Genomic DNA, 51,331 nt, shown 5'->3' on the forward strand with positions numbered 1-51,331 from the left:
CTTTTGTGTGGATCCTGGAAGTCTAGATTATAACCACATTGACAGGACCCCCAATAATCCTTTATACTTGTTACATCTGCAAAGAACTTTGAATAATGGTGCTTATATTAGCATTTGACCAATTCACTCAAGTTTTCGAGTCTAGTGAATTTTGGAATATTATAAGCAATGTATCCAGTATTTCTGCTGTCACTTCTTTAAGTCTATAGGATGTAGGCCATTAGGCTTTAGGGACCGATCTGCTTTTCAGCCCAATAGTTCAGTACTTTTTTGAAGTGATAGTGATTGTTTTATGTCTCACTTTTTCTACAAGCTCTGCATTACTTATTACTATTGCGATGGTTTGTGTCCTCCAGGGAAGATGGTACAATGGTAACTAGTAATCTGGAGGCCTAGGCTAATGCTGTGGACTTAATTAGCTCAAATCCGAACATAACAGCTGGTAGCATTTAAAAGGTTATAATAAAGGAACCAAGACACCGTTAAACCATGTTGAGATTCAAGACAAAGCTAGGTGGCCTGTAATACTGGAAGTGTGACCGGTCAGGTGGATTAATGAAGGGTAATGATTGATGTGGATTTGTGAGAGTTTTGTTATCCGACTGGTTGATGAAGGGGCAGTTGGCAACTCAATATTCAGGGGCGGGTGTAAAAGAGTGTTGCTTTATTGAAGAGCCTGTTACTGCAGTAAGGAGAATATCTTCAGGTGAAGCTTTGAGAGTTCATTTTGGGAATAAAAAGGCAGTCACGTTGCTGGGGAGTGAATTATAGGTCCCCAGTTAGCAGGCAAAAGTGGAGCATTAATATAAGTAATTCATGGGACTACATTAAAATAATAGGGCATTTCTATTACAGGATTTCCCCTGGCATGGAGATAATCATAGTGTAATGGGTATACAAGAATTGGCTGCTCTGGAAACTAAGGGAGGAAATTACAGGAATGCTGACTCAAATTTTTAATTCCTGTATGGCAACGGGGACATGCCAGAGCAGATGATGACAGATTACGTGGTTCCACTTTTGAAAGATGTTCAGGAGAAACCAGAGAGTATTCAATGAAATGCAGAACATTTAGTTCAGAAGAACAAAGAAATGTTTGGCTTGCTCATCTACAGATGGCTGAAGGTAGCAGTATAGGTTAATCAGGTGGTTAAGGCAGCATATAGAACACTCGCCTTTGTCAGTGGTGGCATAGATTATAAGAGTAGGGAAATTATGTTGAAGCTACACAAAATCTGTGTTTGACCACAGGTGGAGTGTGCGCCAGACTATGATTGCACTGGAGGCTGTGCAGAGGAAAGGGTTGCAGCATTTTAAGCAACGAAGAGAGGCTGGATAAACTCAGGTGGTTTTCTTTAGAGCAGAGAAGGCTGAGGGAGATCTAATAGAGGTGTATAAGTTCCTCTTGCAATGTTTGAGGTGAGGGATGCCATGGTCGTCCCTGCTGATTACACTTGCAGGAAGTGCACCCATCTCCAGCTCCTCCAAGACCGTGTTAGGGAACTGGAGTTGGATGAACTTAGGATCATTCGGGAGGCAGAGGGGATCATAGATCGGAGCTTTAGGGAAGTAGTAACTCCAAAGATTGCAGACAGATGGGTGACAGTGAGGGGGACTGGGAGGAAGCAGCCAGTGCAGGGACCCCCTGCGGCCGTTCCCCTCAAGAACAAGTATACCGTTTTGGATACTTGTGGGGGGGACGACTTACCAGGGGTAAGTAACGGGGCTCAGGTCTCTGGCACGGAGCCTGTCCCCGTTACTCAGAAGGGAAGGGTGGAGAAGCGCAGAGCAGTAGTTATTGGGGACTTGATAGTTCGGGGCACAGATAGGCGGTTTTGTGGGGGCGAGAGAGACTCACGTTTGGTATGTTGCCTCCCAGGTGCAAGGGTACGTGACGTCTCTGATCATGTTTTCCGGGTCCTTAAGGGGGAGGGGGAGCAGCCCGAAGTCGTGGTCCACATTGGCACCAATGACATAGGTAGGAGGAGGGCTGAGGATGTTAGGCAGGCTTTCAGGGAGCTAGGTTGGAAGCTCAGAGTTATAACAAACAGAGTTGTCTCTGGTTTGTTACCCGTGCCACGTGATAGAGAGTCGAGGAATAGGGAGAGAGAACAGTAAATGCGTGGCTACAGGGATGGTGCAGGAGGGAGGGATTCCGATATCTGGATAACGGGTTCTTTCTGGGGAAGGTGGGACCTCTATAAACAGGATGGTCTACACCTGAACCTGAGGGGCACCAGTATCCTTGGGGGGAGGTTTGCTAGTGCTCTTGGGGGGGGGGGGGGGGGGGGTTTAAACTAACTCTGCAGGGGCATGGGAACCTAGACTGTAGCTTTAGGGTGCAGGACCTGGAGTGTAGGGAGGTTAGGAACATGGCATCAATCTCAAAGGAGGGTGCCTGTAAACAGGAAAGTGGCTTGAAGTGTGTATACTTCAATGTAAGAAGTATACGAAATAAGGTAGGTGAACTTGCAGCGTGGGTTGGTACCTGGGATTTCGATGTTGTAGCTATTATGGAGACATGGGTAGAACAGGGACAGGATTGGCTGTTGCAGGTTCCAGGGTTTAAATGTTTTAGTAGAGTCAGAGGTGGGGTTAAAAGAGGGGGAGGTGTGGCATTGCTTGTCAAAGTTAGAATTACAGCAGTGGAAAGGACGATGGATGAAGACTCCATCTGAGGTAGTTTGGGCTGAGGTTAGGAATAGGAAAGGTGAGGTCACCCTGTTAGGAGTTTTCTACAGGCCTCCTAATAGTCCTAGAGACGTAGAAGAAAGGATTGCGAGGATGATTCAGGAGAAGAGTGAAAGTAATAGGGTGGTTGTTATGGGGGACTTTAACTTTCCAGATATTGACTGGGAAAGCTATAGCTCGAGTTCGTTAGATGGGTCGGTGTTTGTCCAATGTGTGCAGGAGGGTTTCCTGACACAATATGTAGACAGGCCAACAAGAGGTGAGGCCATACTGGATTTGGTTCTGGGTAACGAACCAAGCCAGGTGTTAGAATTAGAGGTAGGTGAGCACTTTGGGTACAGTGACCAAATTCGGTGACTTTTACTCTAGTGATGGAGAGGGATAAGTGTGCACTACAGGGCAAGAGTTATAGCTGGGGCAGGGAAATTATGATGTGGTGAGGCACGACTTAGGATGCGTGGCTTGGAAAAGTAGGCTTCAAGGGAAGGGCACAATTGATATGTGGAGCTTGTTCAAGGAACAACTATTGAGTGTCCTTGATAAGTATGTACCTGTCAGGCAGGGAGGGAAGGGTCGTGTGAGGGAGCCGTGGTTTAATAATTGGAATCCCTTGTTAAATGGAAGAGGGCAGCCTATGTAAAGATGAGGCGTGAAGGTTCAATTGGGGAGATTGAGAATTATAAGGTAGCCTGGAAGGATCTGAAGAGAGAGCTAAGAGCATCAAGGAAGGGACATGAAAAGCCCTTCAGTTGGTAGGATTAGGGAAAACCCAAAGGCTTTCTATAGGTATGTCAGGAATAAAAGAATGACGAGGGTAGGAATAGGTCCAGTCAAGGATAGTAGTGGGAAGTTGCGTATGGAGGCTGAAGAGATTGGGGAGACACTGAATGAATACTTTTCGTCAGTATTCACTCAGGAACAGGACATTGTTGCCGATGTGAATACTGAGTCACAATTAGAATGGACGGCTTTGAGGAATGTAGGAAAGAGGTGTTGGAAATTCTGGAAAGGGTGAAAATGGATAAGTCCCCTGGGCCTAATGGCATTTATCCTAGGATTCTCTGGGAAGCAAGGGAGGAGATTGCAGAGCCATTGGCCTTGATTTTTATGTCCTCGTTGTCTACAGGAGTAGTGCCAGAAGACTGGAGGATAGCAAATGTGGTTCCCTTGTTCAAGAAGGGGAGTAGGGATAACCCTAGTAACTATAGGCCGGTGAGTCTCACTTCTGTTGTGGGCAAAATCTTAGAGAGAATTGTAAGGGATAGGATTTATGAACATCTGGATAGGAATAATGTGATCAAGGATAGTCAGCATGGTTTTGTGAAGGGCAGGTCGTGCCTCACAAAACTTATTGAATTCTTTGAGAAGGTGACTAAGGAGGTGGATGAGGATAAAGCAGTAGATGTGTGTATTTGGATTTTAGTAAGGCGTTTGATAAGGTTCCCCATGGTAGGCTACTGCAAAAAATACGGAGGTATGGCATTGAGGGTGAGTTGGAGGTTTGGATTAGGAATTGGCTGGCTGGAAGAAGACAGAAGGTAGTAGTTGATGGTAAAGGTTCATATTGGAGTGCAGTTACTAGTTTTGGGACCATTCCTGTTTGTCATTTTTATAAATGACCTGGAGGAGGGGTTAGAAGGTTGGGTGAGCATGTTTGCGGATGATACGAAAGTCGGTGGAGTTGTTGACAGTGAGGAAGGATGTGTCAGGTTACAGTGGGATATAGATAAGCTGCAGAGCTGGGCAGAAAGGTGGCAAATGGAGTTCAATGTAGGTTAGTGTGAGGTGATTCACTTTGGTAAGAGTAACAAGAAGATGGGGTACTGGACTAATGGTCAGATACTTGGTAGTGTGGATGTGCAGAGAGATCTTGGTGTCCATGTACACAGATTTCTGAAAGGTGCCAACCAGGTAAATAGTGCGGTGAAGGAGGCATATGGCGTACTGGCTTTTATTGGTAGAGGAATTGAGTCCCGGAGTCCTGAGGTCATGTTGCAGTTGTATAAGACTCTGGTGCGGCCGCATCTGGAGTATTGTGTGCAGTTTTGGTCGCCATACTATAGGAAGGATGTGGAGGCACTGGAACGGGTGCAGAAGAGGTTTACCAGGATGTTGCCTGGTATGGTAGGAAGATTGTATGAGGAAAGGCTGCGGCACTTGGGGTTGTTTTCATTGGAGAAAAGAAGGTTTAGGGGTGACTTGATAGAGATGTACATGATGATTAGGGGTTTAGATGGGGTTGACCATGAGAACCTTTTTCCACGTATGGAGTCAGCTATTACAAGGGGGCATAGCTTTAAATTAAGGGGTGGTAGGTATAGGACAGATGTTAGGGGTAGATTCTTTACTCAGCAAGTCGTGAGTTCATGGAATGCCCTGCCACTAGCAGTGGTGGACTCTCCCTCTTTATGGGCATTTAAACAGGCATTGGATAGACATATGGAGGATAGTGGGCTAGTGGGCCAGGTTATGGTGGGCTTGGATCGGCGCAACATCGAGGGCCAAAGGGCCTGTACTGCGCTGTATATTTCTATGTTCTAAGTTTGAGGGGGACAGAACATAATCCTTCACTTAACAGGAATGGTTAAGAACAAGGTACCATAATTTTTAAGGTGAAGGGCAGGTGGTTTAGATGGGATTGGAAGATTTTCACCTTTTAGAAGGTGGTCGGTATCTGGAATGTACTGCCTGGAAGAGTATTTTAGGCAGGAAACCTCCCAAACTTTAAACATTTACTTAATGAGCATATTAAATGTCAAAACATTCAAGGCAATGGGCCAAATTCTGACAAGTGTGACTAGTGTAGATAGGTTGGTGCTTCTTGTACTGTAGGACTCGTATCAGAAGTCACACGACACCAGGTTATGGTTCAACAGGTTTACTTGAATTCACAAGCTTTCAGAGCACTGTTCCTTTAGTGGTTGGCACTGCTGCCTCACAATGCCAGTGACCCAGGTTCAATCCCAGCCTTGGGTGACTGCGTAGAGTTTGCATGTTCTCCCAGTGTCTGCATAGGTTTCTGCCAGGTGCTCTGATTTCCTCTCACGGTCCAAAGACGTGCAGGTTAGGTGGTAGATGTGAGGTTATGGGGAGAAGGTGGAATGCTTTTCAGAGGGACAGTGTAGACTCGATGGGCCAAATGGCCTCCATCTGCACTGCAGGGATTCTATGACTATCAAAAGAAATTACATAGGCATCCTCCACAAAGCCAACCCCTCTTTCTGCTGTCTTACGCCCTCCAGAAGCGATCCACGTCATGGTAAATCCAAATGTGGTTAGAAATTTGAGCGGAGGGCATTCTGGCTAAGTTTGCAGGCAATACAAAGATAGGTACAGAGACAGGCAGCATTGAGGTGGTGGGGACGTAGCAGAAGGATTTGGACAAGTTAGGAGAGTGGGCAAAGAAATGGCAGATGGAATATAACTTTAGTAGAGGCATAGATTATTCTCTACATTTCAGACTTGGGAATTTTTTCTCAATTTAAAGAAACTTGGGAGTTTTAATCCAGGATTCTCTCAAGGTAAACTTGCAGGTTGAGTTAGGAAGGCAAATGCAATAATGGAATTTATTATATAAAAGGCTCTGGTCAGATCATATTTAGAGTATTATGTGCAGTTTTGGGCCCCATATCTATGGAAGGGTGTACTGGATCTGGAGCATGTTCAGAGGAGGTTCATGAGGATGGTCTCAAAATGAAAAGGTAAACATTTGAAGTATGTTTGGGGACTCTGGGTCTAAACTCAGTGGAGTTTAGAAGGATGAGGGGGGGGATCTAATTGAAACTTACAGAATGAACTGGATGTTGGGAAGATGTTCCTATTGGTAGGAGAGACCAGGACTGGAGGACACAGCCTTAAAGTAAAGAGAAGATCTTTTAAAATGAACTTCTTCAGCCATTGAACAGTGAATCTGTGGAATTCATTGCCACCGTTGTGGAGGCCAGGTCATTGAGTGTATTTAACACAGAGATAGATAGGTTCTTGTCAAGGGGATGAAGGCTTTCAGGGAGAATGGAGTTGAGAAACTTGTCAGCCATGATTGAATGGTGCAGCAGACTCAGTTGAATGGCCTAACTTCTGCTCCTACATCTTATGTTTTCAGCACCAATCTCTTCCAGATTAGTTTATCTCAAATCAAAAAAATGTGTACTCAATGTTAAATAAACACAAGAAAACAATGAAGTCACTGGCAACACTCCATTAATTGGCAGAAGATTTAGATGCATGAACAAAAATACTTAAGTTGTGATCTTGGTTGCATTGACTGAAAACATGGTGCAGTAAATTTAATAGTAACTTTCAAGAGAGAATATTTGTATCATCTATAGCCACAGGTGAGGTGCCAGAAGACTGAAGAAGTTGGCTAACATGGTACCACCATTTAAGAAAGGTGGTAAGGGAAAGCCAGTGAGCTATAGAATGGCAAGCCTGATATCAGTGGTGGGCAAGCTGTTTGAGGGAATCCTAAGGGACAGGATTTGCATGTATTTGGAAAGATGGGGATTGATTAGGGATAGTCAATGTGGTTGTGTGTGGGGGAAAGAGTGTCTAACTTAATTGATTTCTTTGAAATGACGAGGAGGATTGATGAGGGAAGAGCAGCAGACATGATCTATATGGTCTCCAGTAAGGCGTTTGACAAGGTTCCCCACAGGAGACTGGTTGGCAAGGTTAGATTATATGGAATACAGAGAGAACTAATAATTTGGGTACCGAACTGGCTCGAAGGTAGACAGAAGGTGCTGGAGGGTTGCTTTTCAGACTGGAGGCCTGTGACCAGAGGTGTACCACAAAGATAGATACTGGGTCCACTGTTTTTCATTTATATGTAAATGATTTGGATCTGAACATAGGTATGGTTAGTAAGTTTGCAGATGATACCAAAATTGGGGGTGTAGTGAACAGTGAAAGTAGTTGCCTCACATTACAATGGGATCTTGATTAGATGGGTTGAGGAGAGGCTAATGGACTTTAATATAGCTAGAGAAATGCTGCATTTTGGAAAAGCAAATCAGGGCAGGACTTACCATTAAGTGTATAAGGTCCTGGGGAGTGTTGCTGCATAGAGACCTTGGAGTGCAGGTTCATAGTTCCTTAAAAGTAGAGTCCCAGATAGAGAGGATAGTGAAGGCAGCATTTGGTATGCTGTATTGGTCAGTGAGTTGAGGAGTCATTTTGTGGCTGTATAGGACATTAGTTAGGTCACTATTAGAATACTGTGTGCAATTCTGGTCTCTCTCCTATAGGAAAGATGTTGTGAAACTTGAAAGAGCTCAGGAAAGATTTATAAGGATGTTACGAGGGTTGGAAGGTTTGAGCTATAGGGAAAGGTTGAACAGGCTAGGGTTATTCTCCCTGGAGCTTCAGAGGCTGAGGGTTGATGTTACAGACATTTATAAAATCATGAAGGGCATGGATAGGGTAAATAGACAATGTTTTTTCCCCAGGGTGTTAGAGTCCAAAACTAGAGGCAGGTTTTACGGTGAGGGGAGAAGATTTAAACGAACCTAAGGGCAATGTTTTCACACAGAGGTGGTGCATGTAGGAAATGAGCTGCCAGAGGAAGTGGTGGAGGCTGGTACAATTCCAATATTTAAAAAGCATCTTGATGGGTTTATGAATAGGAAGGGTTTAGAGAGATATAGTCCCATTTGCCAGCCTTTGGCCTAAGTTATGATGTCTGGTTGGCATGAACAAGTCAAACTGAAGGAATCTGTTTCCACACTGTACAGGTCTATGTCTCCACAGTGCTGTAAAGTCAGAGTTTGAAGAATGGGACTAGTTAGATTTTAAAGAGCTGGTCCAAGACGACCAGATGACCTCTTTGTGCTGTATCGTTGTGAGATTCTAGAATTCTGCTGCTCTGTGACCCAGAGACACAGGCAATTAGGTCTCCTGCTCCTGACCAAGCACACCTGTTACTGTGTGGCTTGAGATGCTTTCTTCAGAAAATTGTCCATCAACAGAATCAGAAAGGAAAGGCAAAAACAAAACATCAGAAGTCAGTGCTCTTGTGTTTAAAAACAAGTCATTTTAATTTAAATTTTAAGACTGTGTAAAGTAGTTCGCTTCTAATGTGGTGTGAGCAGCAAATTAAAAAGGAATGATTACAGTGAATAATAGTGACTAGTAGTCACGCCTTCAGCATCCACACATGACAGCGGAAAACCTTCTTAAAATAATTCTGAGGCATTTAAGGAACATGGACAACCCATGTGCCGCAAAACCTTTTCCAAATGATCTTGTCAAAATGGTTGAAGTCTTGCTTTTTCATTCCTGCTGAGAAGCAGTGGCAGCTTCAACTTCAGTTCAAACATGATGATCAAACTCTCCCACAGTATACCATCAAGACAATGCCAGAAATCAGGGAGCCCATCAGAGACAGGCTTTGTATGGTCACCCCCACTCAAGCACCACATCAATATTCCAGCAGGTAACAAAAATTTTAAAAATTTGGTATAAATAAAATGTCAGTCAGCCTTCAGTTACAGGAAAACTCTGCTCCATTGCCTCGGTTATCCCCAGCAGGTTCCAGTTGAGGGTGTTGCCCACCATTTCCTTTGATTTTGAGCTGTAGTAGGCCATTGGCATCTCCAGAACAAGCAGCAGCTTTCTTGCAGGCCACTCTAACTTCATTCCTCCTCTGGAATCCAAGCAACTTGGCTTTTCTTCTGTGCAGTCTGACTCGTCTGTACTATTCAGTCACATCAGACATGATAGATCTTAAAATTAACACCACAGTGCAGCGAGGGGGCTGCCGTGTTTGTGGATTTTTGCCAATACGGCACAGAGCCATGTCACTGAATAGAGATCTTCACTGTATAAGCTGCTGGTCAGCGCCTGCACTCCAGGTTCAATTATCTTGGATAAAGTTAGCTTTAGTTACTGATGTAGTTCATTTACTTGCAGATAATCTCTGTTTCTGTCACAGCACCTGCATGAATGCTTTGTAATTGTAAACTGAGTACACATACACAATACACAATGTATAAACAGCTGACAGTGTTCCAACACAAGGAGTAAGCAGAGATCTATCGATGCAGCTTTCATGGCCATGCCATTCTGCTAAGATATTCTTCCAATATAATGGCTGTTGACCAAAGCTTGCCTCTTAATGCAGTCTCACTGCCGTTACCTTCTCCGGGCTAAGAACGCAGCAATGGCCAAAGTCGCACCCACAGCTGTTACTGCCATAAACCATTTTACAACAGACTCCTGCAACTGACGGTTCCGAGCAGCAGCATTATTTCCATACAGTTGTACAAAAGCATCCTGGAAAAAGGAAACAGCACAAGTTACTTGTCAGCAGACACTGCTTTTGATACTAATGCAAGCTCAATGTTTCCATCAGCCACTATTTCAAATTGCACAAAAAAATCAAAACTCATAGTTGAGTTCCCAATAATGGGGCCAACAATCAAATCAGACCCAGATAAAGGGCAAAGACCACCCCACCCCCATGTTCTATCCTTGCTTAGGTTAGCCAGTCACAGCCAGGTCAACAATGGAACCATGATGGATTTAACGAATTCACTGTGGGTAATGGGTGATGCTGTTCAAGCTGAATGTACTACCTGTCTCCTGGAAATAACTACTGTACATAGTTTCCTAGGTCAATTCAGAGGGGATTAGGAACAGTGCTGTGGGGGACTGGAACTGCGTACAAGACAGAACAGGTACAGCTCCTAAGGAACATTACCCAACCAATTAGGTTTTCATAATAGTCTGGCTGCATTCATGGTAATTTTTTCTGATGCCACTAATTTTCTACAAATGTATTTAATTCAACATCACATATGGTGGCAGTGTCATTGGACCAGTAATCCAGAAACCCAGGCTAATTCTCTGGGAATACAGGTTCAAATCGCACCATGGCAACTGGAGGAGTTTAACTTCATTTAATAAACACAGAACAGTAAATTAGTCCGTAATGGTGAAAACCTAATTAAATCTGCTGTCCTTATCTACACACGACTCTATACCATGGCTCATGCAACCATTGTTAACTCTTAACTGCCTTCTGAATCGGCTGAGCTCAAGTCAAGACAATTAGGGATTGGCATTATATGCCAGCAACATCTCACAAAAGAATAAAAAGCATGGAATTGCTGGTCTGGTACTAAAACCACTATCCTACTATACTCCTCCTTCGCCCATGATTAGCATTACTACTACTGGCCTTGGCCAGAGGATCCCAATTATGGACCAGAGACTTACTCTGGAATTTTATTTATGCTTTTCTTTAGAACACACGTACATACAAACAAGGACAATCCAGGGCTGTGATGTCCTTGAGTTAAATTAGCAGCCAGCGCTAACTTCATACATCGTAATGATCTTTAGTGAAGGTATGGAGGCTGCAAGCAGCTCCCAGAGACTATCCCAGAGAGTCCATTTTGCAGCCACAGGATGCTAAAGAGGAACATTTATATGTTATAACAGCAAGCATCAGCATGGAGTAAGCAGGGTCACTGGACCTGAAGCACTAACAATGCTTTCTCTGCAAAGAGGCTGCCAGCTTTGCTGAATTCTCCAGCAATTCCAGTTTTTCTTGCAGCACAGTGAGCCTTGGTACTACCAAATCATTTCAACACAGTAAAAAGAAATCCAACAAATTGCAGTTAAATAACTTGAGTAAACGATCATAAACAGCAAACACAGCTACATACATCAATATTACTCTGCTCCTGAAGTTAGATAGTGTGGGGTTCTGTCTGTTGTGGTTTGGGGTTACCTTGAAGCATTTTAAATGTGTCCATGTGATAAGGGCAGTCTGAACTCTCAATAATTTAAAACTTTCACCTTAATATACATATATAAAACCTTTTAATCAATCCACTCTATATCCAAGATCTACATGGTATGCTAAATTCTTGTCTACCCCACTACACTGCCACATTCTAACTGAACATTACTTAAGTGTAACTGAGCTGGAGTACAAGAGAAGTACACACAAGTAGAATTTGCCAATTTGAGTCCCATCAAACCCAACTTTAGATTTGTGTTAACATGTTAATTAGTCAGAACAATACAAACAGCTAACAAATTAGCTTGCTACATGTATAGGGGAATCATACAATGGAGATACCCAAGAATATCGCTGAGCTATCGGGGTCAACTGGTCTCTTTTGTCAAATTCACTGTTCCACAGTTGAACCATCAAGGTGGCCAATTTGTCAAGCTGGGAGATTGAAGCAAATTCCTTTTTGAGCAATCTACATTTTAGGTATCATGTGATATGATAAAACTCACAAAGGGTGCATAAGGACCAGGAGACAGTGGAGAGCTCACAGGGACATCCAACGTGTATGGGTTCAGGTTTGATTACCTGGGTCTGCAGGGAACCAGGTTAGATTAAGGAGGAATCTGTTGGAACAGTGGTTTTGGTACAGGACTAGCAACTCACTGATATTTTGAGTTCAGACCCCACTCTGATAACATATTGCATTCAGTAAACTCATGAACAGGCACAAGATATACTAGCAAAAGCTACTGGATAGTTGTGAAAGCCTAATTAACTGGCTAGTATCATGCATGGATAATAAAAGCAGTATTATGCAGATGCTGAAAATCTGAAACAAATACAAAGTGCTGGAGAAACACAACAGGTTTGGCGTTTCAGTCCAATTTGACTTGAACTATGTAGAGTTTCCTAATCCCCTCTGAACTGACCTAGGAAACTGCTTAGTTATTTCTCAGCAGGTAGACAATAAATGCAACCTTATCTGCATTACCCATACCGAGAGAGCATGTTAATTAAAATGATGGAGTTCCCACTGTTCCCCTGGCTGTGAATGAATTAACCAGAGCAGGGATCTTAAGAGTCCACACTGGGATTTTGCTGTGATTACAACTTCCATTATAATAAATATTTTATGATTCTATATGACCGGTGTACAAATAGTGAACTTGTATTTAGACAACACACTCCAGCCTGTGTGGAGAAGGAGTCTTCAATGGAGTTTAAGACATTTCCTAATAGCACAACTGCCAAAGAGAATGAATGGACACACGTACTTATATTTCTTACGCAGTCTGTTACACAATATGGCTTTTGGAGGAAACAGTCTTTTGTCAACATTCATTGATACAAAGCTGTAGGTGAGATTCAGACACACATACATAATTCAAGTTTGAACTCTGAAAGCCAATAGGTTGCAGAAATTAATGCTGAGGTTCTGGGACAGCGTTGTGCTCTCCACTCACACGATCAAGATCAAATACAACATGTACGGGCCAAAACAATGGGCAAGATGTTAGAAAATCAACAAAGGCCAAAATCAATGTGAACTTTGAACCTCTGGCACCGAATCCAAATGAGATCAATTAGCCCATTGTAGACAAATCCACCTGAGTCCATTTGAAAGGCTGCAGGATTATTGAGCAGCTCTCTTATCTTAATTCAGTTTAACTCAATTAAAAGCACTCCCTCTCTCACAAATCAAGTAGGAGTTCAAACTCCACTCAAGTACAACCTGAGAAGCTATGACACTGAAACAAAAAATGAAATTGGAGAAACTCAGCAGGTCTGGCAGCATCTGTGGAGACAAAGCAGAGTGAACATTTTGGGTCCAGTGACCCTACTTCAGAACTCTGAACCGGCTGCTAAGCTGCATAAGAGAGCAAAGGTTGCCATATCCCTAACCAATTCCTTCAAACATGTTGTCTCTGCTTGTACTACATATAGGAACAGTAAATCATGCAAACAGGCAACTGCTTCTGTGACAAAACAGCTGATACAATTCAATAGTAAACCATCATCTTAAGATTAACCCTTCTGCTGTTCGTGCATGTTATGACATATTAGATTAGATTCCCTACAGTGTGGAAATAGGCCATTCGGCATAACCAGTCCACACCGACCTCCAAAGAGCAACCCACCCAGACCCATTTTCCTCTGACTAATGCCACTATGGGCAATTTAGCATGGCCAATTCACCTGGCCTGCACATCTTTGGATTGTGGGAAAGAAACCAGAGCTCCTGGAGGAAACCCACACAGACAGGGGAAGAATGTGCAAACTCCCCACACAGACATACAGTCATCCGAGGTGGGATTCGGATCCAAGTTCCTGGCACTGTGAAGGAGCAGTGCTAACCACTGAGCCACTGTGCCACCCAATCCTGGACTGGATTCCAAGGGTTCTGACCCAGAGGAAAGAACACTACCACTGTTGCAAAAGTCCTATATTTCTGCTGTATAAATGAAAGGCTTGCTAAATTTCCCTAAATTGGGAGGAGTGATAAACAACACTGTCCTTATCAACACACGGTCAAACGCAAACAGCCCCACTATTCACTGGCCACACCTATATTCCTGACACCCCACCCTCCTGAACACATTCTACTCCAACACTGACAGTCCCCATCAACTTGCACTACCCATCACTTCATCCGCCTTTCATATCTTAGCCGATCTTTACCCAAACTTTCAGGGATTGTGATAAATATACTCATCTAGAGTGCACGTGAAGGGGTCATAAAAGTAGCTTGACGTGCTAGAGAAAAGCAGCCTGTTTGACTGGCATTTCAGCCACACAACCGTCAACAATCACTCCCTCCACTACCAGCACACAGTAGCAACAGTGTATATCATCTACTAGATGCACTGCAGAAATTCACCACGGCTCCCAAGACTGCACCTTATAAGTCAATATCTGCTATCATCTAGAAGGACAATGGTAACAGGTACATGGGAACACCAGTACCTACAAGTTCCCCTCCAAGTTACACACCATCCTGACTTGGAAATACTGTGTATCACTGCTCCATCAGTGCTGCTGGGTCACAATCATGGAACACCCTTCCCAGCAGCATTGTGGGTGTTCTGTACATAATGATTATTATTACTTATAACTAAATTGACTAACTTCGGGTAAACAATTGTGAACAGTCAGCAAATAACTACAAGTTAAAACTCTAATCCTATATAAACTCTCCCTTACACACAAGCAGAAAATTAAATGGGTGTTTATAGGTGAGGAAAAGGCAGGGAAGGCAGCTTGGTTTCTGTTGACAGATCAGAGATAATTCTTTTGCTGAACGCTGCTTCATGGTCTTCCTTCTCCAGATACTTCCACATATTTGCAGGAGCACAGGATGACTGGCTCACACTTACAAAAATATCTGATTTTAAAAAGCCATAGCTTACAGCAACTGAAAACTAAACTTGTATTCATCAGGCTTCAAGTGGCTTTTACTGCTGAGAACAGAAAGAGCTCTTGAGCTGACGGAGATCTAAAGGCTTCTCTGTTCGCCTTGTTCCAGACTCAAACTGTTCAATTACCTGCGATTCAATCGGATAGTTGTTGACTGGCAAGCAGCCATTGTCATAACGATCATTAAGGCTACAGACCAGTCAGATACTTGTTGCCTGCTCAAATCGATTTATGTACATCCTTGGTCCAGCTTGTCTGCACCTTCTCCTACAACTGCTGAAACAGTACAGTGCTCACAATGCCTGACAGATTACTTCCTTTCAAAACATGGAGTAATACTGTTTTAAAACCGTCCTTTTCCTTTTTTACTCTACATCAAAAATACATCCTTTCCTTTGTGGGCGAGTCCAAAATTGGAGAAATAAAGAGTCAATTAACTCATTCAAATAATCAAATCAATCTGGAATGCAGCAAGAGTCGAAGAGTTCTTGTGGGGCAGTGGCAGTGTCTCTACCTCAGAGCCAGGAGGTTTGGGTTCAAGTCCCACTTGCTCTGGAGGTGTGTCATAACGTCTCTGAATAGATTATAGAAATACTTTTTAATCACGAGTTGTGATAATGCCGACCTTGCGACAGTAAGAGGAAACCACAAGTCTGGAACATATTGCCTGAAGGGTTGGTTGAATCACAGTCATTCAAGAGTCAACCAAGCAAATATAAATAAACTAATAAATCTAACAGAAACGGAAAAACTTGTTCAAAAACTTTTAAACTTCTGCAACAAGTGTTTGCAGCAAACTAGAGTTGCTTCACAAGGGAGACTGTGGTTTCCATGATTTGTTGATGAGCACTCTGGACAGAGTTCAAATCTTGGTGCAACCTCACTTCTTGAAGTCAGAGTAGCAGCAGCAGTGGAGATTCTCAATAAGTGCCTGAGAATCATGGCTCAAATCAAGCTCAGGTCAGAGCAGCAGAATTCAAAATGGCTGACTAAAGTGACATGAGCGATGATTGGTAGATACTTTAAGTTGCATTAAGGAAAGGGAAGAGCTTAAGCTTCTTTACAGAAGGAAACTTAAGCAACTTACTAATTGGTTTAAACTTACGATAAATATTTTAACTAAAGATAAAATAGAGGAGCTCATTGTCCCATGTTGCAGGCTTGCAGTTTATGGAAGATTTTAGAGGCTCCTGGCAGTCTGGAGAACCACATATGTAGGAAGTGCCAATGATTTGAATAGCTTGAGCGCTTGGTTTATGAGCTTGACCAGAGGCTTGAGGACAGTGGTGCATACATGAGACTGAACATTACTTGGACAGCATGATTTTAGATGGAGTCACCCAGCAACTTTAGGAAGCCGGGGAAGGAATCGGGGAACTGGTCAAGAGAAGGGTTGCAGGCAGTGGGGGAGTCTGAAAAGGCAGCAGAGGCTGGTACCTTCACAACATTTGAGAAGTGTTTAGATGACCACTCAAAATGCAGTAACAAACAAGGCTACTGGCGAAATGCTGGAAAATGTAATTCAAGTAAATAGTGGTATTATCATTGGTCTGTTAATCCAGAGACCCAGGTAGAAGAGTCTCTTTCAGTGTTGAGAAACCATGATTACATCTACAAAGATGCTGTACGAAGGGTATCTTGATCAGGTGAAATGAAGAAAGGACAGTCAAAAAGGCACATGAAACATGATCAAGTATGGTCAGAATGAACTGTATCCATGTTATAAATCTTCTGAGTACAGACAGGGACTGATAGCAGCATCTTACTGGTGTAGCATTACTCAGCGGATTAGCTTGCTGAGCAATCAGGAGCCTTCCCACCATTAGTAAGCCAGCGAGGTAGAATCAATCATCATGAAGGGCCAATGTGTTGCAATACAGCTGTCTCCCCTTTGTAGCTGGCATGCCATATCTGAGCCAGAACAGCAGTCTGGAGGAAACCGATAGCAGAAGGACAGAATTGGGTGAGCCTTTTTGGGAGTTGGCCTGTTGCACATCTGATACCAGTCACGGTGCTGGAACAAACAGCCTTTCTTGGAACTTTCACATCAGCAGGACCACGTGCGAATATTTCTCTGGTTATTAAGACGACTTTCAGGAATTTCCTCTGCTCTTTCAGTAAAATCAGGACACACCCCAAATCAGGGCTCACAATAAATTGCAGTGAGCTAAACAAACACTTCTTTATGGCCTCTCTCCAATACCTCTTGCCCGAACTCCTAATGTCCCACTATTAATCTTTGCTAACACTTAGCACCTCCTAAATATCCCACTGCATAATGAACCAATTCCTATTGCATCTCCTATTGTATTATGTTCTTCCACAAAATTACTCACTGTAGATCTATAATGACTGTCTTCACACCCAGTATTATACCACTGGGGAGATGTATGAATTGCAGCAGCAACGTACTGGTTCCAATCTGCAGTGAGTCAAACTGAAAGCCCTTTAAAGCCTCATTAATCTGTAAATGAAATGCCCAAATTGCAATGGTACTCTTATTTCCTGTAGTCACAGCCAAGAGACATCATGTAACTTTTATCAGATAAAACCACACAGAATACAGTAAAACAAACCCACCTGAAGACAGCCAGGCAGTGTGCCTCAATAATGCACTGAAATATCAACCTAGCCCATATGTCTACATACAGAATTGCACAGAGAAGCTAAATATTCAGTCCTTTAAGTTTTAGGTAAATGCAGTTAACACTTGCAACTTTTAAGTCAGACATAGGTCTGGACTTTGAAATCTTTAAAGTGTTCACATTTGTGACACTCACTTCTGTATTAGACAAAGATACAGACAGTGAGACAACTGTAAGAGACCACATCTCTATTGTTTTTGGGACTATGGATTGAAAATCTGAAAAACGGACACTGTTTTAGGAGAGAACACACAGAATTTATTTGCAGTTTTGGGAAAACAAGTAAAGGTAACGGATGCATACGGACCAGCATTACGTTTCAGAGGCAACAAATCTGGACAAAGTAGCGCTATTTGTTATGGGTCCAGGAATGCTCAGTACAGCAACAAACCTCTGATTGATCAGAGTGCAGCTTAAACAGCCTGTGAGATAGAGAAGCAAAGAAACTTTGAAGTTAGCTACAATCTTTTCTCTCTCTCCTTCTTTGCAAAGTTGTCAACAATTTTCTTTTTTTTAAAAAAAATAGACATTCAAAAGTATTGTGAGAACTAATTCTAAAACTCAAAGACCACAAGGCAGAACCAGCTCAACCAAGCAAACAGTGAACTATTGACAAAGTGTTGCTGTACAGGTAACGCTAAGACTTCATGAGGAATTGAAGATTGTGAAACCAATCCCTCTATGTTGAGATTTTATTTACTGGGCGATACAGAACACTTAAACAAACGGGTGCAGCAGGCTGTGAAGAAAGCAAATCCTTTGTCGACTTCCATGGCAAGAGAACTCGATGCCTTGCTGCAACTGGACAAGGCCTTGGTGACAGCCCACCTGGAGTAGTGTGCAGAGTTTTGGTCTCCTCGTGGAGGGAATGCAACCAAGTTTCTACCAGACTGATTCCTGGGACGGCAGGACTGACATACAAAGACAGACTGGATCGATTAGGCTGGAATTTGACTGCAATTTAGAAGAATAAGGGGGTCCAGCTAGGAAGGATATTTCAGTCAATCAAGAAGTTCAGAACCAGAGCTCTCAGCTTAATGAAATGAGGTAGGCCACTGACAACTGAGATAAGGAGAAATTTCCACACAGAATTTTTTTCCACATAAAGTAGTTGAGACCGTTGAATATCGTTCTTAGAACTAAAAAGGGATCAAAAAAGGTACAGAGAGAAAGTGAGAAAATGGTACTAAGCTATTCTGAAGGCAACATTAACAAGACAACCAACAGCCATGTAGCATCCGATGGGTCTTGATTGTTAACTGTTGTGCACTCATTGCTGCAGAAATGATCAACTCCAAGAGAAACTCTGGCACAATGGAGTTACACCCATCCTACAAGAATGTATTAATAACTTTCTATTTAACCTCGAGATATGGACCACAGACAGATGGCTATCTGCAAGACAAGGCTTTGTCTCAATGGTAGCAGCTTCCCCCCTAGTAGGTTGTGTCATGTCATTTGGCTCCAACAGAGTTGAACTCAGTTGAACCACAGACAATTCAGGGATCAGCACTGTTCCATACAACATCTACTGACAATATCAAAATCCCTGACAACAGATTTCAAAGGAGAAATCTCTGGCCTAAGCAGCAACAACTTGTTTTGATGCTCTCCAAGTAAAGCCTTATTTTTTCAAGAGTGAAGCAAAAGTTACATTTCAGAAAACCCTCCTCAGAAGACCTGACCGTTAAATCTCGTTTTCGTCTTCTGGGCTTCCATTTCAAAAGTGAGGACATTTTTAAACTAAAAACAACCCCGAAGAATTACAGATGTTGAAACTCAAAAACAAAAAATATAAATTGCTAAAGAAGTTGAAGTGCTGAAGGAGGGTCACTGGACTTGAAACATTAACTCGGTTTTCTCTCCAGATGCTGTCAGGCTGGAGGTTTCCCAGCTATTTCTGTTTCCGTGTGTGTTTGATGTTTTTAAACTGGTGCTCCTTGATTGTTGTGTAGTTAAATTGCTGATAATTGAAGAATCTGCAAGGATAAAGAGATTCTATCTCCCCATGTATGTTTGTAAGCATACCAGCATCATATATACCTGAAACGTCTATTCTCCTGCTTCTCGGATGCTGCCTGACCTGCTGTGCTTTTCCAGCACCACACTCTCGACTGTGACCTCCAGCATCTGCAGTCCTCACTTTCTCCTTTTTCCAACTGTGTGAAATAAATCCAACTACAGTTTTAACTTTATCAATGTACTGCTACAATCTTCAGAAAGGCAAAGCCTGGGAATAGAGGCAGTGAGAGAAAAGTGCCCCTACTACGTTAGAAAAAAAATGGGGAAAATTAATTTACAACGTTCTTACAGACAGGGTGATAGGAATACAGAGCAAAAGACCAGAAAAGTGCAGATGCTGGAAATTAGAAATAATAACAGAAATTATTGGAAAAACTCAGGTCTGGCAGCATCTGTGGAGGGAGACCTGCTGAGTTTTCCCAAGAGGGATTTTATCTAAAACTTGTAATCTTTGCAACATGTAATGTAAATGAAGTTTTTCCCACTCACACAAAGGAGGATTAGTTTCTCAATTATTCTTGTTCATCCCTGCCATGAGTTATCCCAGAACTTTGCTGTGTGAGCCCTCCCTAATCTCCAATGAGTCGTCGTGAAACCCAGCCCAGTCCATTATGCAATCCAGCCTTCCATCCATTGACTCGGTCTATACTTTCTTTTGCCTCAGGAAAGCAACCAATGTAATTGAAGACTCCTCTCACCCCAGTCATATGTGCTTCCATCGGGTGGAAGGTATACAAGTTTGAGTACAGGCACAAAGAGATTCAAGAACAGCTTTTTCCCCGCTGTTATTAGACTTTTGAATGGACCTCAAATGTTACCACTGATCTGTCTCTGTGCACCTTCTGTGGCTGTAACACAGTATTCTGCACTGTTTTGTTACCTTGATGCACTTTGTATGGTACAGTCTGCTTGTACAGCACATACAACAACACTTTTCACTGCATATTAGTACATGTGACAACAATAAATCAAATCAAATTATTCACAGGCCCAGCAAGATATTTCAGGATCCCTTCTAAACAAGTCACAGCCATCATTTTCAGCTCAGTCCCCAACCTCAATCTCACCTGTTTTCTTTGCAAAACAGTTTGAGCTATTCTATGCAAGTATCTAAAATTTTGCAATAAAACTAATGGTGCTAACTGCTAGGATCGAATGATAGATCACTTAGAGAGCGGGTTCACCAGAGACAGCAGTAGCTCACTAAGCTCATCAAGACAGTTCTGCTGGTCTTATATGACAGCAACGCAAGGCACTTCCATTAAACTTAGACTAATTACTGAACCCACTGCGCTCAGCGTTTGCTCAATACATCCCACTTCATCAGATGATCGGCCAATGTTGCAATTAAGAGTGATGCTTGATGACATGACTTGATATTGTGACTGGATCAGTAGCAGGGCATTTTGCACTTCCACACGAATTTGTAAGTACAATTGATTTTGTAAATATTCAGATATTGATTCTGGTACAGAAAGCAGCATGACAGAATATTGCAGGAAATGGCCATCACCAAGGCAGGTGCCACCATTCAGATGAGATATTAAATCAAGACCCTGTTTGCCTTGCAGGTCTCAAACATGGTTTAAAATTCAAGAGGAGGGGATTCTCCCAGCATTCTTGGTTTAACATCATTTAAACAGATTACTTACTCATTTGTCTCACTGACGTAAGACAGAACAGTGGCTCAGTGGTTAGCACTATTGCCTCACAGCACCAAGGGACCTTGGTTCAATTCCCACCTCAGGTGCCATGTCAGTTTTGACGGGCCTCCTTTCATGCAGTAAAGCTCTATGGCACTAAGCTCTGCTTGTCCAACCTTTCCCCTTAAGACAAACCTTGCAGGTATCAATCCAATAAAATGTTCTCTGCATGGGAAGTTTAGGTGGATTGGCTATGCTAAATTGCCCATCGTGTTCAGGGATGTGTGCGTTAGGTGCATTAGTCTGGGGTAAATGTAGAGTAGTAGGGAAATGGGTCTGGGTGGGATATTCTTTGGAGGGTCAGTGTGGACTTGTTGGGCCACACTGTAGAGATTCTATTGAAAAACAAAAGGAATCCTTTTGTGTATAAATTAGCTGCCACATTTCTGACATTACATGTAATGGCACTTCAAAAATATTTATTTGGCTGTAAGCTGCTTTGAGATGTCCTGGGGATGTCAAAGCTGCTATAATTGCTAACTTTTTCTATCCAATGTGCTGCTTGACAACACTAGAGTGGGCACAGATAACCTGCCAGGGTACATCTGCAACATCCCGTACCAAAGCCTGCAGATCTCTACAGCACAGTGCATTCTCGCAAAAAAGAGAGTCCCAGAAATTCTGAATGATATTACTAACTCTGCTTGTCTGAATGGTGTGGGGGTCTGAGCAAACTGGGGTGAAAATTATTGAGGCCTGATCCATATCTGTCCCTGACTGCCGAACATTAATTGGTGATGCTCCTTCAAAACATCTTTCTTGTAAACATACCAATTAGGGCCATTCAGCCACTCAAGCCTGCTCTGTTGTTCAATAGCATCAAGAGTCTTTGGAATTCTTGCCCTTAAAAGGCAGTGGAAGCAGAGTCCTTGGAAGGTTTTCAAAGCAGAAGTGGATAGATTCTTGTCAGGCAAGGGTGGCATGATGGCACAGTGGTTCGCACTGCTGCCTCACAGCTCCAGGCACCTGGGTTTGACTCCAGCCTTGGCTGATTGTGTGGAGTTTGTATGTTCTCCCTGGGTTTCCACTAGGTGCTCCTGCCTCTTCCCACAGTCCAAAGATGTACAGGTTGGATGGATTGGCTAAATTGCCCTGTAGCTTCCAGGGATGTGCAAAGTGGGTCAAGTAAATGTGGGGTTATGAGGATAGGGTAGGGGCTGGGGCTGGGTGGGATGTCTTCAGAGGATTGGTGCAGACTTAAATGAGCCAAGTTCCTCTTAACGCACAGCGGTAATCATTCTAAATGCAGGGCGCAATTTTACTCCAATCCATTTGTTGCTGGCCTAACTGGGAATGTGTTTGGAGAATAAATATAAAATAAACCTGTAGGCCCAATTTCCAACTTCCATCTCGCACCATATTCACAATATACACCTGCGCTGTCAGTCAGACAGACAGAATCACTGATGCTTTCATGTAAGTTAACTCTTCTGATAGATTAGTGGATAAATGCTGTGTCAAACATGGCATGCATAGGGTGTGAAAGTGTGTCAATAGTTGGGTTCTGGTCTGATGGTGATAAAGCAGCAAATGGTTTCAATATTTTCAGGCAAGTTCAATACATTTAAAAACTTGTTTGGAGGTCTGCATTTAAATCTATCCCATTTAACGCTGTTTCTCTTTACCATGGATAAGTTACTGGAGTATGCAGTGTTGTTGAAAGCTATGAAATCCATTTTAATAAAAGCCAAAAGAACCGTGGATGTTGTAAAGCAAAAACAAAAACAGAAATTCTGGAAAAGCTTAGCACGTCTGGCAGCATCTGTGGAGTGAAATCAAGAGTTAATGTTTTAGGCTGAGTGTCCCTTCCTCAAACCTGATGGAGGGGAGGCGTTGGCCTAGTGGTATCATCATTGGTCTGTTAATCCAGAGACCCAGATAATGTTTTGGGGAGTTGCGTTTAAATCCTGCCATGGTAGATGGTGAAATTTGAATTTAATAAACATCTGGAATTAAAAGTCTAATGATGACTATGAAGCCATTGTCAATTGTCAGAAAAAGCCCATCTGGGTCACTGATGTCCCTTAGGGAAGGAAAATGCCAACCCTATCTGGTCTGACCTACGTACGACTCCATACCCATAGCAATGTAAAATCGAAAGAACTCCAGATGTTGCAATTCAGGAACAAAAACAGAAGTTGCTGGAAAAGCTCAGCAGGTCTGGCAGCATCTCAAGAGAAATCAGAGATAACATTTTGGGTCTGGTCACCCTTTCCCAGAACTCAATGCACTGCAATCTGGGCAATTAGGGATGGGCAATAAATGCTGGTCAGGCCAGCGACACCCCTACAACTCAAATGAATGAAAAAAAAATAAACCAATGGTAGATTCAGTTTAATATTGTTTACCTTTCTCCACCAAATGTCCTTCTTTCTTCTCACTTGATGTTTCCCCACCACTGTGGGGGAACAGGGCCCTTAGCTGTAGGTGATCCATTTCCTACACGTTCTTGCTGCACTCATACGTTCTCTTCTTTTCACTGGTCTTTATTTTCCAGTCCACCAGCTTCCACAGCCAAAGAATCACAAGCTACCATTTCCAGTAGGATGCCAGCACTAGACACACATTCCCCTCCCCCCCTCTTTTAGCATTCTGCAGGGACTGTCACTTCCTGGACACCCTGGTCCACTCCTCCTCTACTCCCAGCATCTCCACGCACCTCCACGTTACACCTTCTGCCGTTGCATGGGAATGTAACACTTGCTCGTTCGTCTACCTAAGCCTCTAAGACACACCTTTCTCCTACTTTGGCTTACCATCATGCATTCCTTTATCTGTCCAACTGGATTTCAACTCCATCTAATCGGACTACTCGCCTTTCTCCTCCTGTCTTCAGCATATATTCCTTGCTACTATCACTTCTGAATGGTCACTGGACTCAAATTCTGCTTTCTCTCCACAGAAACTGCCAGACCTGCTGAGTTTCTTCAGCAATTTGCTTCAGATCTTCTGTATCCACAGTTGTTTTGGCCTCAATTGCTTCCTGTGGCAGAGAATTCCACAAACACACCACTCTGTGGATGAAGCAATTCCTTCTCATCTCGGTCCTAAACGGCCGACCTCCTATTCTTAGGTGGGGACCCATGGTTGCGGACTCCCTGGACAACAAGAATATGCTTCCAGCATTTACACCATCTTCTCCTTTTAGAATTTCATAGGTTTCTCTGAGACTAACCCCCAGGATTCCCCCTCACTCTTCTAAACTCCAATGAAGAGAATCCTAACTGATTCAGTCTCTTCATTCGCCAGTCTTGCCATCCCAGGACTCAGTCTGGTAGACTTTTGTTACACTCCACCTATAGCTAGAACATTCTTCCTCAGATACCATATAAACAAATGAGAAACGAGAGTAACAGACACAGAATGCTGGAGAAACTCAGCTGGTCTGGCAGCATCGGTGGAAAGAGAAACAGAGTTAACATTTCGAATGTGGTATGACTTTTATGACTTCATCTGCTCTCCACAGATGCTGCCAGACTAAGTTTCTCCAGCATTGTGTGTTTGCGTCAGATTTCCAACATTTTCAGTATTTTGCCTATAAAGAACAAAAGTAGACCAGTCCTTTGAGCCTACTTCGCCATTTAATAAGATCACGTCTGATCTGGTTTTAGACTTAAACTCTGCATTTCCTGATGCCCAGGAATCTTTCATTACCTTGGTAATATCGGTCTTAAAAATATTTAAAAAGATTCTGCCTTTAGAGCAAAGGAATTCCAAAGATACTCAGCCCTCAAAATAAAAATGTTTCCACGTGTCTGCCTTAGAGTGACCAGAATCAAAAAGTGTGATGCTGGAAAAGCACAGCCAGTCAGGCAGTATCTGAGGAGCAGGAGAGTCGATGTTTCGAGCATAAGCTCTTCATCAGGAAGAGTGACCCCCACAAGAGGGAACATCTTTTCACATTCACCTGGTCAAGTCCCAGCAGGATGCATGGTTCAGCCTCTGACTTGAACTGATATCATTCTTCAAGGCAGCCCCTCTCTGTGCTCGACCTTGTGACTTTCCCCATGTCTGGCCATCAAGAGTGGAGCAGCCCATTGCCTGCAGTGTGCATCAGGGATTTCTTACGCATCAGGCTCCAGACTACCTGTTTGAGCAGCTGCTTGCCCCTGGCAATGTTTTAACTGTTGCCTGTCAGCCCCTCTTGCAGGCCAACAATGCCCCCAGTACCTCTCAGACACAGTGGAGCTGCTCCTCTTGGCAGGCAATTGCTTGGGAGTTCTTGCCTCTCCACTTGGCAGGCAGCACGTTAGCTGTGACTGAACGTGGCAGCTATTGCTCCCCTTTCACTCTTCAGATAGTACCCAGAACCACAGGGTTCACAGACAGTGCAATAACACAGGGGAGCTGAAGTTAAACTAGACTGAAGGATTGAAGGCAAAGGACTCTCAACACTCAGACCAGCGTGGGGTACACCATTCAACTGATGAAGAATATCACTCAAGAGGAATACAGTTGGTTTTGAAGCTGTCATGAGGTGACAGAAGAAGGGCGTGCTCTTTTTATACAGTAGTAGTGCCCCATCCTCTGAGCCAGGAGACCTAGGTTTGAGTCCCACCTGCTTCAGAGGTGTCTCATAACACCTTAGAACAGGTTGTTATAGAGAATAGCTTCATTCTCCATAGGACTTTGGGCAGCCAGAGAGGATTTCAATGCAAGTTTTCTTGAGAGAAAAGACACCGAGCTTTTTCTTGCATGAGTTGTGCTGATCAGAAATAAAACAAAGGCCTGGGTCCTGCAGCCGGGCAATGTGGAGCCTGAAGGTGGTGGCGGTGGCCAGTAAGAAGGGCCATACAGCCTCTCAAAACAATGCACTGGTTAAGACATCTTCGGAAACAGACAACAGCTTAAACAGATAGTTTGGAGCCTGCTAAATAAAGGGTCCCTGCCACAAGTCACAGGCAGCAGTGTCTCAGCCTCACTGTCAGATTTCACCACACAGGCTGGCTACAAATAGGGGTGTCAGGGAAAAGGATCAAGTAGTAGGAAGCAATTTAAAAGGCAAGCAGGACGTACTGAAAGTGGAAACATTTTTTTTTAATATTAAAAACTTTTTTTGCTTTCAAAGTCATTTGATTTACTCTAGTAGGAACTTAGCAATGTAAAATATTTCAATTTACAAGGGATAAAGGATTTTTTTGGTGATGAGGAATTCCAGTTTTAACATTGATTTGTCTAGAAACTGGTTTTACTTGAAGTTGTGATTTTGAGGGGCACAACTACATCCTCTAGCACAGTCACAAAGCACCACAGCCATGTGGAGATTGTGAAATTACATTCCCAGCACAGCAAATTGTGAAATAAGCTCTGTAAATCTCACATATTGCTGGCACCAGAAAGCCACGTGGAAGACCAACAGATTGTGCTAAAAAGGAAAATGAATCATTCATCTGCTTCCAAGAAAAAAAACGGCTGCAGCTCCTAACTGGTGCAAATGGCCGTGGAGCAAAAACTGATGTGGTTTGCTTTGGTAAAGTCATGAAAATGCTTCCGTGAGGAAATACAGCACTTTCACTGATTTGATTTCAGTATGGATTATCTGATGTGACAGGCACATCCTGGGGAGGCTTGGAAGTATATGATAGCAAAACAAACATCATTGTGGTCACCTGGGCAGAGAAAGTCACACTCAAACGGCTGTCTGCAGGTGACTGTGAGGATGAGTTATGCAGCAGTGCATGTTGTGAAGCACAGACAACAAAGAGAGGTCATGTGACAGAAGAGATTTTTGATTGACAAGAGAAGTTAAGATCACAACCAGATCAAGCATGACATTGAATGGTGGAGCAGACTTGATGGACCAAACAGCTGACTGTTGCTCTTAGGATCAAAATCCTGCACGTATGCCCACCTACACTCCAGGTACCAGAACACATCATCCTGAACAACAATATGCCCACAAGTATAATTACAGTAAATACTAGACAGAAGGTGATCATCAACATTTTCACTCAGCGAAGGCTGTGTGAAATATCACAGACTTTGATAAAAAAAAAATGCTCCATTGACAAAATTCTGGCACAGCAGACAAGCCCATTTCACAAACAAGGAGAGGCAGTCCCATGATGTGGTGCTAGGGTAAGGGCTGTGACACGCTGATTTATTCAGCTACAATACAGCCTCCCACAGCCGGTGGTAACACAGTGATTCATCTCTCCCAGATACAAAAATAAATAACTTGAGGTAAGGTTCTGCACCATTTCATTAATTGATTTTTCCAGATGCATCTGTTCATCCAGAACATTTTCACTGTCTATATGATGCTATTTCCTCATTTGTGAAAGAACATTGAACTCTGATTCACCCACAGTTCCAATTGTTTCCAAACTTTGTACATCAGATTTCACAACAACGTCACAAGTGTTTGACACACTACCTTAGGCAACACTGCTCTCGTTATCATCACAAGTACATCAAAAACAGCCCATCCACTCCCCTTTATGCCCAACTTATAGCCTCGTCTTGATTGTTGTTCAACCCCATATCCTCTCCGTCCGACTCTACCTAACTGTCTACATTCAACTGGCAGAATTACTCAAGTTAAAAAGATACTGTGATTATAGAAATTACACAGCTGTACTCCTCACCTACTCAAGTTGTTGAAACTGCTCTCTTCAGCCCCTCACTTCCCACTTATGGCCAGCCGAAAACCATCAAGCCACTCGACAATGGATTCCCTACCACAACCTGCACAGGCCACCAGTGGCCATTCCAACAACAACAATCAGCCTGAAAGATTCGTTTCCACGTACGAGCTAACAACACCCACCTTTACCTAATCATCACCCTTATCTCCAGAAGGCACTGCTGTGTTATCTGAGCACTAGTCTGTTTTGATGTATTGGAACCGAATTACTTTGTGGTAAAGCAAAAGGCACGTGGGCTTGGTTGCTCAGCTACCTGTGCAGGCTCAAACCCATAGCCAGCATCCTTATTGTTCTACTCAATCATTTGCTGAGCTACAAACCTCAAAACCAGTCAGTCAGCCAACCACCAAGATCACTTATTCCCATCTCCATAACCTGAGCCAAATCTATTTTTTTTTTTAATCTTTATTCAGACACCTGTTTTTTTTTTATTTAACCCCCACACTACCACCTAAGTGCGGTAGTGCTTATTTTTTTCCCCAGCACCCATGGCGAGTGTGTGCAGGTGTGAGACACAGTGAAAGACACAAAGTGCACGAATCTTTATTCAAATTCCACCACCGGGAAGACAGGAAAACACCTGGGTGGCCAGTGACAAACACTGCCCTTCACATCAAAGGACAGTGCTGTATGATCAAAACAGTGAAGGGGGAGGGTAGGGACTAAATCAAAATAGAGTTGGAGGGAGAAATGATGCACTCCACTCCCTGCGGCGCCCACCTCTCCCTGAACAACTCCAGGGTGTTGGTCGATACCGCGTGCTCCTTCTCCAAGGACATCCGGGCCCTAACGTAACCGCGGAAGAGGGGCAGGCAGTCAGCCCTAACGACCCCCTCCACGGCCCGCTGCCTGGACCTGTTGATGGCCAGTTTGGCCAGGCCCAGGAGCAGACCCACGAGGAGGTCTTCAGACCTGCCCTCCCTCCTCCGTACCGGGTGCAAATCTATTTTATACTTGCCAAGGTGCTCATCAACACCTTGGTTAAGTTTAACTAGACTTTACCTACAATTTCCTTTCAGGCTCCATCCTCCTGATCTAGAATTCTGCCCATCAAATCAGAGCCTGCAGCCAAAGTGGATGAACTTTACAATCCTGCCCTTTCCCTCACCAGTGCTTTTATTTGATACTCTTCACTTTCATTTAAAATCCTCTATGACATCAGTCTGAGCCATCGAAGTAGTGTGCACTTCCGGGTTTAAGACTAGCCCTCACCATAATCCCACCATCATTGGCTTACACTCCGCTTCCCAACATTCATTCTCCAATTCACCTCCTAAACACAAGTTGCAGAAAGTTCTCAAAATCTTTTCTTTCTACCATGTCATCAGCTACTTGTTCTCAGCTTTACTCAATTCTTACTGATCAAATACCCACTTGTGAGCAGTTCAAAGTGATAGATGTCTTGAAAGTCACGTACAGCACAAGTGGAAGGAAATGGTTTCCATCGGCACATGAGTCAAAAGCTAGAGATCACTTTTTTAAAACAACTGAACAAAGAGGCAGAGGCAAAAGGAGGAAAATTCACACAATTCAGGAATGCACTGACTGAGTCATGGAGGAGGATTCAATCAAGGGCGTTCACAAGGGAACTAGATAATTATCTGAATTAAGACGATTTGCAGGACTATGGGAAAAAGGTAGGATTTGGGACCAATTAAGTTTCTCTCTCAGTGCACTGAAACATGACAGGCTAAATGGCCTCCTTCCATGTTGTAAACATTCTGACTTTAGTGAGGCATCCTGGAAAAGTTCATTCAACATGTCGGAATGAAGCCTAATTGTTAAGTGTGCAGTAACAGTCTGAGCAATCGAAATGATACAAGTCAGCAGTAAGAGTGAATACCATAGTAATGGGATGACATGCTCAATGAGTCAGCAGCCTTCTCAGAACCTGAAAGTTCCGATACAATCCACACATTCCAGTTTCCAAAACAACTCCATAATCGCATTTCACTGTGCAATTATTTGCAGTGCTCAGCTCCCTTTGCTAAGCGATCGTTCCTTAACCCAAGAATGGAGTCAACCTGGCTGCTAGCCTGATACTATCAAATTATCTGATTTGGCCACTTGAATGATACAGCACTATTAAATTAGCATTTTGTAAATTACTAATGTGAAACTGAGCTTAAGAACCAATAGTTATTTAGGCAAATTATTTTTAAAAATCTCAGTAACAGCACCAACATTACAGGCTTCTACTTCCTGGCTCTGTCAATTACAAAGGTTACAGGGTATTCTCCTTGAAGACTCGTCATCATCACCTACTTATCCACAATGACATGCAAGCAGTGATTCTCACCAGCAAACCAGAGATCCTAACTCAGTGACGTCTAGGGTCAATTAAACACCCCAAAAAAAAACTAAGGTCCTCTTCCAACTGGCTGCCACAGCACAACACAGACAGCAGAGATCAAGCAAATCTTTAGAAAAGCATAGAGACAAGTAGGAATATATTTAAAAGGTAAATCACGAGGGCAAAAAACAGATACGAGACAGCTTTGGCAAATACGGTTAAGGAGAATCCCAAGGGATTTTACAAATACATTAAGGACAAAAGGGTAACTTAGGGAGAGAATACAACCCCTCAAAAATCAGTCTATGTGGAACTGCAGGAGATGGGGGAAGATACTAAACAAGTATTTTGCATCAGTCTTTACTGTGGAGAGGGTCATGGAAGGTATAGAATGTGGGGAAATAGATGGTGATATCTTGAAATATGTCCATATTATAGAGGACGAGGTGCTGGATGTCTTAAAATGCATAAAGGTGGATAAATGCCCAGGACCTGATCAGGTGTTCCCTAGAATGCTGTGGGAAGCTAGGGAAGTGATTGCTGGGTCCTTTGCTGAGATTTTTGTTTCAAAGATAGTCAGAGCTGAAGTGCCAGTAGACTGGAGGTTGGCTAATGTGGCACCACTATTTAAGATGGTAAGGAAAAGCCAGGGAACTATAGACCACTGAGCCTGATGTCGGTGGGGGGCGAATTGTTGGAGGGAATCCTGAGGGACAGGACACCTACTCGGTTGAGTTTTTTTGAAGTAGTAAAGAAGAGGATTGTTGAGGGCAGATCGGTGGATATGATCTATATGGACTTCAGTAAGGCATTCAACAAGGTTTCTCATGGCAGACTGGTTAACAAGGTTAGATCTCATGGAATACAGGACAACTAGCCACTTGGACACAGAACTGATCCGAAGGTAGAAGACAGCAGTTGGTGGTGAAGGGTTGCTTTTCAGACTGGAGGCCTGTGGTGTGCCACAAGGATCAGTGCTGGGTCCACTGCTTTTTGTCATTTATATAAACTATTTGGACATGAACATCGAAAGCATAGTTAGTACGTTTGCAGGTAACACCAAAATTGGAGGGGTAGTGGACAGTGAAGGTTATCTCAGAGTATAACTGGATCTTGATTAGATGGGCCAATAGGTGAGGAGTGGTAGATGGAGTTTAATTTACATAAATGTGAGATGCAGCATTTTGGAAAGACAAGTACAGGTAGGACTTATGCATTTAATGGGAAGGTCGTGGGAAGTATTGCTGAACAAAGAACTTGCAATTTGGGCGGCATGGTGGCTCAGTGATTAGCACTGCTGCCTCAGAGCACCAGTGTCCCAGGTTCAATTCCAGCCTCGGGCAACTGTCCGTGTAGAGTTTGCACATTCTCCGTGACTGTGTGGGTCTCCTCCAGGTGCTCTGGCTTCCTCAGTCCAAAGATGTGCAGGGCAGGTGAATTGGCCATGCTAAATTGCCCATAGTGTTAGGTGCATTAGTCAGAGGGAAATGGGTCTGGATGGGTTACTCTTCGGAGAGTCAGGGTGGACTGGTTGTGCTGAAGGGCCTGCTTCCACACTGCAAGAAATCTAAATCTAAATCTAATGTGCAGGTTCCTTGAAAGTAGAGCTGCAGGTAGTTAGAGTAGTGAAGATGGCGTTTGGTATGCTTGCCTTTATTGATCAGAGCATTCAGTATAGGAGTTGGGAGGTCATGTTGCAGCTGTACAGGACATTGGTTAGGCTACTGTTGGAATATTGCGTGCAATTCTGGTCTCCCTCCTATCGGAAGGATGTTGTGAACTTTGAAAATGTTCAGAAAAGATTTACAAGGATGTTGCCAGGGTTGGAGAGTTTGAGAGACAGGGAGAAGTTGAATAGACTGGGGCTGTTTGCCCTGGAAAATCAGAGGCTGAGGGGTGACCTTATAGAGGTTTATAAGGTCATGAGGGGCATGGATAGGCTAGATAGACAAGATCTTTTCCCTGGGATGGGAGGAGTCCAGAACTAGAGAGCAAAGGTTTATGGTGAGAAGAGAAAAGATATAACAGGGACCCAAGGGGCAACTTGGAACAGATACCACAAAGCACTGGACAATTACCGCCAGTGGCACAGAATTCACCAAATCCAAATCTCAACAGCAGAGACCCCTTTCAAATCAACATGCCCAGCATCAAAAGGTCACTTACACAAGCCATATTGTATGTCATATGCCTGACACTGGGCTTCCAAAACAAGTGATCAACTCCCAAATCAGTAAAACATTAACATCCTGAAAGAGATCAAACAAGTCACTGGTTTATGATTGACCAAATTGGAGTCACTTCATTCAGGAACGCACTGAACACATCAAGAAACTTGGCAGGGATCTCAGGTGTCTGGGGAAGCAAACAATTCTACAAACAAGTCATCCATCCCAACCCTTCAAGCACCACCTGCCCTTCACGTGGTAGAGTCCAGAGATTGTGGAGTCATCAGCCATCTAAGAATCCATAAGCCAGAGTGAAAGTAAGTCATCCCAGATCCAGAGGGACTGCCTAAGATGATTCATTGACTGGTTCAACATATATTAAGCTGGTACCAGAATTGGTTCACAAAAATTAAACAGTAGCTCACATTTATATAGTACATTTAAAATGCACATAGCTTGACACCTAACCACATGGTGTGATCAGGTCAAATGATCAAAAGTTCTCATAAGTAGTAGGTTTTAATTAATACCATGAAGGAGGTAAGTGAAGTGAAGAGATGTAGGGTAAGAATCCCAGAATTTGGGGTCTAAGCAGTGGAAGACACAGTCAGAAATGGAGAAGCAATTAGAAATGAGAATACTGAAGAGGCCAGAATGACAGTAATGCAGGTATTGTGAAAGTGAAGAAGGTTTCAGAGAATGGAGTGGTTAAGGGCAACATTATGAAAACAGGTGTGAATTTTAAAATAACTATAAATAAAGACGTTAATAACTATAAATAAAGAGAAGGTAAACTTTTTTAAGCATCTAAAGGCAAATAGTCCAATCGATGATTAGAAAATTAGTGATAACATACATTTGCCAGAATTAGTAATGTTAGAACTTATTCCAGCTATAAACATTTCACACGTCTCTCAGAGTACAACGGGATCTTGATCAGATGGGCCAACGGGCCGAGGAGTGGCAGGTGGGAGTTTAATTTAGATAAATGTGAGGTGCTGCATTTTGGGAAAGCACATCTTAGCAGGACTTATACACTTAATGGTAAGGTCCTAGGGAGTGTTGCTGAACAAAGAGACCTTGGAGTGCAGGTTCAATGCTCCTTGAAAGTAGAGTCGCAGGTAGATAGGATAATGAAAAGGGGTTTAGTATGTTTTGCTTTATTGGTCAGAGTATTGAGTGGTTGTACAGAACGTTGGTTAGGCCACTTTGGAATATTGCGTGCAATTCTGGTCTTCCTATCGGAAGGATGTTGTGAAACTTGAAAGGATTCAGAAAAGCTTTACAAGGATGTTGCCAGGGTTGGCGGATTTGAGCTATAGGAGAAAATGAATAGGCTAGGGCTGTTTTCCCTGGAGTGCTGGAGGCTGAGGAATGACCTTAGAGAGGTTTATAAACTCATGAGGGGCATGAGAGGGTAAATAGACAATGTCTTTTTCGCTGGGGGGGGCTGAGTGGGGGAAAAAAAGTCCAGAACTAGAGGGTGAGAGGGAAAGATATAAAAGGGATCTAAGGGGCAACTTTTTCACACAAGTACATTCTGTACTTGTCCAGAATGAACTGCCAAAGTATAACTAGTATAATTGCAACATTTAAAAAGCATCTGGATGGGTATATGAATAGGAAGGATTTGGAGGGATATGAGCTAGGTGCTGGCAAGTGGTACTAGATTAGGTTAGGATATCTGGTCAGCATGGACGAGTTGGACCGAAGGGTCTGTTTCTGTGCTATACATCTCTATGACTCTTTGTCCATTTCCATGAAGCTGATAGCAGTTTTAAGATAAACGCTAATCTTAATCTGTCCGTGAGACAATTGACTGGAAGGTGAAATCTCAATGCCAATATCCTGCTCCTTCAACTGTACAAATATGAATATTATTTGAGAATCTGGGTTTTAAAATGGACAGAAATCTGGCCATTAAAGTCAAAAAGTCCCTTTGAGGCCAGAGGTCAAAACAGCATTTTCAAGTCATAATGTAATTTCAGCTGTCATCTGGGACGATAATTGCTAAGTTGTTTGCTTACCACCAGCAGAGAGAGGGAGAGAGAAAGGAGGATGCTGTGGGAAGAGGTCTATGACACAACAGGCATGGTTACTAACATTGTTTAAGCAGTCAGGGCTGGAGAGACATCGTAAGGCACTTGGAGGTGAGAAGAAAGCTCCAAAAGGAGAAGGTTATGGAGGGGCCAGAGAGTAAGACATCCTACAAAGATGAAGTTTAAGGAATTGACATTAAGTAGTAATGAGCTGTATCAGTAATTTGTTTTCAGAATCTCAGAAAGCAACTGAAAGGAATGGCATCCAACGAACCTGAAGAAAGCTTCCAAACAGAAAGGATTACCACTGTGCCAGCTGAGCAAAAAGAGGTAGGGGTGACTTTTCACTACGGTTTGAGTGTCTTTAAGAGAAATGCTGAGATAAAAGGAATTCATCTTCCTTCCTGATGTTTGTAATGACATTTTTCAATTTTTCTAGTCTTTTTGTTGTTTAGTGTAATGATTTGCATTTATTTTGTTTAGTGAAATATTATCCATGCTTTTTTGTGTAACAATTTCTTGTTTCTTTTTCCAAAGACATTGGCAGCATCATGTGAATATATACAGAGAGTGACCTTCACAAACCAAAAGAAAAAGTATGCTCCATGAAACCAGATTTCACTCTGGGATTTGACTTGTTCAGTAATGACATCAACTGGGATTATAACAATGTCATTCTGACACAGGAACCAGTACTGACAATTACTAAAATGGCTGTACTCCGTGCATGTAAACTCTCAATAAGAGAAGGATATTCCAGGCAGTTAACATACAACTGCTAACCTACCTGATGCATAATCAACTCCAGACCATCACCAAACTGTTCTGCTTTTGCAAAGGAAGTTAACTTGCAGCATGCTGTGTCCAGTTTCAATGGCCACAATCTACAGTATAAAATTTGCCATTGAATCCATAGTGTGGAAGCAGACCATTTGGCCCATTAAGTCTACACCAACTCTCCTAACAGCATCCCAACCAGCTCCACCTTATCTTTGTAACCCTGCATTTCCTGTGACTAACCTATCTAGCCTGCACACTATGGGCAATTTACCGTGGCCAATCCACCTAACGTGCACATCTTTGGACTGTCTGAGGAAACCCACGCAGACACAGGGAGAACACGCAAACTCCACACAGACAGTCGCCCAAGGGTGGAATTGAACCCAGGTCTCTGGCACTGTGAGGCACCAGTCACTGTGCTGCTCCCCCATGATTGGCTTTAAACTGCCAAAAAGACCTCTCAGATCTGTGGAAAAGAAGAACAGCGCTCAGCACGCAAGCTGCTGCTGTGAATTTTATAGGCAAATCATTAAGAGATCCCATCTCTCCCTGCAGTCTTGGGGAGGAATCACAAAGTGTCCACCAGTATCTATGAAACCCAGTGTGACTGGTGGGTACTGCAGGATACTAACCATATCAATTATAAATTAGACTATGATTAACTTTTATTTGTCTACATGATTGCACATTTAGTGTCTTAGTAGTGTTAGACTCTCCTGAGTTAACTGGTCCACTGCAAAATAGTGGCAATCTGTCCCTCCCATGCTGCGATTAAACATACTAGACCAGTGTAAATTATAACTAGAATAATTGTTCAAAAACTTACATTTCCAAGATCAATATCCCTAACTTTGACCAGTTGAGATCAGTATAATTCTCAGAACAAACTGGGAACATCCTCAAGGTAGCCAAGAATCCCCGGCTTCTTATTATCACGTTGTTGCTCCAATGGAGACACAGCTGTTCCATTATTACCTGGATTGATAAAGCATCATTACCAGATGACAATGTGTGATCCCCCCCCCGCTAAGGTACACCTGGATTTACACTGTCTCAAGCAATAGTAGAGAATGGGCATCTGCTGCAACAACACCGTATTGCTTAAAAACTCAAAGCTACAAAGAGTAGAGCTTTGTCATGTATAAAAGGTAGCTGTTCTTTTTAAGTCAGTGTTACCTGAAAAAGAGGTAAGAAGCTGGTAATTCTGTGCAATTCTGAAAGGTGATTGCTTAGTGGCATTATTGTTGGATGATTAATCAGGAAACTCAGCAAATGTTCTGGGCACCAGGTTCAAATCCTGCCATGGCAGATGTTAGAATTTTATTTCAATTTATTTTTTAAATCTGGAATTAAGAATCTAATATTGACTATGAAAACATTACCGATTGTTCACTAATGTCCTATAGGAAAGGAAATCTGCCATTCTCACATGCTCTGGCTGACATGTGAATCCAGACACTCAAATGTGATTGACTGTCAACTGCCCGCTGAAGTGGCCTACCAAGCTACGCAGTTCAAAGGCAGCTGTGGGAGGCAATGTTAGCCAGACAGCCAGCGATGCCCATGTTCTGTAAGTGAATAAAACGAAAGGCATTTAGAGTCCTATGCCTTCAACATCTCTAAACAGGGCAAAGGCATAGCTGTGCTCAGAGTACCAGAATAATAAAACAAAAACAATGATATCATCATATAGAACACAAACAGTAAAGCAGGATAGGAAGGAGGATACAACAAAGGGAAAAAGGTTCCACCACAGTGGCTAGGTTAGGGAGGAGGGGAGCAAAATGGATATCATTCACTGCTGTCTTCTGTCTTTGAAAATGTTTAAATGACCTGATCTATTCAGTCAATGACTGGCAATCTCACCGTCAGGAACACAAATTAACTGAGCAGTCCGTGACACTAGTGAAATCAGAATAGCAATATGACAGAGGTATCAGGAATAAGGTAGGAGGGCAACAGGAGTGCTGTCAGCTGAGATGCTACATCTCAAATGGTTATTTCTTCTGCTTCATATTACTGAGCCATTTTAAAAATGCTATTCTCATTTCATCATCTCTTGTTAGGACAGTGTTAAGCTCAGGAAAGGTCATCTGATCTACCACGCCTTTGCCTCTCATTGTACAAACTGCACTGGGAGGAATTCTAATCAAGGAATCAACAGATGAAACAATGATGTGCAAAGTTAATGGCTAATAGCCGTAACTAATCTGATGAGCTTTACTGGTGAAATTTCCCGAACCACCAGCTAGCAGAGGAACAAAGATAGCCCTTACATCATCTAAACTACCTATTTACAGACATACACAAAATAAGGAAAAAAGGATGTGATATTTAACAGGGAGTACTTTGCAGATCAGAAACTAGCTTTGGCAGAAGCAATTGGCATTTCAGGTCTTGGTCTTTCCTTGGCATTCCAGTGGACATGCGACTCGATTGGTATTTCAATTACAACAGGACAATATGCAGAGGAAAGCCAATTCAATTACCTCACCTAAACCATGCAGACCGCCTAGGAACCCTCCAACCACAAGGGATGAACTCGGATTTCACCAGTTTCCTCATTTCCCCTCCCCCCACCTTGTCTCAGTCAAATCCATCGAATTCAGCACCGCCTTCCTAACCTGCAATCTTCTTCCTGACCTCTCTGCCCCCACCCCAGTCTGACCTATCACCCTCACCTTGACCTCTTTCCACCTATCACATTTCCGACGCCCCTCCCCCAAGTCCCTCCTCCCTACCTTTTATCTTAGCCTGCTGGACACACTTTCCTCATTCCTGAAGGAGGGCTTATGCCCGAAACATCGATTCTCCTGTTCCCTGGATGCTGCCTGACCTGCTGCACTTTTCCAGCAACACATTTTCAGCTCTAAACCATGCAAACGGCAGGTCTAAATCAATTGTATTAGTCTGAAAGCCTGTACCAGTCCATAAAAGCCTGGGTATAAAGGAACACGTTCTGTTTACCCATAATACTTTGGCTCCTTTGAGATCGCAGCATTTTTTTTTTTTTACAATTCAGAGCTCTTTTACATTCCTGATTTTTAATTGCTTGGTCACCCCTTCAATGGTCACCCCTTCAATGGTCACCCCTTCAATGGTCACCCCTTCAATGGTCACCCCTTCAATGGTCATCCCTTCAATTTATTGATCCTCAAGGTAGGCATTTCTCTCCCTACAGCTAATAGCTCAATTCTGGACTCTCCAAAGCCATCATCCATCCATCATTGTCGGCACAAATCAGCTTTTGTGTGACTACCCTCCACTTACGTGGATGGTTCCAACAATATTTGAGAAGCTCAACACTATTTGATTGGCACTCTTCACTACTGATGCACAGCAGTAGAAATATGTACCACCTACAAGATGCAAGATGCAGTTGAGGCTTCTTCAAAGCATCTTCCAAAGGTAAGATCTATCCTATTGTACCTCGAAGGATAAGGACACCAAAAGCACAACCACCTGCAAGTTCCTTTCCAAGCCACACATCACCCTGACTTGGAATTACATAACTAGTCTTTCATTGCCACTGAATCAAAATGCAAAACTGTTTACAGCACCATGAGTGTACCTACACAACACAAGTTACAGCAGTTCAAGGTGAAAGGTCATCAACACCTCAACGGCACTTGGGATGTGTTATAAATGCTGGCTGAATCAGAGATGCCCAACAGAACAAAAAAAATCCCTCTGCACCTATTCCTTAATTTGGGACCCTGCTTAAACTGCTCTAACCTGTCTTATTCAATGAGGCTACATCAAATATTGTTTGATAATACTGTTGCGAAATGCTTTTGTACATTCTAAATGGTGAAGGCACTAATAAATACAAGTTGTTGTTGAAGGGGAATGCACCATCCTTTAACTTACTTTGTGCTAATTCAAGTCTAATGTGTACTGAGGTAGGCAGAAATGAGACATCTTTCAACTATCCCCAGAGCTGACTTTAATGAAATTTCCTTACTGCATTGACTAACTGCGACAGGTACATAGCAATTACAATTACACATTTTGTCCTTTTAACCTAGGATTTACCTGGGGGGAGGAATTTGAATTTTGTCTTGCTGCACACACTTGTGATTACAGGTCTGGGCAGCACAGGAAGCACTTGAGGTAATGAATTAAAAATAACATATGGCAAGGCTATTTGGAATTTAAAATCTACTTGATCTGCTGCTCCAGATACTAATACAATAACATAGCTAATGTAACACCACCCTGGCGAGACAGGTAGCAGCTGAGTGGAAAATTTCCACCTCATCTCAACAGCAGTGTGTAGCAATGGAGGTTGAAATTCACATGTTCGAAATTACACAGCAATCTCAGTCTTAGAAAGGTTTCTACAGATCAGTCTTCACACCAGTCAGCTGCTGAGTACAATAGATTAACATTTAAAGAGATGTGGACCAGAATTGTACATGGATTTCAAATTATACCAATTACTTGCATCTTTAAACACCACAGTCCTACTCCTGCTCCAGGCTTCAGGCCAAACACATGACAGACTCTTGAACAAAGATCAGCAGGGTTCCTCTCTTCAGGTCTACAGAGATGTGTGTTACATTCTAGTCTCAAGGGCTACCTTAAAAATTAACTTTGCCCTCCATTAATTCACATATTTCAAACTGTTTGATACATTACCTCCAATAAAACACTTGGTTAAGTAGTTTGGGACACAGAGGTTATAGCAGGCTTTATAGAATGGCAAGTCTGTTTTTCTGATCAAAAGAGATAGAATTACTGTAATTTATGACTAATTCAGAGCACAAAAGCCTATTTGGCTCATCATTTCAGTGCTATTAAAAAGAGCTCACCAACCTGATCCCACATTCCAACTTGATCTGTTTTTAATAGTGATCATGCGGAGGTGCATGTGTTGGACTGGGGTGGACAAAGTTAAAAATCACACATCAGGTTACAGTCCAAAAGGTTTATTTGGAATACAAGCTTTCAGAGTGCAACTCCGTCATCAGGTAGCTCAGGTAAATGATGACGGAGCAGCGCTCTGAAATCTTGTACTTTCAAATAAACCCGTTGTGTGATTTTCAAACTTTGTTTTTAATAGGTTATGGCATTTCAAGTGCAAACCAAGTGCCTTTTAAATATGCTAAAGGTTTGTCTCTATTTGCTTTCCAGGCAGTGAATACTAAACCCACAGCCAAGAAAATTATTCCTCACTTTTTTCCTAAAATCTTTTATCAACTAAATTACATCAATGATCTCTAGTTTCTGTTATGGAAAATAGTTCCTTCCCATCCACCCAATCTAGACCCCTCAATTTTTTTTCATCAGAAGTAAATCTTCCCACTGCTGTTCTTATTCCAATGAAAATATTTCCAGTTTATCTAACATTTCCTCATAGCTAAAGTTCTCCACTCCTAGCCACACCCTTGCAATTCTTCTCTGTGACCTCTTGATTGTGATAGCAGAACTGTACATAGTGCTCTGCTGAGGTCAACCAGAACTTTATACAGCAGAAGCAAAATCTCTCCCTCAAATATTCTACACTGGTTAATAAGGAAAGCATTCCATACACATTAAATTTATTAACTGTTTCTTTCCCCCCCAGTGATATGTGGAACGTACTCAAAGTCCCTCCATTCCCACAAACTACACAATATCATACCAGCTGTTATCATTTCTTTACCCTCAAAATTTATCACCTCATTTCTCCAGATGGGAATTTTGTTTGTCTACCTGACCAGCATGTTGCTATCTTAATGCATTCCACACATTTCTCACTCATGCCGCTAATTTAAGATCCAAGAGATCACGGATTGAAAATTTCTCACCAATTAAGGACACGCTGTTTAGAAGACCGATGTCAAACCAGCCCACAACATTAAAACAAATTAATTAGGAGTTTATATACTCTAAAGAATTAAACACTTCTGCCCTATTCTAAACCAGACTTCAACTAGGTGTAAGAGCTTGGGTTTAGCTCTCATACGCTTTCAGAAAAATGCTAACCACCAAAATAAACTGTGTCAAAATCCTTCTCAGCACACGGCAGAAACTCCCATGTGGTACAACATGAGATAACAGTACAACTGAGCATCAGAACAAACTAAATTCAGAGTGATTTAACATTTTCCTAAATTAGCAAACTCAGATCAAATCAACACTACCTTGGACATAGAATCGCAGAATCATACAGAATATGAATGGATCAGTCTACTATGTCTGCCAGCACCCTAAAAGGAGAAGTCAGGGCCAAATACTCATGTTGGGGAATAGGGTTAAGGATAAGGGGTCAGACTCTATGTAGCAGAAGAAGGATTATAGGGCTACGGATTAAGAGTCTGAAGGATAGTTTGTTGAAGGATACAAGGGTAAGGGATTAGAGGTCAGGTACTCCATGTGGAGGGTGAGGGGTTACAGAGTTATGGGTAAAGATTCAGATACCATGGGTGGAGAAAGAGAGATTGCTGAGGGAGTACAGGACAGCAACCCACAGTAGAGGGTGAGGGGTTTTGGGTTAGAGCCAGGGGTCAGGTACCCTGATGGTTTAAGTCGTCACTGATGGAGATGGAGAGGTCCAGGAAGGGGAGGGAGGTGTCAGAGATGGTCAGGTACCCTGTACAGGCTGGACTTTGCCGTGCAGGGACCTGGTGGGTGGAGTTGAATAGAGCTCTTACCCAGCCACCATGCTGCTGGATCCAAGGCTCCAGGTTGTCCTCCAGGTAGGTACTCATCCAGTCGGCGATGCGGGGCACCAATGCGCCCATCTCCTTCTCTGCGCTCTCCACACTCAGCGCCGCCCCGAAACAGAAGAAAGCCACCAGGCGGCCCCAGTTAACGCCGTCACGGAACAGCTCGCCCACCACCTGCTCGAAGCGCTGGTACGCCGTGTCGGGGGTGACGCGGAGCTGCGCCGACAGGTCGCTGAAAGCCCTGCGGTAGCGCAGCTCGAACTCCTCGGCGGCGTCCAGCAGGGCCTGGCGGGCCCGCTCAGCCTCGGGCCTGCCGCTGTACACGGCCGCTCCCGGTTCGGGCTGTGTCCCCAGGCCCGCCGCTCCATTCTGCTCACAAAGCCAGCGCCAGTTGTGGCCCCTCTGCGACAGCTTGTAACGGAGGAAATCAGTGACCAGCTCCCCACTGCTGTACATCCTGCGGCCTCGACACCCTCACGCAGCCGCCGGCATGACGGAGACCAGAGACTCGCGACCTCCCCCACCCACAGGGCCAGGGGGGATCAGGGGGCCACACCCACTGACACCGGAGCCCCGCCCTCCATCCGGACAGCGCCTGCTCAGATCCCCGCCCACGTAATAAGCCCCGCCCTCTACACGGACAGCGCCAGCTCAGATCCCCGCCCACGTAATAAGCCCCTCCCTCTATCCGGACAGCGCCAGCTCAGATCCCCGTCCACGTAATAAGCCCCGCCCTCTATCCGGACAGCGCCAGCTCAGATCCCCGCCCACGTAATAAGCCCCGCCCTCTATCCGGACAGCGCCAGCTCAGATCCCCGCCCACGTAATAAGCCCCGCCCCCTTTCCGGACAGCGCCAGCTCAGATCCCCGCCCACGTAATAAGCCCCGCCCTTCACCACGCCCGATCAGGCGGCGCCCCACACTGGCCCCGCCCCCGCGCGGTCTGCGCGCCCCGTCGAAGCCCCGCCCACTGCGACCTCGCCCTGCCAGCGCCCAGATCGGGAAGGTGTGTCATACTGCAGTAAGGTGGGCTCCATAGCCAGCACCTTCCGTACCAGGCAACATCCCCGTAAACCTTCTCTGCACCCTCTCCAAAGCTTAGATCAGAGTGGTGCTGGAAAAGGTCACTCCAAAGCGTCCACATCCTTTTGGTAATGGGGCGACCAGAACGACACAGTATTCTAAATGTGGCCAAACCAAAGTCTTGGACAATTTTAATGTGACCTTCCAGCTTTTATACTCAATACTCTGTCCAATGAAGGCAAACATACTATATGCCTTTTTGACCACTGTATCCACCTGTACAGCCACCTTCAGGGTACAATGGACCTGAACTCCTAGATCTCTCTGCTCATCAACTTTTCCCAAGGCTCTTCCTTTTACAGTATAATTCGCTCTAGAATTAGACCTCCCAAAATGCATCAACTCACATTTGCCTGGATTGACCTCCATCTGCCACTTCTCTGCCCGACTCTCCAGTTTATCTATATTCTCCTGTATTCTTTGACAGTATCGTATGCCTTCTGCGACTCCATCAATCATCATGCAAACTTACTGATTAGACCAACAATGCCCTCTTCCAGGTCATTTATGTATGTGCTGTACATCTCTATGACTCTATCACAAACAACAGTGGCCACAGCACTGATCCCTGTGGAACACCACTGGTCACCTTTCTCCATTTTGAGAAACTCTCTTCAACTACTACACTCTGTCTCCTGTTGCTCAACCAGTTCTTTATCCACCTAGCTAGAACACCCTGCACACCATGTGACTTGATTTTCTCCATTAGTTTACCATGGGCAACTTTATCAAACACCTTACTAAAGTCCATGTATATGACATCTGCAGCCCTTCCTTCATCTATCAACTTGGTCACTTCCTCAAAGAACTCTAATAAGTTGGTAAAGCACATGTTGCCTATCACTGATAAATATAACTAGATTTTATCCCTCAGTACCTTCTCCAGCAATTTTCCCATCACGTATGTCTGGCTCACTGGTCTGTAGTTAACTGGAATACCCCCTGCTACACGTGTAGAGGGGGACAACATTAGCAACCCTCCAGTCCTCAGTCACTTCACCTGTAGTTAAGGATGCTACAAAGATATCCGTCAGGGCCCCAGCTATTTCCTCTCTTGCCTCCCTCAGCAACCTGGGGGAGATTCCATCCGGTCCTGGGGATTTGTCCACCTTAATATGCTTTAGCCTACCCAACACATCTTCCCTCCTTATGTCAATGTGATCCAGAGTAAACAAACATCCATCTCTAATCTCAACATTCATCATGTCCCTCTTCTCAGTGAACACCAATAAGCCCATTCCTTTCCAAATATAAATAGATCCTATCCCTCAGTACCTTCTCCAGCAACTTTCCCACCACTGATGTCAGGCTGACTGGTCTGTAGTTACCTGGAATATCCTGACTATACTTCTTGTACAGGGGGAAGTTGAGAGGTGACCTTACAGAGGTTTATAAAATCATAAGTGGTTTAGACAAGGTGAATGGCAGGTGTCTTTTCCCTCGAATGGGGGATTTCAAGACTAGGGGAAAGGATTTAAAAAAGGGCAATATTTTTAGACCAAGAGTAGATCATATGTGGAATAAACTTCCAGAGGAAGTAATGATGCGGGTACAGTTACAATGTTTAAAAGATATTTGGATAAGTACATGAATAAGAAATGTTGGGAAGGTTATGGGTGAAACACAGGCAGGTCGGATTAGTTTAGTTTGGGATTATGGTTGGCATGGACTGGTTGGACTCAAGGGTCAGCTTCCATATGACTCTATGACTTTATAAACAAATCACTACTAGCCATGAGCAAGGTACTGGTATAGTTTGATTCCTGTAATAGTTTCCTGTCACATCCAATAACCTTTGCTGGATCTTTGCAATTGCTGAGTCCTTCTGTTTTATCATAAACCATGTCACCATATCTGAAATCCTACACCCATCCCAACAAGTCTGATGCAATATCTCAATGCTGTCCTCAATCTTGCAACTTTAATGAGTGCTTTTACACCAGTGCTGATTGCCATTCCTTCGAGTGGTGGAGAATCATCATGCAGTATTGAAGACAACATTCTGAGCATGTACTAATTGGTATGGGCTAAAACCACCAACTATTTACAAGGAACATTTTGCATTTACTGTAACTTTCAGTTCAACGGATTTGCCAGTATTTTGTGCAATGCCTCATCAATTATTGGATGGTTTCTTTCATGCAAGCCATTGCTGAATGGACTTTCTGCAGCAATTTGCACTACTACAATATTTAATTTCTCATGCAAATCAAAATTTGTCATCTGCAAATTCACCTCTGTTATCCATTGTGACCCAAGGCCTGTGCTGGCCCACTTTTCCATGACTTTGTCCACCATAGTCCACCTCCCCTTATTGTTTATCACCATGGATATGCTAAATCTGGTCGCCACATCTACAAAATCTAATAGACATTCTGATCTTTGTTCCAAATCTTCAGATCCACAGCTACTATTCTTCTTTAAACTTCAGACTAAAGCAACACTTCCAACCAGGTGTGGTGGGGTTTTGCAGTATTTAATTACCACAATACAATGTGATCAGTTCGACAAGGGATTCCTGTTTTTTACCCACAACTTTAATGTCCTTTAGCAGTAGCTTTAATTTTTGTGAGAAGCAGTGAGCAAATTGTTTATGCGATTTCCATAGAAACGTCATCTTATCAACCCAAACTCATGTCTATACACATCATTAACACTTCTTTGACCTCTTGATGAGAAAATCTTGAGTTATCTTGGTGGAATATGCCCCGGATCCTGTAAATTGCGAATTTACAGCATTACTAAATATAAATGCTTAAGTATGTTTGGACATGGAGAATGATACTGTTTTTTTTCATTGAACACTGATTCAGCAACATGATATGTCATTCTGAATGACATCAGTGCATATGAGATGACAGTATCCTGCAATTTCACAGGGGTGAACCACTATCTTTAAAAATGGTAATGAATTATCACCCTCCCAATTGAAAGTAGGTAGAGCTTTCATACTCTTTGAACCAATGTTTGTCTGCTTTTTGTTACAACAGTTCAATCAACCAACACCAAACACTGTGGAGTTACTGTCACTATCTGGTACCACACAATCGAATGACTCAGCAACAAAACTACTGTTGGATCAACTTAAGTCTTTGACGACGAACACAGTATTTTCTTGCTGTTCATCATTATCAAATTCACCTTCAGAACAATTTATTTCATGAAGTAATTAAATAAAAACAAAGCACTGTGGATACTGGGGTTCTCAAGTCAAAACAAAAAGTGCTGAAGAAACACAGCACATCTGGCAATATTGGCAGGGAAAGATTAATATTTCAAATGAGTATGACTGTTCACAGGACAGAGGGAGTAATAAAGGGTGGAGGGGGAGGTGGGAGAGAGTGGGATGAGGGCCCAGGAGAGAGAGAGAATGGGAGACAGGGGAAAGAGATAAGGTGGCTGGGAAAGATGCAGAGGGTGTCTCCAGGAGAGTGGATGAGTCTGGGGGTAATGGGAATGAGAGGGGTGCAGGAGAGATGTTCAGGGCTGGGAGAGAAGCAGCGGGGATCCCGGGAGATATGGAAAGAGCCTCAGGAAAGAATAAAAAGGGGGTGCATGAGGTGGGAGAAGGGAGGCTGGGAAAGAGCCCCAGGAAAGAATATAAAGGGGGGCCAGGAAGTGGGAGAATGGGGGCCAGGTGGTGGGAGAGGAAGTGGGTGCCTGGGATGGAGGCGGGAGGTTCAGGAAAGAGAGGACCTCCCCCAGCCCAGGTTTAGTTTACAGGGTGCAGAGAACTCAGGCACTGGTGTCTGCAGATGCAGTCTTTACAATTAACAAACAACAAACTCTGCCCACCCGAGGGTAGTGTAACAGCAACAGAAAACAAAACAGAGGAGGGAACAAGTGAGGGGACTCAATCGAAATGATGTTGGTGTGGGAATGAATGCGCTCCAGCAAAACACAGCTCTTCATTTACAAAAAGTCCTGTTCAGACAAGTGTTGACACAACTCTGGTCCAGGTGGGAAGGTGGGTTTTGAACCTAGACCTTCTTCCTTAGAGGCAGGGACACTTCCACTAGGTCCCTTCCATGGCCTGTTGCCTGGAGCTGTTTACAGCTAACCTGGCCAGACCCAGGAGCAGACCTATGAGGAGGTCCTACAATGCACCCACATCTTTCATCAGGTGCCCGAATACCAAGAACATGGGGCTGAAATGTAACCAAAAACACAAGAAAATTTTCAAATAATTAAAAAGGGGAGTGCAATTACCCATAACCAATGTATACATGGTCCGTGGACTCCAAGTGCTGCAAAATAAATAGTTGAGCTGAGAGTCCATGAAGTGCCACAAGCTGCAATTGTGAGGGACGGCTGCACGCAACACCCTCCACTGCAGCTCCTTGACAGAAAGAGGGAGGTCTCCCATATAGAGAGATGGGGATCCCTGCTGCCTGGCAGCAAATAATCACACTCAGGTGTGTCTGGGCGACAGACATAAGAATCAAGATGGTTGGTGTGCAGCCGCAGCCTGTACAAATAGCACATCTTTGTGCTGCGGAAGAACACATAGGACATTCCAAAGAGATGGCTCAGGTTGCAGGACATGTGCTCCTGATGGAGTAGAACCTGACTCTTTTACTCTTTTATACCCAGAAGCTATTTTCCCAACCACAAAAATTACTGTGACCGTTTTTGTCTTTTCCTTGTTTTTGCATTTCCTTTCTTTTAACTACCATTAATAAAACACCAGTGCAACCAATTAGATATTTATATACTAAGTCCATTAACGGCAATGCAAACCATCAAACGTGATGGGGAGGTAGAGAGAGCGAGGGCAAGGACTAAATCAAAATGGAGCTGGAAGAGGAAATAAAGCACTGTCTCCCTGTCAGTGCCTACTTCTTTCTAAACAGATCAAGACCAAAGAACCTCACTCTTTTTCTTGTTTTTCAAAATGTTGTGACACACTTCAAGAGCAAACTGGACTTGAATACAGGCCTTCTGGATCAGAGATAGGGACATGATGACTGTACCACAACAGCTCTCTTAGGAACATTGATTTTCATTATTTTCTCTTACAGCCAGAAGTGCTATTATGCACAACTAAGTACCTTTTCCACCACTAAAATCTCTTGTTTTTTAACCTACTGATCACCTGAGTGGCCAAATGATGCTTACTAGCAAAGCCCATTATGGGTAATGGAAACCGTTAAAGGTGTCGGGGTTAAGAAGAGCAGGAAAGAACTAAATCATTATTGAGTTAGAAGGGGAAATAAAGCACTGTATTCCTCACAGTGCCCACCTATCTCTAAAGGCATTGAACGCATTGATGGACACTGCGTGGTCCCTCTTCAATAACACCTGAGCTCGAACATAGCTGCCAAAGAGGGGCAGACAGTCACAGGTATGACTCCTTCCACAGCCCGCTGTCTGGACCTGTTTATAGCCTGTCTGACCAGACCCAAGAGCAGATCCACGAGAAGGTCCTCCAAAATGCCAATACTCCTATGCACTGGATTATCAAAGATCAGGAGAGGAGGGCTGAAGTGCAACTTTTAACATAACAAAAGATTTTTCAAATAACTAAAAAGTGAAGTGCAATCAATTTATACATGGTCCACGGACTCCATCGCATCACAAAGTAAACAGTTGGGCTGGGAGGAGTAAACTACTACAATCTGCAATGCAACATTCTCCACCCACGTCCCCAATAGAAAATGGGAGGACTCCCACGCAATGCGCCCTCCAATGGGGACCCCAACCGTGTGGCAGCATAAAAGCATGCCAAGTCATGTCCAGGTGGCAGACATAAGAACCTTGCTCTTCAATACAGAGTCTAATGAATGTCATCTGTTCTCAATCAAACCTGGGCCTCCTGGACCCTTAAAGAAATCTGTTTTTCCAGCACTGACAACTCCCAACAGTACTGTCCTGGACAGTTGCATCTGCAGCAAGCAGTTTGGTGAGAATGAGGTCAAGTATATCTTTTCTTCTTGTTTTTTCCCTCATCATCTGCCGCAGACCCAATCTAGCAGCTCAATCAAGAGTGCTGCAGCTGAGTCATTCTTGATGATAAACATTGTTCCCCTCACAGAGTACATTCCATGATCTTGCTATCTTCAGTGTGTCTTCCAAGTGGTGTTTCAAGTGGAGAAGTACTGGCTAATCAGCTGCGGTGGGCCGGAGGCATGGTGCAGGATGGGTTGTAATCAGCATGAGATTTCCTTCCCAAAGCTATGAGAATTTAATGTTGTGAAATCCCAGAGCAACTCCCTCACGAATGAAAACAACTGTCCTGCCACCTCTGGTGAGTACATCCTATCCCATCAACATGACAGGAAGGATGTCTGGAATATTGTTTGTAAGGCACGATTCCTTGATAATGCCTGTGTCAGGCTGTTGCTTGGCTAGTTTATGGGACAATTCTGCCAATCTTGACACAAAGGAGGTCAAGGTGAGGGTGATAGGTCAGAGTGGGGGTGGGGGCGGAGAGGTCAGCAAGAAGATTGCAGGTTAGGAAGGCAGTGCTGAGTTCGAGGGATTTGACTGAGACAAGGTCGGGGGAGGGGAAATGAGGAAACTGGAGAAATCTGAGTTCATCCCTTGTGTTCTTCTGCCTAGGAACCCTCCAACTGCAAGGGATGAACTCAGATTTCTCCAGTTTCCTCATTTCCCCTCCCCCCACCTTGTCTCAGTCCCAACCCTCGAACTCAGCACCACCTTCCTAACCTGCAATCTTCTTCCTGACCTCTCCGCCCCCACCCCCACTCCGGCCTATCACCCTCACCTTGACCTCCTTCCACCTATCGCATTTCCAACACCCCTCCCCCAAGTCCCTCCTCCCTACCTTTTATCTTAGCCTGCTGGACACACTCTCCTCATTCCTGAAGAAGGGCTCATGCCCGAAATGTCGATTCTCCTGCTCCTTGGATGCTGCCTGACCTGCTCCGCTTTTCCAGCAACACATTTTCAGCTCTGATCTCCAGCATCTGCAGACCTCACTTTCTCCTCAAGTATTGAGTCTCCTGTGTGCTGTGGTATGTGTGGGTCAATGTCAGTGATTAATAGGACCAGGCTGATAACTGTAGTCACAATAGGATCTGCATTGCATCTCTCTGAAAGCCAGTATATTTTCCCTGATACGTGGTGTTCAGAACTAGGCACAGTGCAGCAGATAGGACTGTGATAGGGTTAGGGTTACTGAAAATTAACATCCTTCACTTTGAATAAAGGACAATATTTAATAGCTCTATCATCCCACTTTTTTGCACTTGTTTACTTCCTACCTCAGATCTTAAAAGAATGGAGTGACATTTAAATCCAACCAATTTCTTTATTCATTCATGGGGTATGAACGTGGACTATCAGTTGTTGCTCATTCCTCGTTGTCCTTGAGAAGGTTGTGGTGATCCTTCCAGAAAATTCTGTCTGACCCATGTTGTGAAGTTGGGTAGAGTAATTGTAGATTGGAAGGCAGAAAGTTAGAATTTGGTATTTGTAAAATTGTACAATTGTAAAATGCTGGGGGGGAGGGGGGGGGTGCGCAAAAGCATTATGTGTTCCCTTTAAAAGATGGTGTTTTTCTGTGCTTAGAGACTTAAAATGCAAGTACATCGAGAGCCCAAATTGAAATATTTGTATCGAAAGGCCATACAGTTATCAGGCCAAGCAGCTGTTTGTACCAAGTCAACAGGCTTCTGAATTCAGCCAATCAACGTGATCCGGGCACTTTGATGCCAAAAACCTAATAAATTTAAATCTGATGGTTGTGACAACATAGGACCAATCCTGTTCACTAGTGGAATTAGATAAGTAAATTGTTATTTGTTGATCTTAAAGTGAGTGTCAGGGATTTATTTTATTTAACCACTTGAAGTTGCTGAAAAACAGGTTGCACCACTTTTCAGACTCTTTTTACAGATTATAGGGTGAGGTGCTTGTCTTTGGGTATTTCAGTTTTAGTTCTCGGAGTTTTGAATAAATGAAGTCACCCAACCTCTAATCTTCTCTGAGGGACAGAATTTTGAAAATTGATAACTTTCAGACAGAGGAAATTTCTCCTTATCTTGTTTTATATGGGAGACCTCTTAATCTGAAAATTTTGACCCCTGGTTTTCGAATCCCTCGCAAGGGGAAACATAGCTCTTCACATTAACTCTGTCAATTCCCTGAAGATGTTACATTTTTCAATAAGATCACCAGTTCTTGTTTTAAACATCCTGATGAAGGGCTTTCGCCTAGCAAAACTGAAATCAATGGGTATCGGGGGCCAACTTTCCACTGGTTGGAGTCACCCTTCAGGCTCTCCACCCTTCAGGCTCTCGGCCTGTATTCCTGGTGAAGGACTTTTGCCCGAAATGTTGATTTTACTGCTCCTCCGATGCTGCCTGAACTGCTGTGCTTTTCCAGCACCACTCTAATCTAGACTCTTAAATTACAATCAGTTAGCCCCAAAACGGTGAACTTTTTCTTCATAAGACAATCCCTTCATCTCAGTAATTAACCTAGTG

The 51,331-nt window shown here is 43.4% G+C and overlaps 1 protein-coding gene across 2 annotated transcripts; it reads right to left on the reverse strand.

The window, feature by feature from the left end:
* Window positions 1–8,702: 8,702 nt before the first annotated feature.
* On the reverse strand, window positions 8,703–42,328 carry bcl2l1 (BCL2 like 1). 2 transcript variants are annotated; one of them, XM_087995008.1, is made up of 3 exons: window positions 41,784–42,328; window positions 19,537–19,652; window positions 8,703–9,963 (listed from the first exon to the last, which is right to left on the reverse strand). In XM_087995008.1, the coding sequence occupies exons 1-3, from the start codon at window positions 42,252–42,254 to the stop codon at window positions 9,894–9,896; spliced, it is 657 nt and encodes a 218-aa protein (XP_087851134.1). In that variant the 5' UTR covers window positions 42,255–42,328; the 3' UTR covers window positions 8,703–9,893. The 2 variants fall into 2 exon arrangements, with proteins under 2 accessions (XP_087851134.1, XP_087851135.1); XM_087995009.1 differs by lacking the exon at window positions 19,537–19,652 and having other exon boundaries at window positions 41,784–42,321.
* Between the last annotated feature and the right edge of the window lie 9,003 nt (window positions 42,329–51,331).

The sequence above is a fragment of the Chiloscyllium plagiosum genome, unplaced genomic scaffold (assembly GCF_037043375.1).
Source record: "Chiloscyllium plagiosum isolate Xiang-an unplaced genomic scaffold, Cpla_swu_hap1 HiC_scaffold_15, whole genome shotgun sequence".
NCBI classification, from domain to species: Eukaryota; Metazoa; Chordata; class Chondrichthyes; order Orectolobiformes; family Hemiscylliidae; genus Chiloscyllium; species Chiloscyllium plagiosum.

Coding starts and splice junctions, on each gene's coding strand:
- bcl2l1 (XM_087995008.1), bottom strand. CDS start 42,254: ATGTACAGCAGTGGGGAGCTGGTCACTGATTTCCTCCGTTACAAGCTG. Junction 19,653..41,783: donor TCCAGCAGCATGGTGGCTGG/GTAAGAGCTCTA, acceptor TATTTCACACAG/TTGGAAAAAGGAGAAAGTGA. Junction 9,964..19,536: donor CAGGAGAATAGACGTTTCAG/GTATATATGATG, acceptor TCCTTTTTCCAG/GATGCTTTTGTACAACTGTA.